The sequence below is a fragment of the Erigeron canadensis genome, chromosome 4 (genome assembly GCF_010389155.1).
Source record: "Erigeron canadensis isolate Cc75 chromosome 4, C_canadensis_v1, whole genome shotgun sequence".
Classification (NCBI taxonomy): Eukaryota; Viridiplantae; Streptophyta; class Magnoliopsida; order Asterales; family Asteraceae; genus Erigeron; species Erigeron canadensis.
In genome coordinates, this window is record NC_057764.1 from 28,235,975 (window position 1) to 28,297,499 (window position 61,525).

General features: G+C 31.4%; 3 protein-coding genes across 3 annotated transcripts; all 3 read left to right on the forward strand.

Annotated features, from left to right (window-relative positions):
- The first annotated feature begins 5,810 nt into the window (after positions 1-5,810).
- Positions 5,811-8,580, forward strand: LOC122597295. The gene is made up of 6 exons (XM_043769908.1): positions 5,811-5,833; positions 5,909-6,259; positions 6,342-6,690; positions 6,776-7,843; positions 7,941-8,409; positions 8,507-8,580. The coding sequence occupies exons 1-6, from the start codon at positions 5,811-5,813 to the stop codon at positions 8,578-8,580; spliced, it is 2,334 nt and encodes a 777-aa protein (XP_043625843.1).
- Positions 8,581-33,794: 25,214 nt separating this feature from the next.
- Positions 33,795-36,928, forward strand: LOC122596689 (ACT domain-containing protein ACR4-like). Its single transcript, XM_043769308.1, has 7 exons — positions 33,795-33,851; positions 34,662-34,783; positions 34,877-34,991; positions 35,077-35,144; positions 35,240-35,827; positions 35,913-36,017; positions 36,444-36,928. The coding sequence occupies exons 1-7, from the start codon at positions 33,848-33,850 to the stop codon at positions 36,783-36,785; spliced, it is 1,344 nt and encodes a 447-aa protein (XP_043625243.1). The 5' UTR covers positions 33,795-33,847; the 3' UTR covers positions 36,786-36,928.
- Positions 36,929-44,137: 7,209 nt separating this feature from the next.
- On the forward strand, positions 44,138-45,961 carry LOC122594819. The gene is made up of 4 exons (XM_043767129.1): positions 44,138-44,620; positions 44,788-44,898; positions 45,007-45,156; positions 45,714-45,961. The coding sequence occupies exons 1-4, from the start codon at positions 44,216-44,218 to the stop codon at positions 45,852-45,854; spliced, it is 807 nt and encodes a 268-aa protein (XP_043623064.1). The 5' UTR covers positions 44,138-44,215; the 3' UTR covers positions 45,855-45,961.
- Positions 45,962-61,525: the final 15,564 nt, after the last annotated feature.

A 61,525-nucleotide genomic window follows, 5' to 3' on the forward strand; every position in this document is an offset into this window, starting at 1 on the left:
GTAAGATCTTTAAAACAAGTAACGTACGTTAAAATGTAATGACACTGATGAAAATGTGAAGAAACAAAGTAAAAACATAAAGCAAGACTAGATAAGGCGTTTAAATGTAGCCAAGTTTGCAAAAATAAAGTTTAACTTACAAAAGCTGATTGAAAGTAACTATGCCTTAACGAAAGCAACACGTAAAGATAGTTGCAAACGTAATGAAACGGCACGAGGATATATGAAACTCGGGAGAGAGCAATCGTCCCTGCCTTTGTTTGTTGCAAAATGCTAACTACGTCACTAGGGGTTATCGTTAGCGTGCATAAAAGGAAATGTATATATCTCATATCAAAAGTTCATCCCTGAATTTTTTGATAAAATTACAATTATCTTATACACGTTCATGACATCCCATAGGACTGTCATTAATAATTTAAGATAATTACAATACAATAGCACAAGTGATCGTTTTAAGAGATGAATATATGTTGTGAGCATAATCTAAGTATTGGAATGATGGTGTTTTGTGTGTGTGTTTGTTGTGAAAGGCGGAATGCCTCAACCTATTCATCACTAGCCCCTCTCAAATACTTATAAGAAATAATCTCTAAAAATCTTGGATATTGGCTAATATATGTCTTGATCGTTATGTTGAACGTTATAGGACCTTCTTCCACAAGTTTTTAGTAGCTTAACTCTGATTATAAAAGTTAACTTGGTCTACAAATGCTCTTATGAAGGGAGATCAAGATTTAAAAAATAAAAACAATTAGTGGTGATCTTAGAGGTCAAGATCTTATCCATATTTAAGATATAAATACCAGACTAGTTATCTATACTTCTATACTATTATCTAAAAATTATACATCTTTGTTTGAAAAGATTTTTTTTTTTTTTAAAAATGTGAAATTACTATTTTACCCTTATAGAACTAATTTACACAATCAAGCCCTTATCTTCTAAAACTTTTTCACTACCTCTTTAGATTACATACTTTTACATCAATTACCACCATCATTGCCGCTATCACCAAACGTCGTTGACACCACCAGACCGCCGTCGTCGTGGCCATTGTCACCGCATTATGCGGGTACTATGCTATATGATTTGATAAGCATATCCTAAGATCCAGAATCCAAGATCTTATGTTTTGAACCCCAATACTTGATACTGTAAGAAATTTGACGCTCTAATAGTAATAGTAATATTGAATTTATGTTTATATATATATGCATTATCAACTGGATGGGCAACCCGACCCAGCCCATTACATAAAGAAAAAAGAAATACACCTTACCTAATAGTATTATCGAATTTATGTTTATATATTTGCATTCATGATCCGGATGGGCAACCTAACCCGGCCCGTTACATAAAAATAAAAATAAAAATCACCTTACCTAAGTTGTTAAGCTAAGTCAAAGTCTAAGGGACTCACATAACTTGTAATCCTAAATATGCATTTTTACACCTAGTTGGTTTTCTCACAAAAATTGTTTATGGTTGTTCAGTGAAGTGTTGTCCGGACCCAAACCATGTACCCAAGCTTAAAACTTACTCATTTTGGCCGGTACAAACTTTCACCCAAACCAATGTTGCCTCTTATAAGTCATAATTTTCTTTTACTATATATAATATCCTATGTAATATTTTTGTGATCATATAAAATTGGCCATCTAAATAAAAAACCAACGTTTCCTTTAGGAAATTAGGTTTAGTCTCACCTGATTGACATTTAAACTGTGAAGTGAAATCACTTTTGCAATACAAATGTTTTGACCCAATAAATATTAGAAAGAAATAATATAGATTATTGTTTAATGTATGAGCCCCAACCAAATATAGAAATGGGCTTGCTCGGCCCAGCTAGTGAGGGTTTTTCATAAGTGGCGAATTTTTATTAGGGAAAATGTTCCATGATGTTAACATCGTAAATCTTAGATGATGTTGCTCTTACAAACTCACTTACATCATTTTCTACACATGTCAAAAAGCCCCCCATGATTTTAATGGTTTGTGAGAGCAACATCATGGAACCAAAATAATGTTAACATCATCCAAGTTATTCCCTTTTTATTATTTTTATATTCTTCACAGTTTCAATTTTAAGGTGTCTAAAATATTTTTACTCCTTGATATTGTAATTGTAATTGTATTATTGTTTGTGATGTCTAGTGCTTTGTTAGATGTCATGTTGTTTTATTTTATAATATATTGCATAAATGGGCTTTTCTATTCGTTATATTAAATGGTAATTTTGAAAATTTAGCCACACTTTGTAATTTTTATAGACTTCATCACATTTTGATAAAAATATAAAAAAAGAAAAAAAGCTCGAAAAGCGTATATTTGACTCATTTCTTGATATACCATTAGCTAATTCTTCTAATACACGAGTATTAAACAATCGAGGAATATTCAGTTATACGTTCAAGTTTTTGTGATAATTCGTCGACATTTTTATCCACACGGAATCATATTCTCTCTCTCTCTCTATATATATATATATCAAACTGAAAATGTGAACCTGGTCGTGTATATGGGATAGATGCAGAAATGAGAATACATACGTACTCTTCACCGATCCTCATTATCACTACTCATTTTCCAAAATATGTGAGAAAAAAAAAATAATAATATTCTCCTAATGGAGACTCAATACCAACCACGTTCAAGCTTCGATCCGATGCATCCATGTTCATAGATCTGACACTTGAGTTCCCTCAAATCTTTTCTATATATAGATTATTATGTTGGCAAATGTTTATTCATCAAATACGTACATCAAGTAACAAAACAAAGGAATACTGGAAACGTCAAGTGTCCCTCAGAGATCCTCCGAACACTTCATTGGGTTATTTTTATCTATGATTTCCTACTGAAGTGTTTGGGGGAACTCCAAGTACCACTTGACACACGCAAATTTACTAGATGTTTTGCAAATTGCTTATAATATGCGATAAGTGCTTCTCAATGGAACAATAATTGTTAAGTAGCTTATAAAACATATCCAGTCTTTTTACTTCACACCTATATATACTAGAAGGTACCTACGTGATGCGGCGGTGACGGGTGGTGGTGGCGTGCGGTGGTGGTGGAGGTGACAGTGGCGGCGGCGGCGGCGGCGATGTAATAGCGGCGGCGGTGGCAATAACGAATATTGGTGTGTGGCGGTAGCATCGACGGTGTTGGCGGCGACAAATAGTGTAAGTTATTGATGTAATGTGGTTTTGATGAATTGTGAAATATTGAAACTTAAAATTCAACAAAATGAGATTTGTTTTATAATATATAGATATAGATAAATAATTAGATTAGGGTTTGACCTTAGATTTGTATGACTTGAAATTGTTAAAGGTATTTTGGGTACATTCAATAGATGAATGAAAAGAATGTTGAATCTATGAGAGTAATTCAGATATTTCAAAATCTTAATTAAGTAAATAGAGAGTTGGGTTTGTAATACCGTTATATATAGTTTTGTATATCTACTTCTACATGCATGTCTATGTCATCCATGCACCCTTAAGGTTCGTTCTACTAAATTTTCGTATTGTATTCACATTTATTATGATCAACTTATACTATACTATACATATATATCATTTGTACACGTTAAAGAAATTAAGTTCTAACTCTAGAAGAACTCTGGTCAACTCAAGGCTTAATTTACAAATTTAAACCAGTTTTTTTTTTCTATTTTTTTTTGGTTATATGTATTGATATATATTTCTCTATTTTATATTTTTTGGTTGAGGGAAAAAATCTACGAAAGGTTAAATTGCATTGTAATGGCCGTTAATATCTTTATTCGTTTGAATTGTATTGCATCAATAGGTTTAGAACTTTAGATGATTTGATGTTCGGTATTAACTATTTGTTTACTAAAATATTACTTGTTCCAAGAATATATATATTTTTTTGTTTGACCTTATTGTTATTTGATTTACGTTGCAAGTTGACTAATTCAAGACAACAAACTGCTTTCTGGCTAGTGACTCTAGTCCAAAGTCATAACGGATGAACCTCTATAGTCACAAAGATGTATAATTTTAGTTTTTACTTTTTAGGATTCGAATTAAAAATCTTCAAATATTTTCACCGACAATTTTTACCAATAAATAAAACCGTTATATATAAAAATTGTAAATGGAATGGACCAGAGGTGGAGACAAGGGGGCTGGGTGGTGCCAAGCCTCCCCTAATAGACGTAAACGCAACGGATTTTCTATAGCTCGACCAAATATTTTTCGAAGTTTATATAGTACGACCCCCTCCAATGAGTCAAAAACATCGATTCCTGACTCCACCACTTAATGGGACAATAGTATATCTAACGGATAGCGAGTAGGGACATCAGAGTTATTCCCTACCCCGACCAACCCCGTGGCAACGTAAAGAAAAAAAAGGGATTTTTATCATATATATCCTTATTAATATCCAAAATCACATATTTACCCAGGTTAATATAATAATATCACAAATATCCATTTTAATTATTTAAACCCATCATAAATACCCAAATAATCAATTTAACTAGATTTTAGACTCATGTCCAACACTGGACATGGGATTTACGATATTAACAATGTTAGATCTCCAAACATTTAAGTCATAAAAGCTTACAATTTCAAAAAAACACGGTTTTAAGTGTTATATTTTACAAATTATAGTATAATAATCATAAATTCCTCACTGTCATTATTAGCCTAGACATAGTTAAATGTTTTTTACTTAATTAAATGATTGTAAATTTTAAAAAATTCTCTCAAGTTGATGGTTAAAAATAAATATAAATGAAGTATTCAGGGCTAAAAAATGTAAATTATTGATAGAAAACAAAAAAGTGTAAATTAATGAGACTTTTTATACAAATTAATATAAATATTAATATAATAATATATTTGGATAATGATTATTATGATTTTTAATTTGTAGTTTATCTAAATGATGACATCATCAAAAGTCAATTTGATGAAATCGAACGATGTGATTGGTTAAGATTAAGATTAAGATACTAAATAAAACCTCAAAAATAATAAATTATAATTTTATGACTATTAGGCCCTCAATAGAGCGGCAAACAATCCCTTGATCCCGCCATTTTTTTTCTCAGCAACTCAAACTCATTGATTCTTGCAGTAAAATTAGGAAACTTTATATGATGATGATAACTTCCAATATCAAGACTAATCAATTTGATTCTCTCTACCAACCGGAAGGCATTTTAAGGTGAGAATAGTTATTCATTTTTTATGAACCCTAATTTCCTTTGATCTTTCTTGTGAATAATCCTTATTTGTAATTTTTATATGTATTTAAAGAAAAATAAGCAATGGTGATCAAAAAGCAATTGCTATCAAGAAATCATTAAATTTTTGTGTTTCCATAATGTTTCTATAATATCGAAAAAAATCTTCAACTTCAACGATCAGAGTAGCAATTCAAGTTTTATATTTGCTCACACTTGTACCATTAATGCCTGTAGTCTTGTTTACTTTCATGTGATATTTAGTATAATATTAGTTATATTGTGATGATATATCTATTAGTAGTCTTGTAGCAAAATGTTTGATTGTGACCGTTTTCAAAAATGACGAATTATTCAATCAATGAGATCAGTTTGCAATGAAAACATTTGCCATTGTCATTTGGTGTGGACTTTAATGTAGAATTATAGACTATTAAGGAGGTATTTTGGATAAATAGATCATTACTCTATTTTCACTTTTATAATTATTTTGTTCAGTATGGTGTGCTTATGTGTTTAGATGCAGATGCATCAAGCTAATGATAATGATTTTTCAAGACCAAGGTGGGAGAACATGGCTGAATCACCACTAATTGAGTATGTTTACGACACTTTTTTTACAACAGTTTTTTTTAGTTGTAATGCTATATGTCCTTTTAATTCCATTTATAGGCAACTAACATCGAAGTACAAGTTAAAGCTAAAATATGGAGGCTTCTTTCGATTAATCAAGAACTCATCTAGGAGGAAATATTGTTTCGGCTCTCAAAAAAGTATCTACATAGACACAAGCTTATACAACTTGAATGAATTAATTGAAGAAGTCACGAAGCATTACCCATTTAACAGCGGTCTAGTTTTTACAATTCAGTTCATTGACAAAAATGCAAATGAGCAATCTTTTATTGACATTGATTCTGATGAGAGCTTCATGGGGATGCTTGCAATGTACGAGAATGAGAAAGAAGTAACCATTTACATGACGACGAATAATAATCATGGTACCAATAATTTACTACCAAGGTACACACATTGTGTATGTTTATATTAGTATATCTCTGTAGTTATCGTTTAACTATTGAGTAATTTTGTAATTTTGGTGAAGTGGTGAGGGTGAACCTATTGATGAACCACATAATGAAGATGATTCTAATGGTTGTACTGATAACGAAGAAAGTTATCACATACCTCACAGTTCTGATAATGAAGATGAGACAGTGCAGTACCAAGTCAAAACTTATTCACTCAACAACAAAAATACCACAATGAAAGTGAACTTAAAGTTTCCAAACGTGATTAGTTTTAGGAGAGCTTTGAACCATCATGCACTAACAAATGAGTTTGAGTACTATATTGAGAGAAGTGAACCAACACGGTTCACAGCAAGGTGTAAACAAATGGAGTGCAGATGGCGAATTCATGCTTCCATCATGCCTGACAAAGTTACATTTGAAGTAAGCATAATTTTATTAAATATTATTGCTTTTATATGTTTGTGTCCATAAAAATCAGTAATATGTCTGTTTAATACTTTTGTAGGTTAAGAGTTTGGTAGAACCACACTCTTGTACTCAGAGCAATATGGGCAGTAACAAGTGTGCCACTCAAGGATGGATTGCTGAGGTAATCCCTGACAAACTAAGATCCGATGGAGATGTATCCGTTGCAGAGCTTAGAAGTTGGCTTGTGAAAACTTACAATGTTGAGCCTCCATACATGAGAGTAGCTAGAGGGAAAGAACAAGCTTACACAAACATGTATGGAAAGTGGGAGGACTCTTTTATGCAGATTGATGATTTCAAAGGGGAGCTACTAAATAGGAACCCCGGAAGTGTTGTTGACATTGATTTCGACATCAAAAGTGACCAGAAACGTTTCCTACGGTTTTTTATTTCATTATTTGCTTGTTCAAAGGGATTTTTTGCCGGTTGTCGTCCCTGTATATCTCTTGATGCTTGTCACCTGAAAGGGAAATTCAATGGTGTACTAGCTGCTGCCACGAGTGTTGACGGTAATAATTCCATATTTCCGGTAGCCTATGGTGTGCTTGAGTCAGAGAATACAAAATCATGGACGTGGTTTCTTGAATTACTAAAAAAATCAATTGGAGTGCCAGATGGTCTTGCTATCTCATCGGACATGCAAAAGGGATTAGGCACAGCAATCACGCAAGTTTATCCTAACGTTGAGCACAGAGAATGTATCAGACACTTATATGCTAATTTCAAGAAACACTTTCGTGGTGACTTCTTTGCCTCCAACTTGTGGGGTGCTGCAAGAACCTACTGTCCTAGTGAGCATGATAAACTACTTAAGGAAATTTCTGATGCACGTGAAGCTCCTATAACATATCTGAATCAGAACCACAAGAAGATATGGAGTCGAAGCAAGTTTGGCACGATATCCAAGTGTGATTACATTACTAATAATGTTTCCGAAGCATTTAATTCTTGGATAGGTGACTTGCGTTATCAACCAGTCCTTGATCTCCTTGATGTCATTAGAGACAAGCTTATGGTACGGTTATATAAGAAAAGGAAGATTGCAGAAAAATGGAAAGGCACATTAGTTCCCAAGGCTAAAATTTATATTAACAATATCTCTAAGGTAAGTAGATTGGTTATACTTATTGTATTAACTTTACACTTCATGTATGTGTCTCTGGTGTATCTATGTTGTCTAATTTTAACACTTTTTCTCGTAGAACTTCGGTGAATATGAGGTTCGTAGAAGTAGTGATAATCGAGCTGAAGTGAACTTCAAGGGAAGACGATGGGAGGTCGTGTTAAATGAGCGAAAGTGCACTTGTCGTGTTTGGCAAGTTAAAGGCCTTCCATGTATACATGTATCTGCTTTCATTGGTAGCATAAGGGATACTCACTGGGATAAATATGTTGTTCGATGTTTTACAATTGAGAAATTCAAAGAAGCCTATGCTCTAGAAATTGCTCCTATGCCGGGAAAAGATCAATGGGTGAACAAAGCATTTGGAGAGAAGATATACCCACCAATAATCAAACGTCCACCTGGACGACCAAAAAAAAAGAGGATTATACCAGCTAGTGAGCCTAAAAGAAGACAACAATGTGCACGATGTGGCCAATATGGCCATCGTGATAAGACATGCAAAAATCCGCCCTGCGAAGGATATGATCCATATCAACCATCGACAAGTAAAAGGTTTAACAATTTCTCATTTCCTTTATATAAACAGAACCTGAAATTGACCTGAAATTGTATGTAATGCTAACTTGGTTTTTGTTGTTATAGGAGATGTGGAAAGAATACAACCGGTCAAGAAAGCAATGGGGTATAGTGGTCAAATTCATGTTTTTTGTTTTTAGTATAGTGTTCATAATACACCAGTAGTACATAGACTTGGTTTAGACCTGGTATGGTCTTCTGGTTATAGTTTTCCTACTCATTGATACTTTCTATGATGTTTTGAGTTTTATTTTGAGAAAAATTTCTGGACAACGACTATGGTTACTTGAAAGTAGTTTTTTGTTTGTGAGGATTATGATGATGGCATACTCTGTTAAATTGGAATGGAATCAAATGGCCAACATGGAATTTTCTTATTTATTTTGTCATTCTATGGTTTGGAATGTAATAGCTATGACATTGCTTCTTTTGTCATTCTCCATTCCATATGCAGGTGTATGTATGGTTTAGATACGCTAGAAATTTGTTGTTGTCAAAGTCACATACAGGTTTCAAAAGGCCCATGGTGATATATCAGCTATAAACAATTTGTACGATATATATATATACTGGTATTAGGTGATATTATTTCAAAGGGTAAGATGGGAATTTGATTATGTAAAATTGTTTTTATTAAATTTTTTAATCAAATGGGTAAATATGAGAGATTTAATATTTAAAATGGTTATATGTGATATTATGTCATTTAGTTGGATATATATGTTATTTTAAAAGTTAGCAAGGGGATATATGAGATTATCCCAAAAAAAAAATGAAACTTTATATACACGTTTTATGACAATGGGCCGATGGCAATGTGTTATTGTATTGTTTAATTGGTAATGGACTAATAAATCAAAACTAAGCCCAAAAATTTGTGATCCCTTCAAATCCCAAAAATGGTCATTTGAATCAGAACCAAAATAACCTAAAGAGAAAACTCATGTGTTTACTCTAATTGTATAGTAGTATTACAAATGTTTTTTCTCAACTCGTTGCTATTATCAAATATATAGTATTGTATCTTCCAACGATGTCGATCTAAGGTGTGTAACAGTACAGTTCCTTGAAAATTTTGGTCTCGAAAAAGTCAATAGGCTAATTTAAGTCTCAATTACCAAATTTTGGTTTTGCCAGCATAACAAACCAAAAATCAAATAAAGAATTCACAAATATGTCATTGGTTTACCTTTGGGTTAGAAAACTGGTTATTTGGTTAATTAGTTAAAACGAAATAATCTATCAAAAGATTTTAAAATATCTTCTCGACTTCTCATAAACTCGATCATTCAGAAAAAAGAGAAAAGAAAAAAAGAAAGATACATACAGAGATTTTGTGACAGAATCGATCAGTAGTGGTCCACGAGACCAGCCAACATAACAACATAACCAAGTGGATGGAGGGTGCGTAATGGTGAATAGGCTTCCTTGGATTGGACCATTTATGGCGCACCATTACCCTATCACTATTTCTACGCACCGCACGTGATTTCTAGCCCGCTAAACAAACACTTTCTATACTTATACAATTTAATACGAGTAATATTTGTATCTTAATTATATATCTCCATTTTTATAAGACTGCGTTATATCTATTCTACCAAATTCACATATATAAATCTTACATGTATACATTCTGTTCATTTATATATAGTTTGTTGGGTCTAAATTTATAAACACGATTTAAGCATATATAAAAGCATAGCGGTTTGCCAATTAATAAAGTCCAGCATAGCTGGTTAGAGGATCGGTTGAAACTAGACCGTGACGGTCTGTACTTGTCTATCGCATTGAAACATGTCCAAACCTATGGTGTTTGTGGGTATTTATCAGTACTTAAGAATACATAATTTGTAAAATTCATTTAATATCTAAAACATTTTTTGTATGGTTATATGGAAAATGATACACCTTCTAAACTAATATGAGTAGTCTAAAAATCCTACTAACTATTAGATGATGATGTATAGAAAAATCAGTGAGCAAAATTAGATTAGAGAATTAGTTGATTGCACATGTCACATTTTTATGATTTTATAAGGATCATTAAGCTAATCTTTAAAAAGATTTATCATTTTTCGTGGGAAATATATAAAGATATGGGACGCTGTTTATAGTTGTAAGAATATAATGCGGTAATTGGCCGAAGATTTTTAAAAACTTCTCTAATATTTATACTACTATATAAAGCATCAACCCCTTTTTCTTTTCTTAAATTACAACTTTGAACTACCGAAAATACCTTCTCATTTAGTCACTAATTTAAACATTTCTACCTAATATACTTATAATACCTCAATGAAATGATTATAACATAAATCATTTAATCTTTCAAATAACTACATTATCTCATTTAACACCAATTATTTTTACATTAATCACCGTTGCCACCAGTTTTACCCGTAACCACCACCACTATCGATACCGTATTGCGCTGGCATGTGACTCGTTGTAGATAATCTGTAATGATGTTTGAGGATTTATCCCTTTCAGCTTTATGACAAGGTGGAGGCGTGGAGCTGCTGGCATCATGTACCATCAAACGACTTTAGGCAACTCCGAAGGGACATTTGGGAAGACAAAGAAAAATAAGAAAATAACTTAAGTTCAAATGGGGTATTGCCAAGTGTACATGTTTTTGTACACGTAATAAAACAATACATCTGGTCAGAACCATGTCACGTTCCTCGGGTGAGACCTCCCACATGCGAGAAACAATAACTATTTTATTTTACTTTTTTGGGTTTTTTACCACAGGATATGCAGCTATTTAAAACAATCATCAAACAAAATTTTAACTAATATTTTTTATTTTATAAATATAAATTAAAGAATAAAATAAAACAATAATATATGTAACAATTAATATATCTAATCACATAGAATAAAAATTACAATGATAATACTATTCATTATAAGTAATTGTAATAGTGTATCAATACCACCACATCGTTGCTGTCACAAGCACCAACACATTTGCATTGATATCGTGCTAGGAAGTTATAGATAAATGAACTTTACAAATAACATATCTTTTGCTTACATCAATCATCGCATCTTAATCAACCATTATCAAAGTACCAAACTAAAGATCTGAATTGGAAACCCATGAACTTTAAAAAATCATTGTATTGAATTAAACATGTAAGAGAAACCAAACTAACTTACATATTGAATTGGAGATGAGTCTGAGGAAAAACCAATCTAATAAAAAAATTTGATACGTTGATGTGATCTTATCAATATGATTTAGCATATTGATATATTTCAAGTAATATAGAAAATTTTTAAGATATGTTATTCTAAGTAATATGGAAGATTTTTAAAATTTAGGGAAAAAAGAAAAGATTTGTCTAGAGTTTACGTGACTTCTTATATTTAATGTAATGTATTTAATATCCAATATAATTTTAAACTCAAATAAATATGGTTGATTTAGATGGAAATAATTTTTTTTTATCTATATAATTAATAAGATAAATAAATATTGACAAAAAAAAATTGTAAAGATGCCACATTGGATAAAGTCTTATGTGGCAATTTTTTAGTGTAGGTTTGGGTTTGAAGAGTGTTTTATAAGACACGGTTAATTACTGTTTTAATATATATATATATAGTGAAAAGTTATTTTGAGAACCCTTTTTTTTGCGAGAACGTTTGAGAACTTTTCAAATCAAGTCCAACCAATGATTATTCTTTACATGAAAATTATTTTTTGATTGTTTTCTGAATAACTTATGTGTAATTTTAAAGTTTATAATTGTGTGGAGGCATGGATTATTATCCGTTATACAATTACGTGGAGATTTGGATTCTTAATCACTTGTGCACGAATATTGTTATGATTACATATAATCGACTTGCATACATGTGAATATGGTTTTAAATATTACGGAGTACATCATTTCTCCTTAATTTACTTTTATTCTTAAATTATTTTAAATAAAAGGTTAATACCAGATTAACGGGTTTAGAGGAATGAATATGGTTTGGATTATTTGATTCTTTAAAACTAAAGATCATTAGTTCTACTGGCAATCCGGCATGGAGTTTAACAATCAATTAATTTGAAAGTCAATACAAACAAGATAAAAATTTAAAATTGAACAAAGTTTTGTTTGAAAACTTAAAAAATGAATTTGTATCTTATAACAACAACTACTATATTATCACTATAAAGATTACATCATGAGGTCGCCTTGGCACGTTTAGAGTCCTATACACTTATCATTTGGCCACTACGTTATTACTTATTAGTGTATTACATAGTATGATTTGCCATTCATTTTCTCAAGATAGAAATCAGTTAAGTTTTTTTTCTTTTTGAAAGGTGTACAGTTACAGCGAAAAATCTAGCATATGTTGTCTTAATAGAGTTCGCGCTATAGAACCTTTTCACCTTCAATCCCTAATAGGAGGTGAACTCCCAACTAAACGGCTCGAAGACACGACATTTGATTGAGATAAAACTGCCCCATTTGCAAGACTCAAACATGCTTCACCGGAGGACTTTATTTGTGGAATTCCTTAAAATGTTTTTCCCATTCCAGGATGTAAAGTTGATGCTCAACCAAATCACTGTATGTCTGGTGGTTTTTCAGTAGGAACACCCTTAAAATGAGAATAACGTAAGAACATTTAAAATCTTCATTTTGATGTATTATGAAAGTGTATAATTAATTATCATTATGTAAGTGTTTAACAACACATTAATTCTTCAAAACTGCAAAATCACATTTTTTAAATGTATGAATCCGTTTGAGGGCTTGTGCTATTGACTTTGGTGGAAGTTAGGAAGATCATTTACCGTTAGTTGAGTTCTCGTATAATAATAGTTATCATATGAGTATTCAAATGGCTTCATTTAGGGCACTTTAGAAAGTGTCGTTCTCCACTCGCTTGCGCGGATATTGGTGAAAGTCAACTTATTGGATCGGAAATTATGGTTGAAACAATGAAAGTGATTTCTCAAATTAAGGAGAGATTACAATTGGCTTGTGAGAGACAAAAGAAATACGTCGATGTGAGGCATAGACCATTGGAGTTCAATGTTGGTGATCACGTGCTTTTGAAAGTCTCCCGGTGTGTTGTCCGTTTTGTCAAGAGAGGTCGAGCTTGGGCCGAGATACATTAGGTCTCTTGAGATCATTGAACGAGTGGGCAAAGTGGCATACCGATTGAAGCTACCTCAAGAACTTAGTGATGTACATGACGTGTTCCATATTTGTAACTTAAGAAAGTGTTTGGCGGATCCTAAACTATATGTGCCTATGAATGAGATTCAAGTGGACAAAAAGCTCAATTTTGTTAAAAAGCCTGTAGAGATTTTGGATCGTGAGGTCAAGAAATTGAAGAACAAACGTTATACGATAGTCAAAGTCCGATAGCATGCTAAGCGTGGAGCCGAATTCACTTGGGAGCGGGAAGACCATATGAGGTCTAAATACCCGCATTTGTTTAGTGATTAGGGTTCTATCGATTTTTGGGACAAAAATCCTTTAACGGGTAAATGATTTAACATTTGTGATTTTGACTCTTTGACTGATTGTGCAATTTGACTAATTATTTAGTTAACGAATATACTTCGAGAACAATTTGAAGTTCATTTATGTGCAATGTGTTCATATATGTCGATTGACAATTCAATTTGACTCTTGTATGCTAGTCGAGGCTATATGATCGTGTTATTCAGTTATACGATATGAGATGACATTTTTAAGTTATATACCTCTATTAAGAGGTAACAATTCATGGACAATAATCACTCATGAACAATGAAATAGGCTGGCAGGTAGCTGCGCAGCTGCCTGCTAGCCTGCTTGCATTTTTTTAAGTAGTTGCGCAACTGCCTGCTAGCCTGCTTAAATTTTTTTTTAACATATATATTTAATATGTCAAACGTTTTTGCGGGTTTATCATATTCTTTTTATTTAAGAATTTTTATGATTTCGTCTATCTCTATTTTAATAATTCATGAACAGTAACCACTGATGAACAGTGAAACGGACTGGCAGGTAGCTGCCTGCTTATTTTTAAAAAAAAAAAACGTATATATTTAGTATGTCAAACGTTTTTGTGGGTTTACTGTATTGTTTTTATTTAAGGTTTTTTAAGATTTCGTTTATCTCTATTTTTTATTTAACTTATCCATATTTTTATAATGGTTTTATTTGCTTTGTTTTTTATCTCACCCCATATTACCTTTCGGATTTTACCACGTCGCAACTCTTTTTGATTTTTTTTGCGCAACTGCTTGCCAGTCTGCTTTTTTTTTATTAAATAAAACATATATTTATTTATGTTTGATACAACAAACATAGACATATACGAGTATTTATATTCATTTTTATCTTTGAGATAACAAACATAGACATATATTCATATTTTCTTTTTTATGTTTTTAGCTGTCTGTCAATACCATTATGTACCACTATTTCGTTTCAATCGCACTTTTCTCCTTTGTGGTTTTAACTAATATGTCGAAAACTTATATTCAATTATTTTTTATCGTACTTTTCTCCTCTGTGGTTTTAGCTAATATATTGACAACTTACATTCAAATTTTTTACTTTCATTTCGTTACTATAAACTTTTGTAAACGTTTGTGGTATTTACTTTAGACAAATATGCATCTCATATATCAAAGCTTTTACTAACATATATAGCGACACATGCATTATCAATAACAAAATCTAACCACAATAAATGATACCAAGTAATGTACAGAAGTAACCTAACGTGGTTTTGCCCTTAGATATATTTTTGAAACAAACCTATCAATGACATAATGTATTTTAATTAAACGGTTGAAGATTCAACTTAATAACACTAGAATAATAGGTGTTTCAACTTGACATTTGAAGCCTCGCAAAGCGGGACCTAATTTTACTATTTGTATAATATTCCAAATGTTTTTTCTCAACTCGTTAAATAAAAAAAACGAATCCTATCCATGGGTTATACCCATGATCTATGACCCATCAAGATTACCCAACCATATCCCATTTCCCCCATCCTCCCATCCATTCATTCAATACTCTTACACACTTTTCTCTCTCAATCTCACTAAATGCAACAAAAAAAAACACACACACACACACACTCACACTCTCTCTAAATTCTAGCATCATTTATTGTTGTTCAAGCAAGATTAGTGTTAGATTTATCATCATTTTCATAACATATCAAAAACTTGGGGATTTTCAAGTGCAAAGACTTCCTTTAAGCTTCAAATTCAGATTTGGCACTTTGGTGGGAGTTTTGGTAAGTAAATTCTAACTCAAAATCATCATTTAATGTTATTAATCTTGTTCTTGGTAAATCCTAAGTCATCTTGAGTCGAATTAGTCTTGGATTGTGAAATGAAAGAGTTTTTGATGATGGGTTTTGTCCAAAATATGTTAGTAATGTGTTTAGTAGCTTCCAAAATGGTCAAAATGATTTTTGGGTCAAATTACGGTTACCTAGGGTTTTGATTCGGGTCAAGAACGGATTTGGGCAAGATTTGGTTATAGATCGAGTATTTGTTGTGGGTTATGTTCATTTATGTTTGGAAATGAGTTTGGAAGTGTCTCTTAATTGATTTTGAGGTCAAAATGAAGCTTGGGTGTATTTTGGGTCGAATCTGTGCAGGTTTTTAACGCCTATTTGTTCTAAGGACTGTTCTTGACAACCCAGATGAACTATTCATAACCCAGATCTGTTAGATTTTAACGCCCATTAGTTCTAAGGACTGTTTTTGACAAGCCATATGAACTATTTATAACCCAGATGAACTATTCATAACCCATATTTGTTAGTTTTTAACGCCTGTTAGTTCTAAGGACTATCTTTGATAACCCAGATGAACTATTCATAAACCATATGACCTATTTAAAAACTATATGTAAAGTTTTGAATTGTAAACATGTTATCTACATTGATAGGTTGTGGGCGCGTGACGATCGAACGCTTATAACTCAATTTTAACTTGTCATTGCTTGGCAAATGTGAGTTTTCGTAGTTCCCTTACTCGTATGAGAGTCGGGCTGAAAAGTGTACCCGCGTGCTTGATTTCATTGTTTGATTGAATGATTAATTGATGGATTGACTTGGGCGTATGATTGTTTGATTGCGATATGGTTATTGAATGTGATTGTTTATATGTAATTTAGGATAGTTGTACATACATGAAAGACGGTAATGCCTTTGAAAGATTATATATGTGGTGGGAAGGCTGCGGGTGACCTTATATATAAGCATATATGATTTCTCAAAAGTAGCATCGTATGAAGTGTATGTACATGGTGAATGGTTGATGTGATGGACATCGATGTTCATTGATGGGTAAACTGTGATCTGTTGAGAACAATGATGGACATGACAGTCATGATGACATATAAATGGGTACTCTAAGTACTTAATGACATTATACGGGTACAATATGTACTTGATGACACTTAGGATGACATGACAACATTCGAGGGACATTGATTGACATGTATGACATTATAAAACTTGTTAGATACTTATTGTTAACGATAATACCAGTTCATTATACTTGTGTATGTTGTGAATGACATTGGCACTAGATTCCTTGTCATTCTTTCCTACGAACTCACCAACCTAATAATAACATTGTTTAGTACACTTTTAGGTAACTAAGAGAACCCAAGAGCTTGATGTGCTTTTACTAGGATTTGGACGTGGACTTATAAATCCATGATTCATTGCCCGATAATGGGACTTGCTTAGGATCATTAGCCATCTTTTGATGTTATTTTGTAAACTTTTGATGGTTGTATGCTCCTTATGCGTTTGTGACATTGTGTATTTGATGTTGGGTTCACGGAATCCTTTTAATTTTCTCATAGTTTCGTTCTACGATAACTCCATCTTGTGTCATGTTTTTCGGTGCATCTCGAGCCTAGCTCGGGGTGTTACAAATAAAGATAATTAGTTATAAAATATGTCAGTTTAACTGAATTATAATGTCTCAAAATGAAGTTTTTTTAGTGTTCACACATTGTTCTCATTTTAAAAGTGTTTTTACTGGATTGAAACATGATTATAATAGACTTAATTTAGTGACATACAGTTATTGTAAAATGAAATCACATGTTTATATGCTATACGATTAAAATCGAGAAAGTATAATGATATACGAACTAAAACAAAAAACCAATATAAAAATAGATGAATAATGAAAACCTTCAATCATCTCATGACTTTGAAGACCAACAATTAATTCATATATTGAATCCAAGCTATCAACTTCCTTCTCGTATGAACTATGATATCATTATTATAACCCATTTTTACCTCTTTTTGAAGAAAACCCAAATTAGAATTCTCTGGTAAATCCTTTTGATAACTAAACGAATTTATGGATATAAAAGGAGGAATTATTTGTAATTTGTCACACCTCGACTAAGGTAAAAAACTCAGGATGTGACGCATAGTACACACGTCATGGATATTACATAGGAAGATTAAATGAAACCACCAAATATAGAAAGTCTTAACATAGATTATCGCAAACATTCAACATTAATACAAACACAAACAAAGCATAATCCAACTCCCACGCAGGGGATCAAGGTTAAGCATAATGTCATACTAACACAAAAGAGAACATAAGATAACATAGCAGTGATAAAGAATCTGAGAGTCCAAAGTCTGTTATAAAGGCTCCATGCTACTCTCCTCAGCCACCTCTAACCTGTGCACCTAAAAGGATACTTAAAAACGTCAACACAATGGTTGGTGACTTCGTAGGTTTGTTGCCAATGTTATCATGTTGACGTGATGCATTTCAAGTACACTCAATGTTGCCATAATCACAATGTTGCCATGGACTTATCAAGGTTGACATAATCACAACGTTTCCATGGACTTATCAAGGTTAACATAATCACAATGTTGCCATGGACTTATCAAGGTTGACAGCACTTACGATACCAGACTAAGGTTGACTGTGTAGGGCCTTACGGTTCAACAACCAGCCGATGCATCCAGTGTCGTCAGGACTTACGATTACATAATCAGCCGATGCATCAAATGTAATCAAAAGTCGGGCCTTATGGTTAAACAACCTGTCGCGCTCAAGAACATGTATTCAATGCATCCAAATGTATCCACAATGTAAATCAATAGGTATCCGAGTTATGAAATCATATATGTATCCAAAATATGTTATCAAAATGTATCCAAAATATGTTATTAATCATGTATTCAAAATAGGTTGTCACAATATCACATCAAATAAATACAGTTTTACAAGAAAACATTTTGTATCCTTTCAGCCCCAAGAAAACATGTAAAAAGGGGACTATGAAGCTCACATGATTGCTAGCAACAAGATTAAGCTACGCAAGATATCATAAAGCAAGTAACCGACACGCAACAATCTGTTTCAAGTTATCACAATTACATATGTGTTCATTATAGGTAAACGTGCTCATAACGTGCCGCCAAGTGTTGACTATGTTGTCCAAAAGCACACTAGTTTGTCTTTGACCAAATTTCACAAGTTTGACCAATGTTGACCAAATTATGAGTTTGACTAAGTTGACCAAATCGACTAAAGTTGACCAAGTTAATTAAACCGACCAAAGTTGATTAAAGTTGACTAAACTGACCAAAATTGACCAAGGTTGACCAAATCGAGGTAGTAATTGAAGTCGGGGGTCTCAAATGAAAATTGAAGTCTTAAATTGAATTTAGGGTTTTAAATTGAATTTGGGGTCTTAATTGAAAGGCTAGTAAATCTGGGGTCTCAAATGAAAATGCAAGGTCACAAATGAATTACGAGGTCACAAATCAAATACGAGGTCACAAATGAAATGCGATATCGCAAATTGAAATACGAGGTCTCAAATCAAATACGAGGTCACAAATGAAATGCGAGGTCGCAAACGGAAATACGAGGTCTTAAATCGACGGGTTCGCAAACTGGGTTGTTTTTCCCAAAATTCATTCTAAAAAACCCTAATTGTTTCTTTTGATTTGGAAGGTGTCTTTAAGATCAGATTGTACTTTTAGACCCACAAATATGATAGAAAAACAATACTAAAGTTGGAAACTCGGAAACGAACTTAAACCCGAAAACCCATTTGAACAAAGTTTATAAAAAGTTTACAAAAATTCTTATATCTCAAGATTTTGTTAACGAACTCACACGAAACTTTGACAAAAGTTGTAGTATATGATTCTAAACGTTTTGGACGTAAAAAGTTTGATACTTGACGGGTGTAGTGTGTGTATTAAAAGAAAAACCGGAAATATTCAAAAGAAGAGCATAAAAAGGGTTTTGATTTTTACTTCATATCTGACCAAAATAGATGTTTGTAATGATGTTAAGATGGTAGAAACTCAGTTTTTCACACTAAATCCAAACAAAGTAAGGTTGGATTTTATTGAAACTTGATGTTTTTGAGGTAGTAAAAGTGAGGAAGTAAGGAATTAAGGATGGGGTAGTTAGAGAAAATGGGGTAGCAAAAGTGTGTGTGTTTTTGCTAGGAGGCCAAGGTGATGGAAAAAAATGAGAGTGTGTGGAGAATGAGAGTATTTATAGGTAGGGTAAAAGAGAAGGATTCCACACAAGGCCTTATTACTAGGTCGACCCAAATACAAGGCGGGCACATGAATATGATGTCGACTCAAATACGATGCTAGAACTAAAAATACGATGTTGACTTAAAATACGAGGCTAAAATCAATTTATGAGGTCGTATTTACTAAAAAGTTTATTTTGACTCGAAAACTTAAATGGTCAACTCACGGGTGTTACATAATTGTTATTCTCGATAGCTGGAAGCGAGTAAAGTGGTGATGTTGAACGATTTAGGAGGGGTATTTTATCCCTTTTGGTAATTAACTAGTATCATTACCTCCGCGTTGCTGCAGGAGCTTAAAAAGCGTGTTTTATACCTTTTTGTATCCTTTGTGCATGACGTGTCAAAAATTTACGTAAAAATTATAGATGCTTGTGTAAAAGTTGTTCAATAGAAACTTGAAAACATAAAAATATGATGCGCAAAAACTAAAACTTAGAAGTTTGATCGGATGTAAAAAATAAAAGATAAAAATAGATGACAAATTTGAAAAAAAGACAACTCAAAAGATGAGAGTAAAAGTAAAAGGATATAAATTTTAGGAGGTAAAAGATGATGGTCAAAAGTTTAAAAAATATAAACTTAAAAGGTGAAAATAAAAATCAATAAAGGTATAAATGATAGTTTTAAATTAAGCATGTTCAATTGTACAATGCATGTTGCTTTTTAGTATATAAATTAATACTTGTTTGTATAAATTTACCATACTATCCTTATAACTTTTAATTAAAAATTAGTTATCGTGATTCTAGACATTTTTTTGTTCTAGTTTTAACTTTTTAATATATATATATTATTTTGAGAACCTATTTTTTAATAAAAATCATGAGAACTCATAAATTATGTATTGTATCACATGTTTTCACATGTGAAACGTTATAAAATACATATGTTTCAAAAGAAAATTTTTCTCAAAACATTATGTATAGCCGTTTGTGAACAAATTCATTCGTAGGTTCGAAGGTTAATTAAAAAAAAAAATTCTTCTACAACATATATTTTTATTTCATTTCATATGTAAATAAAAAATAAAAAACTTATGACCCAATATATATATATATATTAATAATTCTCATAGTTCTTACAAAAATTATAGTTCTTAATTAAAATATGGATAATTAAAATATGGATAACTGCAGAAAATAAAAAGCACCTTTCGACCAATTCACGAAAATAGCAGTGACCTTTAAAAATTTTGTTTTTTAGAAATAAACTTTCATTTATTACCGGAAATAACAACATTTGACACGTGTACATAGTGACGTGGACATGTTTTTGATTACGTGACATTTTTTAATGACGTGATATTATTCTTTATTTACTATCTAACTTTTATCAGTCATGTCATTTCCCCAAAAAAAATAATATGGCTCCGTTTCAGTTTCAGTTTCGGCAAGGTATTACTTCTCGTCATTTTATTCTAAAGCTAATTTTCAGCTTCTTGTCATTGATTTTTGCTGAGTCTCTTCCATTTTCAATCATTGAGAAACTGTGTATGAAGATCATAAAGAAGACATAGATCTATCTCTTTTTCATCTATCTCGAGATTTAAAATCTTTAAAATTAGATGCCAAAATGTTTTCGTTTTCGTCGGAGAGAGATCCTAAGGATGTTCAAGGTGAGACGAGAGTTTCATAGGCTGGATTTGGGCCGTTTAAGAAGAGTTTGTCCGCAGATGACATAAATCCAATGGCGAAGGTCCAGAGTTTAGCTCGAACCCGAACAAACTGTCGGCGGTTTCTAACTTAGTTGAAGAAATCAAAAAAAAAACCATCTCCATATCCAACACCGACGAGGTGTACATTAATTAATCCGACAATAAATTAGAGTTCATTGTTAAAAAGTAAAACTTTTAAAGGTCATTGTTATTTTCGTAAATTGGTCGAAAGGTCCTTTCTATTTTCTGTGTTATAAAAAATGTCACGTAATAAAAAAATGTCCACTTCACCATGTACACGTGTCAAATGTTATTATTTTCGGTAATAAATGAATGCTCATTTTTAAAAAGTAAAACTTTTATAGGTCACTGCTATTTTGTGAATTGATCAAAAAATGTTTTCTATTTTTTGCGGTTATCCCATTAATATAAGGAAAGTTATATACATTGGCATGCATTATTACCTATAATAAAGGAGTACGATGTGAATAATATTTTTTTGTCTTTACATGCAGTTTTAATATAAATAATAGACTTAGCAATTATAACAACAAAAGTGGATTTGGTAGAGTGGTTGGTCTTTATGGCTTAGGGGTGGAGGTCATTGGTTCAAGCTTTCCCCCCTATTTTTTTTTTTTTTTTTTAATAGTAAAGTATTTGCATTTTAGCCCTTTTTTTTTGTTTTGTACTTTTCAGTCCCTCCTGTTTCTCTTTTATTACTTTAACCACCTAACTTTATATAATTTGTGTTTTTTTTCAACTTTTGTAACATTTTGTTTTTATATACCTTTATCACATTTAATAATTTTTTATAACTTTTTAAAATGCTATATATTTTGTTATCTACTATGTTTTTTTAATTTTTTTTTAAAAAAAATTTTGTTGCGTTCTATTTCTTTTGTACTCTTTTAAACATTTCGTTTTTATACCTTTTTCACATGTAATATTTGTTTTTTATATATAACTTATTCATTTAGTTTTCATATTTCTTTTTCTTTTTTTGGTTCTTTTTTTATTTTTTGGTTTAGTATATTCCTTTTGTAATTTTTTTAAATTGCGTTTCAATATTTTTTATCACGTTTTCAAAAACTTACGTCGCTCATTGGGCAGCATTTATCCAAAATGTGAATGCGGTATCCTCCGTTACTCACCCGCAAGAACTCGCTCAATATAAACCGAATGTTAGACAAACTTCCGGTACTTTGGGTACATGTTTCACTTGGTGCTTTCGATTCAACAGGCAACATCAAGTGGTCATCTACTAGGGATAATTGGTGGAAATAATGATTATCGTTCACCCATATACCTTTTAAACTGAAAACTTTTTAAATAGTTAATTAGACTTTGATTCAATTACAATAAATATTAAAATTAAATAAATAAAATAATAAGTTTCTTTTAACTGGAAATCATTGTATATACTCTCTGAATATTAATGCATCTATTTTATCATCATTCAATGTTTAATATTTTAACTTATAATTATTTTAATTTATCATAACGATAAGTTCTGGACTTCTTGGGTAATTAGCTATCATTTGTTTAAGGCATATAGTACCAACATACTTTTCAGAATGTGTATAGTTGTGTCATTTTATTTTTTATTGACCTATATACTCAAAGAACTTTCAAGATTTTTACGAATATAGTATTTTTATTGGATTTTGGCGGATTTCATGTTACCTTCTATCTTTTTGGGAGAAAAACTTACTCTTCTCAGTTTTCACATATTTTACACCCTTTTCAACTTTTTCTTTCTTGTTGTACAAACCAATCTTATGAACTTTCTATAAATTAAAAAAGAGTATACAACGCAACTATGTTTAAAAAAAAGTACATTAAAATTTTTGGTCTTAATTAAAACCCTATGCTAATTAATTACAAAAACATATTTCATGTTTATTTGTAAAAATGATAATGAACACATTTTATGCATGTAGTTTACTTATATTTAACAAGAGAAAACGATATTTGGGTTGTGTAGGTTAGCATATTATATTAATTAATATAAAAAAATAACTATCGTTTTCATATTTTATTTCTTTTATATATAATTAATTAGATCGGCCATTTTAATGGTTCATGAATGACTTTATAATTATGGGAAATGATAATAGTATCATGTACATATTTTGATTCACTTACCATATTGTACATGTTTTATTAGGGATGAGATTGGGTTGGTTTTGGCTCAAAACCGAAACCCAAACTGATCATTTCGGTTTTTAGAAAACCAAAACAATTAGTTTCGGTTTTCATTCAGTTCGGTTTGTTGGTTTTACGGTTCGGTTTGGATCAGTTTCGGTTTTATTTTAGTTTTTTTTCAATTTTTTTTTTCATTTTTAGAATGTTAATATAGATATAAAAATATTATGAAGTTGATGAACATGTCTATTGTTATAGCTTATAAATATGAGCAGTTCATTTTTGTCTTAAAACTACTTTAATATCATGAAAAAAATGTTCGGAGTTCGGACTTCAAACCAGCGCTTTACTACGTTACTGATTAAGGTGGCATCTGGCCTTGACCTTTCCATGTCATATTAAAAAGGATGCTAATATACATATACTTATAGTCATACATCGTAGTCTATAAACACACATATTTACAGAGCAAATTCAATCCAATGAAGATGACAACTTACTGTTGGATAATACATACTATAAATGAATTGTAATGTTGGCGTTTTTTTAGATTGTCTTTCGAATATTTCATTGTAAACTACGTACTCATTCACATATTCTTCAAAATATAAAAATGAAAGGATATAAATATATAAGGTTTTCGGTTCGGCTCGGTTTATTGTAGGGACGGAGCCAGAATTTTTTTTGTGAGGGGACAAATTTAAAAGTCTCTTATTATATTTATTAGAGTCATCTTTGAGGGGAAAAAATTTTTAAACAAAAATTAACTCTCACCGGAGAATTAAAAAAAATGAACTCTTAAAATAATTTCGTCTGGGTACCAGTTATGAGAACATCTATCTTTAACTTGAACATTGGTCTTTGCAATTTTAGAGCATGTGATAAATTTTGATACAATTACTCATACAAATAAAACACTTTCTTCAACTTCTCTTTTTCAACTTCGTTAAAAATCAAAATAACTGAAGATCTTTACTTTAACAATAGAAGATTTTATCTCAAAATTAATGCTTCCAACATATGTAACATACTTCCAAAGAAGAGGCTTATGACAACGATGATGACATTTGTATATATAATGTATTTTTTATTATTATTATTTAGGAACAAAACTACAAATATACCTCTAAAAAATTACATTGTACCAAAATTGGAATGGGGGCAGTTGCCCACACTGCCCCCATTGTGGAGCCATCCCTGGTTTATTGGTCGGCTTTTGCATATAAATCCAAAAACCGAACCGATCTATTCTCTTTTTAGAAAACTAAAACCAAACCAATCGGTTTGGTTTGGTTTTCGGTTTGTTCGGTTCAATTTTCAAGTTTTCTGGTTCGGTTTTTGTTCACCCACATGTTTCATAGCATACTATACAAGTATGTAATGCATAATAGTGACAAACTTATCAAATTATATGGTAGGAATATCACTTCCCTATAATTACACCTTGATCACATGTTTCGTGTTGATGTAAAAGATGATTGTCGTGCCAAATGTACGAATGAGAAAGTGACCATTTGGTATTTTGGTCTACCAAATTCTCATTTTATATCTTTCATTAAATTTGTATGAAAAGATTAAGGTTTGATTCTGTGATGAGTGCCATTTATATTATAATAAAGTAGTACGGAGTAGTAGATTAGTAGCATAGTAGCGTGGGGCAAACATGATTATATAGTTTTTATTCGGCCCCAAGTCCCAACCTTTAGCTAATATCAAATACTTTATACCGAAAAATATATCATTATTATTTAAGTGCTAAGATCCCTAAAAACATTATTATATTAAAAAGATTTTTATTTGGTTTTGGTGCCTACAATTCTTTGGAATAAAAAATTGATTTACGGGCTTGTAACAAGCGGCAACAACAACAATAACAACAAGGCTCAATCCTTATCAGTGGGATATAGGTATAATTAAGATATATTAAATAGTTATATATGTATAATAATATTAAACTATTGATGTAATAGGTATAAATTGTTATGCATGTTAACTATCCCCGTATTTGACATTTTACTAAAATTAATATTATAAAATTTAACAACTTGAATTCATAATTTTTTATTGTATCCCTCCGTCCCATAATAATTGTCTTATATGAATTGATTGAGTATTAAATGTACTTTTCATTGATATAACTTTCATCAACTACTATATAACACAAACAAAAATATTTAACATCACAGTCAGTCAAAATAAGAAACTAAAATGGGACGGATGAAATAATATCATTACGATATCATAACTATAAATTAACATTTCATAATTGTGAATTCCCTCACTCGATGGTTTAACCCACAAGTGTAGAATAACAAGTCAAGTAATCACTAGAGAGGACTAGTATTAAACGTCAAGTAAGCACTAGATTTGACTAGTATTACGATAAATATAAATGCAAGAATATATATAACGTAATACGTACTTAAGCAATATAAAGATAAGCAAATAAGTAAATGGTGAGACGCAATGTAATTTTCAAGTGTATTTTATTTATTGATGTTAAATAAAATACAAGGTTGTTGCGGAACAAGATATTACAAAGTAAATATCTAAACAACCTATGAATTACAAGTGGTCTAATCTTTGTTAAATAAACTCTTTGATCGAAATACTTAAAGTTGTGAAGTATGACTGTTTAGATCGAGAGTATTTGAGCAAAGGCACCAAATTGCAAAAGTATGTAATTTGGACAAGAAAGTGACTTGGTATTTATAGGCAAAAAGAATAAATATAATATTCTTTTTGCCGTACAAATATGGTTACATGCATTTAAGGAAATTACATTGATTCCTTAAAAGCATTGATTAAAGTACAAGAATAAAGTCACATGATAGTGACTTGTCTTCTAATTAACCAACCACCTTTACATGCGTGTAAGGCTTTTAACAAAAGACAAATGGATTGTCCTGTTAAAGGCATGTAAAGGCATAAAGTCAATTCCTCGTAATCAGTGTTCAAACTTGTAAGGTCTAGAACACTGACAAGGACTCCAGTCAGGAGATCTGGTAAGTCTTCCAGTGAGCTCCGCTATTTGTCAGACTTCTTTCTTCAGACTTCAGTCTTCGACTTCAGTGAGAATGTTCTTCAGTGGAAAGATCTTGACTGGAGTGAAGTCCAGTGAGCAAATCTGGCGGAATCCAGATTTCTATACAAGTAAGTTGTTCACTGGTCTTCACATAATTTCTGGACAAATCTTCAGATGGCTCCAGTAGTTATGTCTGGAACAAGTCCAGTAAATCTGGACCTAACAGTAACGTATCATACACTTTGATATTTGATATAAGTTACTTATAAAGTATGTAACTATAAACGGACTCTAACATGTAAGTGGAATTTTTTGTGTGTACTTTTTATTATAGTTCAATAGGTTGAGTATAGTTTTATTTTATATGGTGTAGGTCTCAAGTTCGAGACATTAAAATGACATTTTAAGGAATTTCATAAACAAAATCCTCAAGTGAAACATGTTTGGGAGAAAACAAAGTTTTATCCTAATTAAATGTCGTGTCTTCGGACGGTTTAGTTAGGGGGTTTTCTCCTCTTACTAGGTATTGGAGATGAGAGGGCTCTCTTGCACGGACCCGGTTAAGACAATGTATGTTATACCCTTCGTTGCGAATAATCCACACCTTTCAAATAAAAAAAGTGAAATTTGTGAATTTTGATACGATTACATAAATTTAATTATGTAGAAATAATTTGGATCATAAAATATATGGAGAAATACAATTAATTTTATCAGTACTTTACAAATATACACTATAACTAAAAGAGGAGGATGGAGATACACTTAACACCCCTTAAATCTTTTTTCCTAAAACTCTCTTCTAATTACTATAGAGTTCTCTCTTATTTTTTTTTTCTAGATTTTTTTATTATTAATTATTTGTAAATTAAATAGATAATTATATTTAAAATTCTATCATAAATATTTTTCCATCAAAAAAAATCTTTTCATCTCTTTTAATTTACTTTGTTGTCAATTGTAGTTTGATTATGACTTCTTCTTCTACTATAAAAGGATTTATTCTTTTAAATTTGTCATGTTTTGCCATTTTTCATCTGTTTTGCTATTTATCATTTTGATATTTACCTTTGATATATATATATATATATATATTGATGTTTTCTATCCATCGGACGGATCTAAATACTAGTAAATAATAATAGTAGATAAAATTCGACCTTTGGACCTTTGATTGTCTAATTTTGGTCTAATTTTGGCTACTCCAAACCGCCTAGTTATCGATGGCAACCCTCGCGACAAAGTTATTGATACTCCGTTGGACCATTCCTCATTTTTATTCTCTTTTATAATAACACAAGTGGCTTAGCCCTATCCAATATATAAATGGAAATAAAACAAATTTCAATCAATTTAAAGAAAAAAAACATTAAGTCTAACTGTGAAAAATATTTCAAACTTATTATTAGGTTTTGCTAACTTATGTTGTTAGTTAGGTTTTTGTTAATGTGCAATTAATAAACTTTAAAATTTTCAAAGTTTCTGAAAATATATTGATCAATCATACTTTTAAGCACATAAAAGTAAGTAAGTTCTACGTTTATAAATGAGAAGGTGATACTCTCATAAATTTTTTATTCATTAACAACAATTCTTGCATCATATAGAATGTGCTAGTAAGAATGATAACAATTTTATTGTATATACTCGCACATATGAACGCATATATTTTGATATATTTCTAGGTATAGAAAAAAAAAATTTTTAATAAGATACGAACTTTTCAAAGATAAATCAATCATAAATGTATGATGGAGTGTTTAACTTGAAAAATATAGGATAAATCTTCTTCCACACAATATAAATCATAACAGGCTGTTAAATGGTGGTACAAATAAACATCAAATCATCAATAATATAAGAACCTCGTCCTAAAACCAATCCACGAGACAAGACCCGGTATAACCCCACTGATATACTACAAAAAGAGCACAAAGAGATGAAATATGACAAATAATTAATTAGAGAGTATATACGTAAAAATAAATTTCTATAAGCTCAAACTATTTTGATAAGGGATCAATACAAACATGGAAACAAACTTTGGTAATATTACTATTAATAGAAACAATCTAACAAAAGCACAAAGAAAATGTAATAACATATTGTCATTATTAACTTATTACATGTATAAAAACTAGTATTTTATACATAAAAAATAATCCTATGAATTTTCACATAACAAAATATAAATTTTATTGCAACCAAATAGTTAAAGACAATCATTAACAAAACCTTTATTATAAATTAATTTTGTTCTATTGTACTAACATAGAAACAATTCATAATAATTATAGTTTTGATAAATCGTTTTTATTAATTGTAATATAACCAAAGTTAGTTTACATTTTAAGTCTTTATCCATGCATTTTGATAATTAGAGCATTAACGGGGTGTTTGGTATAATGGAATGGAAATGGGAGAAAGGGAATGGGAAAGACTTCCCTTATTTGTTTGCGACGAAGAAATGGAATGAGAAAGGAGAAAGAGGAATCAATTCCATTCTCTCCATTCTCTACAAATTGTAGAGAATGGGTGAGAATGGAAAAAAAAAAAATTTTTTTTTGAAGATGTTATATGTAATAAATGTATTATTATTTAAAATTTTATTTTTTATATATATACATTCTCTGTGGTACCAAAGAACGGAATTCATTCTCTTTCTAAATACTCATTCTCTTTCTCACTATTTCCATTCTCTATGATTTTCTCCTACCAAACACTCCCTTAACAGCTATCATTATATGAGTGTCATACAACAATCAATTATCTAACAATAATCTACAATTTCTCTTATATATTAATAAAATATAATTGTTTTGCCCAAATTTTAAATTTCAAAACGAAGTGTTATCATTGGAGTTTTTGAAACAAAGGGTTAGTTGATTTTTTAATCCCTTGTCTATTACCCCTTTTTAGTGATAAGAGACTTTTCTTATCTATTAATATATCGATAAATAATATAAATAATTATATATTTCTGTTTGTACAAATTTTATTCGATGATCCCGGTTGAACTTGAGTTCGATTAGCTAGTTTAAATGTATAATTACATATTTACATGTTATTGTCAACTTTTAATGATATTGTGATCAAAATTGATTATGTCATTCAATTCATGATATATGTAAGAAAAAAGTACACAAGATAGTAGTAGGTTTGCAAAGAAAAAGGAGGTCATAAATGGATCAAAAGTAGAAGTAACTAAGATCGGGGGACGCATGTGCAAGAGATAAAAGAGGACCGTAGTGACCATTACGACAGACCTATACGTGCGTGCATCCGATTCTTCAACTTTCGACCTTTTTCAAATGCCAAACACTGATACATAATATAAAATCATATACCGCTTACATATATGCATTCATACGATACTTAAAAAAATGTGAACCCTTGCATGGGTGTCGATAATTCGATATACAGTGAAACCTCTATAAATTAATAATGTTGGAACCAACACATTTTATCAATTTAACAAGATATTATTATATCGATAAATTAATAATTTATTAGTTTAAAGATGTTTTATGATGTAAATTTTGAAGAAGACGTTCGTGAGTATGAAACCGTGATTACCCGTATGCATTATCAACATAAAATAGATGTGAATCACTCGCTAAATTATGCCAGTGAAAATAATACATGTTATGAGGTTTAAAATATTAGAGAAATTGTGACGGGTACCATTCAAAATCCGGTTGATAGCGAAGTTGAGGGTGATTTAAATATAGTAGAATTGTTCACAACTGATTGTTACAATACGAGTAAACAATGCCGAAACTCTTCCATAGTTACATTGCATTCTTGAGTTTGATGAGATTTATCAATAAACTCAATATAGATTTAAAGTTCTACAAAAAAAACAAGTGATTATATATCATTTTATACTAAAATGTGAAATATTTTAGTACTTATTAATTTATAGTTTCGTTGGAACCAATATAAATACACTGTGATTTCAAAAAAAATTATTATCTTATTATTTTATTGATTAAGGTCCAATTTTGTACTGGTCCAAAGTTGGGATCAGACAAATTATTAGTTTTATCAAGTTTATTAATTTATCGAATATCAATTTATGGAGGTTCTACTGTACATCTTAATAATAATAATAATAATAATAATAATAATAATAATAATAATAATAATAATAATATGGAAAATGTTAGTTAAGCATATAGTACCTATCTTAGGTAAAGTAGAGAAGATTATGTAAAATTCAGGGGGGGTTTATGTAAAATTCAAGAGGGTTATGTATGTTTATCAAATTCAAAGGTTTAATCTGTAACTTTTTTTAATGTGACAGTACCTAAACTTATGTAAAGTTTGTAGTATAAATCATTTTCACATAATAATAATAATAATAATAATAATAATAATAAACAGTTGAACGGATAACTTATTGATCTATCACATCGGTTGATTTCATCAAATTAACTCTTACTTATGTCATCATAAACCTAATAATCATTATCCAAATATATTATTATATTAGTATTTATATTAATTTTTGTAAAAATAAACTCACTAATTTATACTTTTTTGTTTTCTAATCAATAATTTACATTTTTTAACCATAAATACTTAATTTATATTTATTACAGCTTTTAGCTATCAACTTAAAAAGATTTTTAAATTTTTTTTTATCATTTAATTAATTAAAAAGCCAACATATGAAATATTGTTTACAAAAAAGTTTTTCAACAAATGAAATACAATATATTTGTTCAATGTGTTAGAAATATATCCATTTAAATTTGTTTTACTTATATTTTTTACATTTCAATTTATGTATTTAATCATTTATCTTATCTTTAAATGTTATAAACAATTCGTGTATTTGGCACGTGCATAAATCTAGTTTGATAACTACCTATATCATTAAAATATTTATTTTTAAACTATTTGCATATATATGATTGACCTGCATACATATGCTTATAACACTATTCATGTACATATGATCATGGAATTCATGTCTACACATAATTATATAACGGAGGATAATCCATGTGTCTATATAATTGTTAAATTTAAAATTGCACCTAAATGACTTACCCTCCACCTTAACAACTATAAATATCTTTAATCTTTTATCTTTTTTTTTTATCATTCAATCTTTTCGCTTCTTTCATACTTCTACATTATCACTTTCAATCTTTCATTCACTCATCAAAATGATTCTTACCAACAAAAGAACATCAAGAAAGTTATGAGCCAAGAGTTACACACCACAAAATCAACAACCATTTCACCACCACAAACCCATCTAACAACAATACACTACGGAGTGTTCATCAACTCAAACCCCCGATGACAACATTTTCCAATACTTAAATGACCATTTTTTCTACCAAAGTCAAAGCCGAAGTCAACCAAATGATGATTTCCCTGTAGAAGTCTCAACGGACCATTTTCAACTATGTAGGTCCGTGCCAACGGTCACACTTGTTGAGGATGAAGACGAGGTGCAACCTGACGAATCATTTGATAATGTGCGAGACACCAATAGTGATGAAGTGGAGGCGTCACCTCAGCCGCTCGTAGAAAAAGGAAAAGAAAAACAAGAATGCCATCAATTAGTTGGGGTGACGAGGATGAAGATATTGTTGGCGAAATGTTACTTTCATATCTCAACGGATCCTAACATCAAACAGAAGTATAAATCATTTTGGAATAGGATTCATGTACCCTACGATACCCTCCAAAAAATAATCAACGTTCATATCATCAAGTCCACACAAAATGGAAGAAAATTCAACCGGTATTGTCTGAGTTTACTAACATCTACAATAGCATGGTAATTCTATCCTTTTTTTTTCATTTTTTATTTTTCAATTTTTTTTTGTGTTTTCATGTTTTTTTTTTTTTTTTTTTTTTAATTTATGTTCTCTATTATTATTGTTTTTTTTTTTTATGTTTCCATGTTTGTAGAAATATGTTTGGGTTAGCGGTGCCAATGATGCCTATGTTTTGAAAAAAAAACTTTGGATGAGTGGGCGAGACACAAAAATAAGGGATTTTGACATCTTTAAGGCTTGGAAAGTTGTGATGCAACATACTAATGTCGCGTTTGTTTCACAAAATTTTGATTGAATCTGATAGAATGAATTGAATTCCATTCCTTAGTGCGTTTGGTTGTTCAAAGAAGAAGGAATCTCATTCCGTAGGAATGTAAACATTCCATCATTTGATGTAATCTTCATTCCTTGGGCATGTAGGAAGAAATTTTATTCCTTTCGTCACTTAAATTATTAAAAATCAAAAACATTCTGTCAAATTCCATTCTTTCATATTCCAATTCCTTCGAAAGATTCCATTCTTTCAAAAAATATTCTGTGAACCAAACGCGCTCTAAGTTCTCATATGTTGACAGTAAAATTCTTACCGATTTGCCACAAAAATAAGGGATTTTGACATCTTAAAGGCTTGGAAAATTGACACCTTAACGAGTCACGAAAAAACGTATCAATTCTTACCGATTTGCCAAATATTGACAGTTAACTTACCAAACCCAAACTAACATTTTCAAAAGTCAATAAAAGCGTATATATTTCAAGTATATATATTTTCTAATAACAAGTCATTTTCATGAGATCTTTCTTTCTCTCTCCAAAAACATTGGAGATCTTACATTCATCTCCCCACCACGTGACCAAGTAAAATCACATAATTTCACCTCAAGTGTACATTAGTCACACCCTCACCTACCCAACTAACATACACCAGATCATGTGCTCCTGTCCAATATTCGATCCGACCCGACCCATAATCATTTCTGGGAACTCTCCCTGTTTAAATTCCCACCCCTGAATTCAAAAACCAAACTTTATTCACAAAGCTTTCAGAAAAACAAGGAAAGAATAAAACACACAGAATTTACAGCACACCATTTCTTTTGGGCTTCTTTGCTCTGTTTTCCTCTGTTTTCCATACAAAGTTCTTAACTTTTTAGTGACCCTTTTCAATAACACAGCTTATAAATCATGGGTATGTCTTATTTTCTTCAATCTCCTTCTCTACACAATATATTATACATATCTATACACACACACACATGGATATACAATATATTTTTGGTAGTGATTTGTTATTGAAATAGTTGAATGTCTGGTATTTGAAAATTCTGAGATTCTTTTTGTTATGCATTTAAAAAATGGCCCACTAAATCCACACAAAGACAGAGAAACATAAATATTGGCTTTTTTTTGGTGGCTTAAGGCTCTTTTCTATTGGCCTTCTTGTTCTTGGTATCTTTTGTTTCTATTTACTTTTCATAGAATATTATTCTTTTCGTCCCAAAATAATGACATTTTATACTTTACCATTTTAGCAAGTATATATGTAATTCCATAATCTTATATGTTCACATAAAATTAACCAAATATGTGTCAACCATTTTTAAAAAATGGACAATTATTTTGGGACGTATAGAGTATGATTTAATCTTATCTTATACATTATATATACGGCACAACACATATTTTCCACACATATTTTCCATACACAACAGTATATGCAATGGTAAAATTGTGTTGGGTAGGAATCATCCCTCTTTTGAGATATAAAATTAAATCTTCATCTTCAATAATTATTCTGCTGTGACCCTTTTATTTCCTTTTTTTTGACACACATTCCTAATTACTTACAATACACTCTTTCTTTCTTTTATATGCAAACACATTCCTTCTTTAGTGATAGTATTTTTCTGATTGCTAAATATCTTTTTTCACCTAATTAAGTATCTTTTTTATGTGTGGTTTGTAATTGTATGTTTGTCTATTTGATGACTTAATTCAGAGAGTTGTAGTATGAGCTATTCTGGAAACATGGAGGATGAATATGAGAAGTTTATTCGACGAATGAATCCGCCTAGAGTTGTAATCGATAACGAATCCTGTAAAAATGCAACCATTATACAGGTATCTTTTCGAGTTTTTTTCCTTATAATGATATATGATTTTTTAAAACTTTTGTTAGTTCATTTAGTATTAAATTTATGGTGATATAATTAGGTTGATAGTGCTAACAAACATGGAATACTTTTGGAAGTTGTACAAGTTCTTACTGATCTTAATTTTATCGTCACGAAAGCTTACATTAGTTCTGATGGAGGATGGTTTATGGATGGTAAAGTTCAAAACTTTATAATCTTTATTAGTAATCCATGTCTATTTTTATAGTAATACTGATAGTTTTCGTCTTTCTTGAATAGTTTTCAATGTCACTAATCAAGAAGGGAACAAAATTACTGATGAAGAAGTTTTGGATTACATTCAAAAGGTATGCAAGAAATTAAGTTTCTTTTTAGGGTGTTTATGGAGACAATAATGGCGTCTATATTCCATATGATTATGGTTTATTGGACTTTTTTTTAGGCTCTTGGCTCGGAAACTAGCTTCACGACATCAATGGATTCGATTGGGGTGACATCCTCAACAGACCATACAGTAATCGAGTTAATAGGAAGTGATAGACCAGGACTATTATCTGAACTATGTGCAGTCCTTACACACTTAAAGTGTAACGTGTTAAACGGTGAGGTGTGGACCCACAACACACGAGCTGCTTCCGTGTTGCAAGTGACGGATGAGGAGACGGGGTTGGCTATTATGGACCCAGAGAAACTTTCTACTATAAAGAAAATGCTTTGCAATGTACTTAGAGGTAGTAACAAAGGTAATGAAGCTAAAATCGTGGTCTCTTGTGGCGTGACCCACACCGAGAGACGGCTGCACCAAATGATGTTTGCTGATAGAGACTATGAGAGATTAAATGAGGGGTGTAGTGAGAAACAAAGGCCAGATGTAAAGGTTGTTAATTGGTATGATAAGGATTATTCAGTGGTCACAATAAGGTGTAAAGATAGGCCAAAACTTTTGTTTGATATTATTTGCACATTAACTGATATGGAATATGTTGTGTTTCATGGAAATGTTGACGCCGACGGGCAACAGGCTTATCAGGTTTGTGAAGATTGAATGTTTGTTGGAATTTTTTCATATAATATGTAACTTAGAAGATAATTACCTGTGTGTTTTGTTTTTTTAGGAATATTGTATTAGACATACGGATGGTTTCCCTGTGAATTCAGACGCAGAGAGACAAAGAGTGATTCAATGCCTTGAAGCTGCCATTGAAAGAAGAGTTTCCGAGGTAAACACCATCAGAAATATGCCACTTTTGAGCATATTATCATTTCTGATTGTTTTTTCACAGCACTTGGTTGTGTCTTGAGTGATTAAAGAATGCTTTGAAGGGTTCTTGCATCTCAAGTTCTTAAGTTAAAGTTCTAACTTTGATGGTCCGGATTCTTAAAATAAAAATGCTTCATTTTGTTTGATTATGTTTTTCATCTTGTTCTTGTGAAACTTGATTCTTTCATGTATTAGGTATAGTCAAATTGATGTAGGCTAATGCGGTTTTGTAAGGATATTAGCCGATCTCTGTAACATTTAATTGTGAAGTCTCTTTAATCGTATTATTATATCAAGTTGTTGTTCATTTAGGATAATCTTATATTATTGAGTAGTTAGCATTTAAACGAATAAATTATCTTGATAAAATTTTGTTTTGCTTTAGGGATTAAAGCTAGAACTATGCACAAAAGACAGAGTTGGGCTGTTATCTGATGTCACTCGTATTTTCCGAGAGAATAGCCTCACTGTCACAAGAGCTGAGGTGGCTACACGGGCAGGAAAAGCCATGAACACATTCTATGTTCGTGATGCTTCAGGGTACCCCATCGATCCCAAGATCATTGATTCTATCAGGAAAGAAATCGGGCAAACAATACTAAAAGTCAAAGGCAACCCGCGTGACATAAGCCAAAGTCCTCAAGAATCTCCCAATAGGTTCCTTTTCCGTGGCCTTTTCAAGACCAAATCTTTTTGCAATTTCGGGATTGTTCGATCATACTCTTGAATTCGTGATGTACTCCTAGGCTTTTGGTAAAACTTGTAAATACTATTTGTAAATATGAAAATCTTAGTTTTTAGTCACTTCATTGTAATTCAACTTGTTTATCGTGGCAATTTGTGTGAATGGAGGGTTTGTTCTTGATTCTATTCTTGTGGGGTTAATGGAACCTGTATTAGTACATTATGATTGAATCTTGTGGATCTTATTGCCACAATTCCAGGGCAAGTTGAAATGAAAGGTCACACATGTAAAATTAGTTTGTGGTTAGATTCCAGCAGCCACTCATTGACCAGAACCAAGTCAGCCATGATGTTATTTTCAGTATGTTTCTTATTTTCCAGCATACTATCATGTAATTGATGGTATAATAGTACGATGTCTTGCATTCGGATTGTACGAACGTTTGTCAAATGTTTTGAACATTGTAATCATAGATGGTGACATTTTGATGGTGGTGTATATGGTATATGTCGAACCACTTGTTATGTGTAATGTGAATAATTTTTTTTTTTTTGTTGATGTACCAAATTAGCGCCGACTATTGGCTTGGTCCAGAAAAGACAGGTGAACTTAGTGTTGAAATGACTTCTCAAGTTTGGAAAGTTCAAAACTCGGCCACGATTTGCGTAAATCTCAAACCTAGGTTAGGCTTGTATCAGCTGAAGCATTTGTCTACACAAAATTTAAAATACACCGTTTACATATTGTTATGCCTAAACTGCAATGGAGTTCAATGAAAGCTCTAAAAGAGGATAAACTTACATGTTAATTTATATTTTTGTTTTGGGTGAAGATTCTGTAAGTTATATGAAATTAAACACAACTTTAAACATCTCTATCAGCTACAAAAATTCAAGCAGCCGTTGCACATGATAGTTGTATCCGAACCCCATTTACTACTGAATGAGTCTATTTTCTTTTTTTCGTCACAGTTGATCACTAACGGGTCAAAATGGCAATAAAAAAAATAGCTAAAAAGGAAGCGGGTCATATATTGTACTTGTTTTGATCAAAACCCACATTTACATAACCTATATGACCCATTTATATTGTCAACTACACTATAATATCATAGTGCTGGTGCGTCAACCAAAATGGTTTTGATGTACTTCTAAACCTAGCTAGGGTGTCCATAATAAAGGCATAGTCTCTGCCACTGCCCACTAGCACACCTCTTAACCCACCCCCAACCCAATGGTCTCTACGAGAGCCCTAGAGCCATTTGTGTATGGTCAAAGTGATTAAATGGTCCATGTCTTTTGGTCCAAAAAGTGAATCTTTCGAATATAGGGATAGAAGTCTAACCAAGATTCTTGTTTGACTACAAATTTTGATCTAACAAAGTACCTGTGACTTATATTTTGTTTGAAAGGTTTTACTAAACGTACGTAAATTAGTTGTACTTTTATCATGAAACCTAGGATGCGTTCTTGATACAGAAAGGATATGTTTTTTTATGCGGATTAATGATAGCCCTTAAGCCGTCATTAGAAAAATCCTTGTTTGAATAGAATTTTAAAAAGGTATATAATTTGTTGATATTTAGACATAATCTTCAAATGATTGGAAGAAATCCATTTCTTTTATGTATGCTTTATGTTGGACTATGATCCCCGTAAAGCTTTACTCTAATGTGTGATGTAGAGTTCCACATTATCTACCGTGGACCCAAAGTGAAAAAAAAAAAAAATCAATCCCAAACACCCCTTACTCAATGCAATATGGTAATTGACTTCAGTTTAAAATGATTAGGAGAAGATCATGTGCATGCATGTTTGTACAAATCTTTACTCACATGGAAAACACAAACTGACCCTTAGATATTTCAATGTTTTAATTTGACCATCCAAGTACAATGCTCCTTATCTCACGAGTACGTTATTAGATAAAATATGATTCCTCTAAAATATGATAATAACAATAAAGTATACCCGAAAATCCAAATGACCCCGTAAAAAAAATAATATTTGTCATTAATTGTTAGTTTCCCAAAACGAGATGATTGTTCTTAGATGGATATGAGTTCGGTTTTGTTAGAACCGGATTTAGGAGTGAAAAACACGCACAAAAATATATGGAGATTTAGACTCATAATGTTGTAAATGACTCTCTATTTATAATGAGAGCATTTACAACTTCGTCCATGGTTTTTAGTATGTACAATATAAGTTCTTGTAGTTCCAATCATTCAATGGGAAACCTTATATTATGTCTTTAAGAGTAAATACGTTCATCGTATATTTACTAGACATAGGGATTTTAGTTATCGTCAATTATCATATCACGAATGATAAACAATTAGTTACGGTCACATTTAATGTGGTTCCAACATACATTCGTTAAGAACTTATCTTAAATATAATTTACTGCTTTAGGGTAATGTGAATTGACAAGGACTTGTGTGATCAATTATATTTTCAACAGAGAGCTCACAAGTAATATCTTTGGCATAAACTCTGACTGTGATGCAGGTTCACAAGCTATGACTCTAGGCTTGGAACGTGAGTCGTCCTGTACGCATAGTTGTTAAACTCGTATGAGTCACAAGTCGAGTCAAAACAAAGAGAAAACGAGACGACTCGATGGAATGACTCGATTTACTCCTGATTCGTAACATGATTCGTGTTTTGTGTTGCGAGTCGGTCCGAGTCACGAGTCGAGTCATGAGTCACAAAATAATTTTTTAATTTTTGTTAAACATAACTCTTTTGTATGCTATTAAATTTGATTTGATTTTAATTGTATTTTCTATTTTTAGCTTAATATATTAATACATTACAATATGTTTATAATAAATACCTGCACATAATTATAAAAATATACATTTTCTAATATCATGACTTTTACGATTTGAGTCACATTTCGAGTTACGAGTCGAAAATTCAGATTTCGAGTCAAGTCGAGATTTACGAGTCGACAACTATGCTGCACGTAAAATGGGTAGGATCACACAAGTTCATAGAAGAAAAAAAACATTAGAAAATGAGGATGTTAGTTTAATAGCTAAAGGATAATATAAAAATAATAGGTTAGGCTAATCACTACTTTGTACAACTAACTATGCATAATTAATGGGGGAAGATGTCATTATAACGAATCTTGTAAGATAACAAGGATCGAAACCCGCACAACTTTGTCATATATATATATATATATATATATATATTTTGGAAACGCATACATTGTCGTAGTTCAATTTATCTATCTAACTAAGAGATGATATCACTTCTATCTAGCTTATAAATAAGACTTTTGCTTATTTATAAATTTTTAGATAAATATTCTTTATTTAAATGTCTCATTTAATCTTAAATGATATTCTTATTTGGCAAATTTAAATAAATTTAATAATTTATTTATTTAAAAAGTATGTATGTGGTGAATTTTAATTTTATAATAACTTTAGAGTTTTGTTTATGACAGCCCTTAAGGCTGTCAGTATTAATTAATTTGATACATTAAAATTTATACTTTGTTTTGCGAAAATTCAGAAGAACAGTTATTGATATATATATACTACTTTTTATGCATGAAGTAAACTTTTAATGACAAACCCTTAGGAATATAAACTTATCTCAATAGTTTGCATTCTTATTTAAGTGTCCTTTTTTTTTAATATAAATTAAACTTCACATATCGTGATATTTTAGTTTGCAATTTTATTTAAGTAACTTCTTTTAATAAATAAATTAAACTTAATATATATATACGAGACTTTTTTAAAGGTTTTATCATATAATTTAAATTAAAGTATTATCTAGAGTAATAAATTCTTTCTAATTTTTAGACTAATTACCCCAATTCAACTTGGATATCTTAATTTTTAGATAATTTGTATATTATTTTTCTTGCGTGATTAATTAAGGGGTGATCTTTTGCATGCTAATGTGTAGGTGATTCATTCAAATTATTAAGATATTGATGGTATTTTGCAAGCTCAAAATGAATTTTTGCTGTGTTCTTTCAATGTGATTACTTAACCTATTTAAGAAATATAATATTGATGTTAAGTTCATAATTTTTTATGACATGAGTTTTCTTCGTCAATTATATTCTTTCTTGAAGAGTTAAGAATAAGAAAAGTTTAAAATTTTTAATATTATCAAAAACAGGATATTGGACAACTTACATTTATGGTAATTATTTTATTTTTGTTTAAGTGTTCTTTTAATAACAAACTAATGAACTTAAAATAAATTAACATTCTCGGTATAATTTATTATTATGTTAATGTTATATAGAGTTTTTTATGAAGATATATACTTAATGTTTTCTTTTAGCTAATAAATGTCATAATTATAAATTTTTTAATGCGTTTAATCCTCCAAACCAAATAGCCATATAATCCTCCTAATGATGAGATAATGACACGTGGAAAAGTCACGGGACAAGATTAATAAAAATAATTAGTGAATACCACATGTCCCTTTCTTAATGTTTTAAAAGGATTATTAGGCTATTTGGTTAAGAGGATTTATCATTTTCCTTCCATCATACATGGATAAGAGAAATAATAATTAGCCTAAAAAGATTAGCTTAATTATTAGCCTAACAATTTAAGCCTAACACTAATTTTGAATCTCTATTATAAATAAAACAAAATTGTTGTATATAAGTATTTTTGGAAAATTTTTGATGTGGCAAACCCATATTTATTTTAGAATACTTTCTTTTTAATTATGATGTCATATATACTTTGTATTATTTTCATTAAAAATAGCCCTTTAAATGTTTAATAAAGAATTAGAGACCTATATAATATTATAAATAAAATGCTTTTTTTAATTACCTAATGTAATAATTACTCTTATTTTATAAATTATTATTGTGTTAGTTAATTCATTAGGTTAATAATAAACATTACATATATTTTTTAATATATATATTTTATTTTCAAAATTTTATTAATATACCCGGGTTAAACCCGGGTTAATTAACTAGTTGTTAAATAGATATGGATTGAGTCAGGTTATCTTTTTATTGGTATCTCTACGTAGTATTTTATTGAATCAAACTTTCTTTTTATTGTCATCACTCATGTAGAGTCGAATGATTAATCTGTGTAAATTACTTTGTATTTAAAATAATAATAATAATAAATAAAAATAGATCAATAATATATACTCTGTAAAAAGTAATATTTATTTAAACTGTATCAATTCAAAACATATATAAAATGCAAGTTGGGATGTGAAGAAAAATAATATATATCATATAATTTCTAAAAGGCATAATAGGGCATTAATATAATTTTTAGCATTAATTGTAGGAAATGACAAGGGATTAGTATTCTTTAAAGTTAACTTCATAGAAACCATTGGATTAAATCCAATCGTCATCTTAACATTTCTTAGATTCATGTTTTCCATGTGTGTGTGTTGTGTGATAGATATAAAAACAATGAAATAAAGAAAGAAATGAAGAAGAAAACAGAAAGGCAAGAAAATAAAGTAGAGGGAAAGAAAGAAGGAAAGGAGTAAAATGGACCGTTATGTGGGCCCCACCTTTAAAAAAAAAAATACTTCTAACGGTCAAAAAATTCGAGAGGCACCCGGGGACAGCCGTCTCCACTTCGGTCACCACCTGACCGGTACCGGTACCACGGGACGGTGTTCCCCCGGTACCGGATTGGTGCCAGTATTACTCCGTCCACCCTTAAAAGGCGTTTGTCACAACGAAGATAGTTTAATGAATTTTAAAAAGGTCCAAATTTGATGGACTTAGTCGAAGTTATTCACTCTTAAAAGTAAAAATAATCATTCATCAGTTTAGAATACCAGTATATGTTTATCAGTTTACCTCCCTATGGCTACAGAGTGAAGTCCATACATATCTGAAAGTATCAGAAATATAGAAGGGCCAATTTGGTTGGCCTAAGATAGTATTGATTTCCTTGTTCCCCATGGCCCATAAGAAATCAAGAATAGCCCAACATTACCTTTTCTATTTAAAAATTACAGTCAAAGATAGGAGTGTTTTCTTTTTCTTTGTTTTTATTTTTCTGAATATCTACATTTACCGATAATCATTGATGAGTTGGTGTAGTAGTTTAGAGTTTATTTGGTGATTTATAGGTTTTAGTTTCGATCCTCATTCTACAAACTTTGAGATATATAGGTAGTCCTTCCATGATCACTTGACTTGGGTATACTCAGCTTCAAGTCCGAAGGGCAGAGTTTATCCCTTTTAATCGTCGTGCCTTTGGGCAGATTAGTATGAGGTTTTTCCTTCCATTGGGTATTTGAAATAGACATTTCTAATTCGAGAGAGCTATTTAATGCGGACCCGGTTAAGACAACGTATGCAAGACCTTTCACTATCGAATCACAACACGAAGTTTCAAGCGAAATTCACATTAAAAAAAAAAATCTACATTAACCGATATTATCCATAAGCAATATAGGGACCACATCTAAATTAAAATTTTAAACAGAACTAAAATGACCCCAAAGTTATTCCCGCCCCCTCCAAAACCCATTTATCATTTTTAAAAACATTTCAATATAAATTTATTTAAAAACAAGAAAAACGTCAGTCACGCGGCTCACATTCTTGTCACAAAACTTTAACACCTTCAGTTCACCAGGTATTTTTATTGTATATATTTATATTTCTACATTATTTTTATTACATACAATCCTATGTAATCATTCTTCTTTTTTAGGGTTTTTTGATTTGGGTTCTCGCAATAGTATGTGTTTGTAATTTATTGGTGCTTTTTACATGGCATAAATGTTGATTATTTATTTTGAAATTGAAACAGTAATCTAGAGAAATATTAATTAATACACTTATAAATAAGCAATATGAGTTTTGACCTAGCGGTATTGGGTTGGCCCATCAACCAATTGGTTGTGGTTTTGAAGTCTCATTAGGGACATTTTGCTTCTGAAAAGAAAGGGAATGATTACTAGCTTTTTATACTTTCAGGTTTTTTTTTTTTTTTATTCTTTTTGTTGTAATTATTAGTTGTCTGATGCATATTGTGACCATAAAGTTGTGTTCTTGTAATTTCAATTTATGTTGTGCCAAACTTTTGAATCATCTTATTTTTTGTGCTTCTAATGATCTTTTAGCAGTTTATTAGGCAAATTTTATGTGTATCACATGTTCTGCTTATAGGTGTATTTTTATTATTGGGAGCTCGCATTCTCATTAACTGTGTATGCTCCTTTTGCAGACAAGTTTCTGAGATGGCGGCCTTAAAAAAGTGCAACAATGATGGGGAAGCGGATAACGTGGTCTTGGTAGACTTGGACAGTGATACTATCAGTGATGTTAAGATTGAGATGCCTAAAACTCATGCTAAACAGCCACGGCGTTCAACTAGATTAAAAAGTGACAAGAATGTTCATTTGAGGTCATACATTTACATTGATGATGATGATGAGTGTCCTGCTCATTCCTCTAAGAAAAATCTCTCGCGGAAAAGGATGTACCCTGGGAGAGGTCGCAGCAATTCTAATGGCGGCGACATTCAATCAGATTGTGAGTCATGTAATGGTGATGGTGAGCTTATGGTAGATTCGGCGGGGACACTACAAAAGCTATGGGAGAAAGCGTCTTTGAAGAAAAAGTCAAATGTCGAAATTGTTGATGGTGCAAGTGTCATTGCAGCTGCAACTGTTGATAATAGCCATGTTACTGAGCACATAAATGATAAGTCTAAAGCAATATCTCTGACTTCTAATAATGTGGTTTTGCGTGATCCCACTATTGCTGATGTTCCTATGGAGAGCTCAATTGTTAATGAAAGAGAAAAGCACAAGGAGACCGAAGAATACAAACGAGTATTAAAGGAAGAACTGTTAGCCAGAGAAAGAGCCTTAAAAGTTCAGGTATACTTAAAGAACATGGTCAAGGCATACTCAAGTTACTTTTTTTTTCCCTCAGATTCATAAGTATGTATTATTTTTATTTTCATGTTACATCTGAAGCTTTCATGGCAGAACACGAGTTTCTGTTTTGCTGTTTTTAGGTGTAAAACTTATAGTTTCTTCTGCAGGCAGAGGAGGTCCGTTTGCTGAAAAGACAAAAAGCTGAGAAGATGCGTTTGTTAGACACGGAGAGAAGACAAAAACAACGTATTGCAGAAATCAGGGAATCTCAAAAACAGGTTCCCAGGAACTTCGACCTGTGTTCATGATGATACCTAATTCTATCGTGTCTTTACCAGTTCTCAAAATTTTTTTAAGTTTATTCTGTTTTCTTCCATTTTTCGCAGGACGAGGAAAACATGAACTTGAAAGAAATGTATCGTGTTGAAGTCCAACAGGACCTTAAAAGGCTGGAAATGACGTGTCATGATATGGGTTCGTTATTGCAGGGTTTGGGGATTCTGGCTGATAATGGCAATTATGTCCCATCACATCAGGTGAGTTCTCTGTTTTCTGGTTGTAATTTTATGGATCGATGGACTGAATTACCGTTAGATTCCTTAGCCATTGGCGCTCATTGTGTTACTTTTATTCTTCCTTTTGTTGAGAATGTTTTAGCTAAACTTAATTATATCAACCGCATAAGTTAGCAAAAAGATTCAAGCGCCTTTACTTGAAATGTATCCTTGTGTGCATCATGCTCTGATATAAAAAGATGAACAGAAATAAAAAAAAATTAACACTTTTTTTTGTGAATCAACAAGTTAGAATCCCTTCAATGCCAGATTAATGATGCATGCTTTGTGTTTTATGTGCATTTCCAACAGATATGATAACCATCACATTTGCGATTAACGATTTGTACCAAAATTGCCCATTCAGATAGTTTGTGGGCTTGCATGTCATTATGTGTAATAGTTGACGAGTTTAAGTATTTTAATACGAGTATTATTCTCACAAAGATTAATGTTCTAGGATATTGATAAATTTATTGAAAACCATTCTATGTGAATTTTTCTTTTAATAAACTCTCCATATCATATGACTGTTTCAGGTCCGTGCAGCTTATAAAAGAGCATTACTGAGCTTTCACCCAGACCGAGCTCAAAAATCTGATATGCGTCAGCAAGTTGAGGCAGAGGAAAAGTTCAAGCTCATATCTCGCATGAAGGATCAAGTTATGATGTTAACTTAAGTTTAGGTAATCTAATCTTACGACACTTTAATCCATCTTTTGGTAACACGAGCTTATTCAATGTATCTAAAACCATGATTGAATGAGGTTCTCTTTTGACAAACAGAGCCAAACTTGTTAGTTCTACTACCCAAACATCTGTAGTGGTGTTTAAAATTCTAGGCCCAAATGTAGGTAATTATTATTTATGACTCCAGTGTTATTAAAATTCTAGGCCCAAAAGTCAAAAGCAATTAGTGAATCACGTTTAAATCAGTTCTAATGATGAGGAGCTAAAGCAAATGCTATACAAGAATGTGGCCCAATTTGTGCTAAATGGTTATTTTGTATCTATAATTCAAGAACCCTACTGTACATAAATCTTTTGTATCTCTACGTCCTTTCGTGCTATCACTTAAAAATATATGTATGTAATAGTGGGGTTCTAGAATTAAAATTGAATCCTATTATGTGTTGTGACTTTTGTTTGTGTATTCAATACTTCGTAATTAATTTTTTATATAAAAATAGTGATCAGGTATTTGTAATACTATATATACATAGTCTGGATATTGGTTCAGGATGGTGTAAAGATTTATGAATCAATAAAAACCAACAACAAGATAATGGAAATAAGATAAATTTATGAAGAAATCAAAAAGATTTATTATTGATAGCTTAGGTTCAAATACAGAAAATATAAAGATAACCCATATAGGGACAAACTACATAATATATCTACATCTTGACAATTTGAATTTTTTGAGCAAAAGTTATCTGTTATAGAAATATGAATACGATGAGGGACTATGGTGGCATGCTAATCAGCAGACTCTCATTTAGAAGAGGAGTAGTTCTTTTTTCTGTCCCCCTTTTTTCTTCAATACTGATGTGTATATATCTTTTGAGATATATCTGTTGCAGGGCATAACGGGTGTGATAACGGTATAATGAAGTTCTATCCCTCACACCTTTGATCCCTCATCTTCAGTGAAGCAACCATTTAGCCCTTCAACTATCTGCATCTTAAACAACTTTAAATGGGACCAAAAGCAAAGATTGAAGATACACTGTCATTTCTCAACAGATGGTCTAAAAGGTCTGCAATGACTAATCTAAGAATCATTAAAAGAATTTCGGGTTTTCGAGACAACAGAATTAGATACAACGACTGACCACATGAGTTATGTCCGTCACCAGGCCTCCATTGTTGTATATGTTGGCCAGCATTGTTGAACCACTGGACAGGTCATCCTATCCTAAACATATACGAGTATATGTATACAGGGTTATCCAATTAGCTTGTTTATACTACTGCACTCAAGTTTTAGGGCAGTCAAAAAAGATTGAAAGTCAAAACTTGTCAAACATTGAAGGAAGATCTTGATAAGCCTTGCTGGGGACATACAACTTATAGTTGATTGGGTAAAATTGATAGGTGTTAACTTGTGGTAACAAGATAATAAACAACTATAGATAAGGATTCAAAGTGTTAACGGTTTGGTAAAATCGATAGACAAGATTGTTTACAATAACAATACAAATTCGTCAATTAAATAGGTCTTGATAGAGAAGGTGGTAACCGGATCTTAGGGATTTAGCAATTGGTTAATTGGTTCGGATAAGGTAATAAGCTAGGTGGCCAACTAATGAGTTCTTTGTCTAACCTCGTTATAAAATCTACATAATTGAATTGGTTTTAACTTAAATGCAACCTAAATAATTTGTGTCATGGAGTCGAAGTAGATGATCTTTTAATTAATCTTTATATACAAATTCTCTTTTCGTTTAGTTATTCGGAATTGCTAACCTTTTTAATTCAACTAACTATTTCAAATCCAAGGTGACGGGAGTCCTTAAATCCAAACTCTTTTTCTAAGCTACATTAAACTCGCTTATTTTTAATCAGTCCCTGTGTTCGACCTAGACTTACCTTTAAAGTATATTGCATACGAACGGGTTCACTGCCTGAGAGTGTGTAGTAGTCAGTTAATTGGTATTTCTTGTTTTTAAATTTATAACTCGATTTTACACATCAAAATACTTGTTTGGAATATCTGATTACATGCATAATGACAATTACTACTCTATCTACTACCCTATGAGGCTGTTTGTAACATTCGTGAGTTTTTAACTTGTATTAAAGTGAATTAAACATAATTAATTGTGATGTAAGTCCATGATTTAATGGATTAATTTATTTTCGACCCATTGACTTTCGTTATTTATGTATGTAACATTTGCTTTTCTTTTCGGATTCATCTTTCATGCGTATAACTCCTGTTTCTAATAGTAGTCTAAAGGTGGTGAAATTAGACAGAAATAGACTACTTACATGGATAATAGTCTAAAAATGACGAAACTGGAAAATAGACAGAAATAGACTACTTACATGGGTAATAGTTTAAAAATGACAAAACTGGAAAATAGACAGAAATAGACTAATTACATGGGTAATAGTCTAAAAGAGTCGAAAAAGAAAAAGTGGACATAAAGAGCCTACTTACTTGGTGTAATAGTCTAAAAGTGTTGGAATCGAAAATAGACTAGTTGGGGACAAATAGTGATTATTTACATAAGGTAATAGTGTAGCATTTGCCGTTTTGACCCGTTTACTTATCGTGATTTATGTTGTTAGACTTGAAAGAATTTATATTTCGGAAATGAATATTTGAGAACTTTAGTGTAAACTATGCCCAAGCATTTACACTATATTCGTGTCGAGGTAACTAGCTATTTGTGTGACATTAATGGGATAAATACCCACCTATTTTGTTTTCCCAAACTAGCCCCACATCCCCCATGCACTTATCTTTTATCCTTTCTCTTTCTCACCCACCTTTAATCTCTTATCTTTCTCTCTCTCTCTCTCTCTCACACACACACACACAAAATGCACATCAACATCTCCCCCCCTCTCTCTCTAAATTTCTTGAATCATTAATTGTGTTTTAAGTTGGAATCACATTAAATTCACCGTCTCTTTCATTATTGGGTCATCATACCAAGGATTTAAAGGTCAAAGTCCAAGATTCCGTCTAACTCAAATTCGGGTTTGACTCTTTGAAGGTAATTTTGGTAAGTAAAACTCATCTCAAATCCACCATTTTATGTTTATAATCATGTTTCAAGTCTAACCTAAACAACCCTTAGTCAATTTTTGGTTCAAAAGCTTAATGGGTCGATTTTAGGGTTTACAACTTGGATAATCTAGGTCAAAATCGGATTTGAGGCTTAATTGAAGTTATGGAATGATATTTAAAGTATGGGTTAGTTTCATACACATTACTTATTCCAAATTATGCTCAAACCATGTCTTAACATTCTTCAAATCGAGGTCTAGGTCGAACTATGGTTTTGTGAGGTCAAAATGGGTCAAGAACGATTCTTGAGTTAAAGTGATGTTATGGAACGAAATTATGAAAGGGATTATGTTTGTTATGTTCAATCATGTTGATTATATGTCGAGTTGAGTCTTGAATCTCACAAAATCGAATTTTCAAGTGCCGAATTAGAGTTTGGATGTTCTTGGTCAATTTTGACTTTTTAGTCAAACCCATGTTGCTGCCCACTTTCTTCCTTTATGTCTTTAAGTCGTTTAATCAATGCCAAAGACAATTCCTAACATCCCCCCTAATCTCATATCCATCCAACAAACATCATTTTGATTCTTATGATCAAACGAGCCTCGAATCATGTATAACTATAGGTTGTGAACGTATGAACGTATATTGATATGTATGCATGTATAACTATAGGTTGTGAACGTGTGACGAATATCTTATGCTTGTAACTCAATCTTAACTTGTCATAGCCGCTCAAAGTGAGTTTCGTAGCCCCTAGGCTTACTTTATTTGGGGTGGAAAGTGTACTCGTTTGTTAAATGCTTGTCGTTTAATACGATTGACTATGATATTGAACGTGATGATAACTACTTAATTGTTTGCTTGTGATACGTGTTATTGAAACATTTATTACACATATATGCTCACATTATACACTGTTGAATCCACGTTATGGGTATCTTTATGCTCACGTTATGGGTTGTTAAACCCACTTTATGGATTGTTAAATCCACGTTATGGGTATCTTTATACTCACGTTATAGGTTGTTAAACTCACGTTATGGATTGTTAAATCCACGTTATGGGTATCTTTATACTCACGTTATGGGTTGTTAAACTCACGTTATAGATTGTTAAATCCACGTTATAGGTATCTTTATACTCACATTATGGGTTGTTAAACTCACGTTATGGATTGTTAAATCCACGTTATGGGTATCTTTATACTCACATTATGAGTATTTTTATAGTCACGTTATGGATTGTTGAATCCACGTTATGGGTATTTTTATACTCACGTATTTGGTTGTTGAGCCCACGTTATTGAACGTTATTAATCCTCGTATATCGTTAACGGTTGTTATCCCGACACACTTGATTTTATTACTCAAACCTACGAACTCACCTACATTATGTTGACACGTTTTAGTACACTTTTCAGGTGAACAGGTTAATGGAAGACATATATGATGATTTGTTGCTTGATTGTGCTTGGATTGGACTTCATGAATCCGTGATTCATAGATTCCCGATTATGGGTTATGCTTATTGATGATATGCCCCTCCGAAGCTTTACCTCCGTATGTGAAATCTGCTATTACAAAGGCTGCTTAGGGATGCTTTCTGCCAGGATTACGGAGCTCACCTCAGGAGAACGGAGCTCACCTCCGTAGGAACGGACAACAGAGCTTCGCCCAAATACGGAGGAAATCTCTTATTTTCTTCCTTCTAAAGAAAAGGTACGTTTCCTTATCTTTTACTATTAAAATATATATAATATAATTAATGATAAGGTATGTAAATCCAATAAATATGTCTATCATATCTTTTCCTAAACATTAGAGAAAAAACCCTAAACCTAACTTATTCCCCAATGTGAGTTACCCTTATAAATAGAGGCCCTCATCATGGGACAGAGATATGTTCTCTTCACCCTGAAAACACATACATTCATCTTCTCCACACAAAAGGTGGCCGGCTTCTCTCCCATGGAGAATCGTCAACCACCAACACAAACACCTCCGATACAATGGCGTAAAGTGGCTCCGTAGCCCTCTGACCGTAAGGGAATCGCCAATAAATCACCCAAAACCCCTCCTTGTTCCGGATCGAAGGTCCCTGTGATTCTTTGGTTAAACAAATCGGCGCCATCCGTGGGACCTAAGATTATGTCCCTGTCAATGAGTTAGATCGAAAAGCTCCTTTTTTTCCTTTTATCTTTTTTGTCTGATCTTGTAAAACTCAAAACCAGATTTCGTGAAACCTATCACCATTAACACAAATCCCATGAAGTTAATAATGATCGATAATTAATTACATTCACTTCCTTCATAAATTTTATGGGCGGCTGGTATCCCGACCACTTTTTTGGTAATTAAACCAGACTATTTACAGCGATTATCGCTGCAAATAGTGGTGTTTTTGTCCATATCCAACTATTTGCAGCGATTACTGACAGGGGCTCGCTATTTTTTTGCCAGATTTGTTATTACAAACAGGGGGCCCACACTATTTGCAGCGACTATTGCTGCAAATAATAGGTGTGGTCTAGATACCAAAAAAGTTTGGTTGGGATATGAATCCCTATTTCATGTCCTCATACATACAAAAGTTATGGAGCAAATCCCATCAAAAATACATCAAATTCCGGAACCTAAAATAATCACCAACAAATTTGGATCATCAAATTTCTTTCACCATCCGCTCACACGTTGGCAATCGCTACACACATCGCATGATAGCCGTCACCTCCAAATTCCGTTTCGAGAAAACACCGACACAACCAAAATTTGATCCAATCGAGGCAGGATAAACCTCGGGGAAACTATAAGACCTCGGCTTCGTCTCAACATTCAGCCATGGGTTCACCGCTAAGACCGCGACGTGAAAACCAACAAAGGCTCAAATAGAATAATAATAAAATAACAAATAATATATAATAGAAATTATAAATAACAACTACAGTAATAAGTTTAGTGTTGTCAATCAACATTAATGAAAAGTAGGGACTACGAGTACTATAATGGTACATCTTTTTTTATAATAAGATATTAGTCTTTAATTATGATAGGCTAAAGGTTTTTCCTAACATACCAAACCATGTGTAAAGGGGCCATCGATCTCTTTTCTCTTTCCCTTTCTGAAACCCACCGACGCTCAAAATAATCCGCCACTTCGAAAAATCTGTCCATCATCCCATTTTCCAAGTACTATTGTTATACAATGTTAGACATTATACAAGGTTGGACCATGGACGTTACACGTTATATCTTTTTTAAAGGGTGTTTAAAAATACATTTTAAGAATAGATTTTGCGTTTTGAATAATCAAAGTTAGATTAGTAGCTTGAAAGATAATGTTTGAATTTAATTATGTTGTTTGATATCACAAATTCACAATAATAAAATAATCAGCTTCTTTAGTGTTTGATAAATATATATACATATAGGTTTTCTTTATATGAAGATTATTTTTGAGTTACTTAAGTGCAATTTTAAATTTTACAATTATGTAAAGACATGGATTATCATCCATTATATAATTTTTGAAGACATGAATTTTATGATCACATATGTACGAATAATGCTATGAGCATATGTATGCAGGTCGAGCACATGTATGCAGGGCGATCACATGTATGCAAGTATATTTTGTAAATTAATGTTTTCATGAGATTGGTGATGATCAAATGTATATAGATAGTTATATGAACATTTATAAGCAGTTATGTAGTTATAAGAACATGTATAAGCAATTATATAGTAAATAATCTAAATTTAAAGAAGGTTCCTAAAACTTCCTGCAATTTTTGGGGTTCCTATTATAATTTTTCCCTAAATGTTCCTACAATTTTTGGGGTTTCTAAGATTACTTCACTATATATATATATATATATATATATGAAAGAAATCAGATGAGAAGGTGGGTTAAGGAGAGAAGAGAAAGAATGTTTTTCTAACCAACCAGAAGTTGACATGTGGCTTTAAAAAAAAACGCGGTGGCAAATCTATAAATAATTTGACTTCAAATAAAACTGACCCAACCTAACCCTAAACTGACCCAAACCCATGCTGACCCAAACCCAAGCTAACCCTAACCCAAACTCAACCCTAAGCTGACCTAAACCCAAGCTGACCCAACCCAACCCTAAGTTGACCAAAACCCAAGCTGACCCAACCCAACCCTAAGATGACCCAAAACCCAAGCTGACCCAACCCAAACCTAAGATGACCCAAAACCCAAGCTGACCAAGCTGGTCGTGTTTTACAAAAGTTTAATTTATTTACAGTTATGCCACCGCACGTTTTATTTTAGTTTGACATACGATGCGTTTTGATTGGCCCATAAGACCTTCTCTCCATAACACAGGCTGCCCGGTACCTGTGCTTACGTGTGAAACCCCTCACATACTAATTTTTTAGTATTTGTTGTTTAATGAATAAATGTTTGGGACCCCATGAATTTTATGGATTTAAAAAATTAATATATGAGTGTCCACACCTAAGCTTATGTACCTTACATGCTTATATTACCATCCCCATCTTAATCTTAATATATATTATAAGACAGTTAAACTAATAACTTATTAACCAATCAAATAGTTCAATTTTATCAAATTGACTTCCGCTTATGTTATCAATTAATTTAACTATAAATTAAAAATTCTAATAACCATTATCCAAATATATTATTATATTAATATTTGTAGAAAAAATCTCATTAATTTACACTTTTTTGTTTTCCATCAACAATTTACACTTTTTAGTCCTGGATACTTAATTTATATTTATTTTTAACCATCAACTTGAGATACAAAATTTTCTCCCTTTTTATATATTAGTTTTGCATATTAATGTTTAAAGTTACAATTGTCACTCAAATCAAGAGGCCTAATTGTTATAAAAAAAATGAAAACAATTCTAACTGTTATTTAATTATCATAGGACAGATGATTGAAAATAAAGTTATTAGTGTTATGGGTCTGCATCATGATCAAAGACATATACTTGAATGTCAAGTACAAGATCTCAAGTATGTTTATATTTTAATTTTTAATTATATTTCATAATAATATCACATTATGAGTATAACTGGTTTCAAAAAATTCTATATTAGAGGATTAGTTTAGCATGTGCCTTATGTAATGACTACTAGCAAATAATTCCATTAATATGTCTCAGCTAATAATGACAGTGACGAACCTATGATTATTGCACTACAACTTGCAAAGTATAACACTTGAAACCGTATATCTTCAAAATTAGTTTTTATTACTTAAAATGTATTAAGATCTAATATCGTAAGTTTCGTGTCCAGTGTTAAACACGGGTCTAAAATCTAGTATATATATTATAATGTAAACAAGTATAAAGCCAAAAAAAAAATGACATTAGTAAGCTTTCTCTACACATCTATCAACTAACTAAACCGGGGAAGAAGCCCATAATCCAATTTGAAAAATATATAACATCAAACGATTTGAAAATTTGTATCAGATTAGCATAGAATAGAGCTAGTATAGTAATATTTAGTCACGATTTTTTGAACATTTTCACTTTTTCTATTTTCATTCTTTTTATTTGAACGACGAGTCAGTAATGAGTAGTTAGCTGTTTGCATTTGAGACACCACAGTAACATCTAATCGGGGGAATATGTGGAGCTCGAACCACACATGCTTGAGATAAAACCCAAGACTCTTAACACCCCCCCTCCATAGGGCTGTAAACAAACTAAACAGTTCATGAACATGAATCGTTCGGTGGGAAGTTTGTTCATGTCCATTCGTTTAGTTAAATGAACGAACATGAACAAAACTCTCGTTCGTTCAGTTATGTTCATGAACATTCGATAATCTGTTCATGAAAGTTCGTTCATTTATGTTCGTGAACCGTCGTTCGTGAAGAATAGTTCGTTTGTGTTCGTGAACATGTGTTCGTTTGCGTTCGCTTACATATATTAATACTATACCTATATATATATATATATATATATATTATTGATACTTAGTTATTTGTATTTTAAGAAAAATTTTAAAACTCTTGAATTTTTAATAAAGAAAACAATTAAAAATTAATGTTTGATATTTTATCAGAATTATCACTAAAGGACTAAATTGAAATTGAGAGGCTGGATTTGAGAGGCTAAATTTGAGAGGCTAGTAAATCTGGGGTAGTATTTCCAAATACGAGGTCACATTTGAAATGCAAGGTCACAAACTGAAATACGATGTCACATTTGAAATACGAGGTCACATTTAAAATACGAGGTCGTAATTGGAAATATGAGTTCACATTTGAAATACGAGGTCATAATTGGAAATACGAGATCACATTTGAAATACGAGGTCGTAATTGGAAATACAAGGTCACATTTGAAATACGAGGTCGTAAATGAAAATACGAGGTCACAAACTGACGGGGTTGCAATCTGGGTTGTTCTTCCCCAAAATTCATTCTAGAAAACCCTAATCGTATCTTTCGATCTGGAAGGTGTTTTTAACATCAGATTGTACTTTTAGACTCCCTAATATGATGAGAAAATAATCCTAAAGTCAGAAACTTGAAAAACGGTCTTAAACCCGTAAACCCATTTGATCAAAGTTTATAGAAAAGTGTACAAAAATTCTTATATCTTAAGATTTTGTTAACAAAATCACACGAAACTTTGACAAAAGATGTAGTATATGATTCCAAACGTTTTGGACGTAAAAAGTTCAATACTTGGTGGGTGTAGTGTGTATATTAAAAGAAAAACCAAAAAATACCAAAAGAAGAGCATAAAAAGGGGTTTTGATTTTATACCTTAAGTCTGTAAAATAGATGTTTGTGATGATGTTTAAGACGTAAAAATACTGTTATTGAAGCTAAATCTAAACAAAACAAGGTTTGATTTCCATAAAACTTGTTGATTTTGGGGTAGTAAAGTGAGGTAGTAAAGATGGGGTAGTAAGGGAAAATGGGGTAGTAAAGGTGTGTGTGTTTTTGCTAGGAGGCTAAGGTGGTGGAAATGAGCGTTTGTGAAAGAATAAGAAGTATTTATATGTAGAGTAAAATGGGAGGGTTTCATGTCACACCACCTTACAAGTCTGAAATACGATGCCGAAGTTGAAATACGAGGCAAGACCGAAATAAGAGGCTAAATAAGAAATACGATGTTGATGACTAAATTACGAGGTCGCATTTTCAAATTAACTTTTTATTTTGACTTAAAAGTTTTCGTGGTCAACTCACGGGTGTTACAAAGTACAAAAATCTTTCATGTATGTCCATAATAATCAAGGTTTTACCATTACAATATCAACCATGTCAAATAATAAGTTGGTTATTTGATCATAAACATTGATATCTGTCATTTTTTTTCTCCAAAGGTGATAACTATGTAATGGTACTTATCTATCCTATAATTTAAAGAGCAGGTTGGGAGTACACTTGAAACCCTTTATAACCCTTAATATTATATTTTCTCTTATAACATCTGGCACCCCTTATTAAATAACCAAGAAATTTTATCTTTTTTATTTTTTAATCTATTTTCAACTTTATCTTTTTAAAAGTAAACGTTATTATTAACAAATTATCTAAAGTCCAATCTATTACATTTTATAATCACTAAAACTATCGCTTAGTTGTTTTTTTTTGTTTTATATCCGTAAAGTCACTATTAATATTATTTTTGTATAAATCTACTAAAACAAGTTCATTCTTTTAATATATGAAATTTTTTCAAGTTTTAGTAATTATTTAATATCTAAATATTCTAATCATTTTTTTCGTACAAAAAAGCTATAAATTATGAAAAGTAAAACCGAGTCAAAAAGTTATGGTTCTAATTCAGGTACAGTTTATCCTTATGTATATGTTGATTGTGTTTTAAATTTTTTATATTCATTTTATTATATCTGTTTAAAAGTGACATTCTTTCATGTATAATCGTATAAGGTTTTTATCGAGATGATAATTTATTTATTGATCTGATTTGTTTATGTAGCATAAACAAAGCTGATATTTAGTTATTTATGTGAATTTGATTTAACATTTGCTTTTAGCTAAAAGTTCAAAATATGTTTTATACTTGGTGTTTATTTTAGATACACATATATTATTTGATTAAATGTAAATTTTTACACACGTATAATTTATATATATATTTTACCAAAGTTTTTCTCTATATTATTTGATTTAAAATTTTTTATGTTTTTTAATAACAGGTAATATTTTTTTCATCATTATATGTTGATATTTGCAGATTTTTAAACATGCTATTATATAATTGTTTATATTTTATCAGTTTATTTAGTTAAGCAAAGTTTTATAATTTGTCATAGAATCCTATAATATATTGAAACGAAGTATAAAAGACATGTTTTGAAACCACCCGTTTATCAGATGAAACTGAAGACTAGTATCATCAATATACTAAAACATGATTGTAGTATTGTTGGTGCCATTTCTTTGATCGACACATGTCATCTTTAGTCTAAATAAATATACAAAGTTCTTAATTTGTAGTTACCATATTGCTATCAAATATCAAATAATATAATATTTAATAATAATTACTTTTTTTTACATATATTTGATGATTAGTTAATTTTCACGTATTTGAGATATACTCATAATTAACTTACAGTTGAAACGGGTTAGGATCGGTTAAATCACGATCAATTCGAATATAAAAGTGCCGAATCCAATCATATTTGAGTTTGAGGTTTATGTAATTTAATGGATGTTTGATCCAAGAATCGTTCAATGGCTCAACCTAGAGGTTTAGGTGCGGTGAAGGTATTTCGTAGACGATTTCCTACCGGTCAGAGGGCATAAGGGCCGCTTTACACCTTGGTATAATGGGTTTTTCTTTAAGAGGTGAATGAATCCTCTTAGGGGGTTAAAGACTTGGAGAGAAGGAAAAGGAGTTAGGATAAATCTTTTCCTCTTTTTAGGATATCTCCTATCTTTTAAGAAGATTTGTAGTGATCTCGTAACAAACCGTGTCTGAGGTATTCGAGTGTGTTTGATAGTGTTGGAGTCAAGTCACTCATACATTACAAGATTTGAAGATGACACACAGCTCAAGAAATACTTAAGTCTTTGGCTCTGGAGCTGAGTTAGCTTGGAAAGTTCCAAGCTGAGTCAGCCTGAACATCTTAACTAGAAGATGGTATCTTTCAAGTTGCATCAAAAGAACAACAAGCACTTGGTATAAATCGAAGATGAAGAACAAGGATAGAAGGCCAAACTGATGGTTGGAAATCAGCTTAGATCTTGCAGTCAGCTTGGAAGGTACATTGTCAGCCTGGAGTATTGCAAGTGCTCCAGAGTTGTTATAACTTTGTATATATCATCAATCAAATGGATAAGCATCAGAAAGGACATTCTAGAAGTTCCAGTTGTTGATTGTAAACATTCTATGAGGTGTCCATTGTATTGTTGTTGCACGATCATTCTTGGTGAGCAAGTAGGGAACAAAAAGGACAATGTCACTATCACCAGGTACTGATCAAGCAGTGACCATCAGATCAAGACGCGTGGAAGAAAATGGACGGCATCCAAGGCATGGTTGATGCCTATATAAACCAGCCTTTGTGTCTCAAGAATGTGTGCATCCATTACATTAACTCTCACAACGATTAAAGCTTATCAGCTTGGATTTGTGTTGTACTCAGCTTAGGCTAGTAGAGTTAATATACAGAATTGTAACTTGCTATTCAACCAAGTAGTTAGATTTGTAGGCTAATCTGTTCTATAACTACTTGTAATTCTTTTTATTCATCAATAAAAGAATTAGTTGAAAATCAGCTTACACTTTGTTCTTGGACTGCACTTTACTTTATTGTCTTTATATTCTGTCATTTACTTTACTGTTTCATTAACATGATTATCACAAGCTGAATATGATTAAGCACTTTAAGATAATTTACATTCCGCATTAAAAAGTATTTTCAAGCTCATTTAGTGAAAAGTTGTATTCACCCCCTCTACCACTCTTTGAGACATCCTAAACCATCCTGTTTATCTCCTTTGGGACCTATCAGATACATCTTTCCTTTAAAGGAGATTTAGATAGATATGAAAGGTTCCGTATATATCCAGAGCTTTGGGATGATGGTCCCGAAACCTTCGTGATAATTCTGGTTACGAAGGTCCTTTCCCGCGAAGACTGTGCTCCGTACATGTTAGGCAAACATTATTATGAATATGGAGGTCCTCCGATAATGGAGGTAAAGCTCTGTACATGCTATATCATTATTGGACGTATATGCACAAATTAACAAAGAATAAGAGACAAATACAGATGCATAACTCGTATTATATCATTAATCATAAGATTATTACACCAAATTGAGTATACGTCTGATTGGCACGGAGTATAGATCTCTACCCCGTGCACTATGTACGACCTATGTTGCAACTCCAATAATCAACTTGAAGTTGTAACCTAATTCTTGTATTTGTAGGATGAATTGTGGGCTGGACTTCAACCGAATTTGTGGGCTTTGAACATCTCAACACGAACTCGCTAGTTCGTGACGACATCATCACAACCTTTTGATGACGTCAACATGAACTTCAGTAGCATATAGAATTGCATTGCAGCGGACAATAACTAGTGCATAGACACTGCACCAACACTTACCATATTTATTAATTAATAAAAGAAAAAAGAAAAGCAACATAACATAAAATAATAAACTTACTAAATATATAATTGCATTTAGTTGTTGATTCATGTACGTAACAAACTTCCATCCATGGAAAAAGAATATGAAAATATAAATCTAATAAAAAGAAAATGATTAATTAAGAGGGATAACATCAATTTAAGAGAGTGAATTAGTTATATATATATATATATATATATAAGAAAATGCTAAACATGACCCTTAAGGTTTTACTTGACGTGTATAAAAAAATTGTACATTACCATATTAAAAGCCCACCCTTTGAATTTTATGGTAAATGTACAACTAAATAATGCACCTTAACGAAAGCCTTTAGGTCTTCGTTTAGCAAAACCCATATATATATATATATATATATATAGGGTATGGTAAGGTTCTTGTGAGAACCATTCACATATGAACATAGATAATATTAAGTATAACTTGATTTGTTCATATATTAACGAATTTGTTCACATATACCATTCGCATATGTAAATCATGTTATAATTTAGAGGTTCTCATGGTTCTTCCAATTCAAATGGTTCTTACATGAACCTTTTCCTAGGTAAGGTTCATGTGAGAACTATTCACATATGAACATTGATAATTTGAAGTATAACTTGATATGTTCATATGTGTACGAATTTGTTCACATATAGTATTCATATATGAACTATCAAGTTATAATTTATAGGTTCTCATGGTTCTTCCCATCCAAATAGTACCCCTTATTTTAGTACCAATTAGGACCACATCATAATCATCATCACCACCGACCACCACCACCATCACCACCGTGATCATCTCCGACCAAAAACATGGTCCTGCGGCTCTGGCGACCACTGCCGTCGCCGGAAAATCATGTTTTAGTTAACTTACACATGTGTAAGTCGTATATAACTTACACATGATTTTCCGGTGGTTTCTATGTTCTTGGGGATGGATCTGTTGATGTCCATGAGTTTCTTCAAGTTCTAACTTCTACGGTCTTTAGAAAGGAAGCCAGCACCATGTCTCTAAGAAGCTCCATGTCACATTAGCAAAAGGACATTGTAAAAGACACGTTTTCCACGGTTTCATTCTATGAGTTGCACAATAAGCACAGTGTGCATGAGACCATGATATTCTTTCCTGAGAGCTGGTTCATTGTTGGTATTCGTTCCATTTCGATTTGCATGACACATAATACAACCAAGGATAAGATTAATTAAGAGAGTAAATTAATGAATTACATTTAACTTGAAATGAAGACATTAGAAGAATTTAAGAGGGATTTGTTTGAAAGAGATGTCATTATTCATAAAATTTTCCATTTAAACTTAATTAGGTGCTTTTTTTTTTATTTTAAAAATAAGTATATTTTGATCGGCAGAAGATGTTTCTATTAACATGTTTATTATTAAAACGCATGATTTACAAATTTATATTACAAATGCAAATTTAAATTTGGTTAATTCTAATGTCATGAAATTCAAAAAAGTAGATAAAAATCATCATACTTATCAAGTGATATTAGTTTATAAAAACCATTATAGAAAAAATAATTTTTCTTATACCAAATATATTTTTATCCAGAACAAAAATAATCATATTAATATTTATAGTCAATATGTATATCGTATGAATATTAATACAAGTATTACTAATATTCTATAACTCCGATTTGTGTTTAATGTGTTATGAGTAATTTATATAGGTATGTTTAGTTATTATTAAAGTTATTTGATTAAATTGGATGAAAAAATAACATATATACCATATAATTAAGAATACGTTTACATCTTTATATATATATATATATATATAAATACAACTGACCTAATAGCTTATTAACTAATTATAGCTCCCAATTTTATCAAATTGGAAATTGATGATGTCACAATCTACAACTTTGATGGACATATTATGATTTTGTAATATTCAAATATAGTTATTTATATAATAGTAAACAGTTTTGATGAACAT

Coding starts and splice junctions, on each gene's coding strand:
- LOC122597295 (XM_043769908.1), top strand. CDS start 5,811: ATGGCTGAATCACCACTAATTGA. Junction 5,834..5,908: donor GCTGAATCACCACTAATTGA/GTATGTTTACGA, acceptor TTCCATTTATAG/GCAACTAACATCGAAGTACA. Junction 8,410..8,506: donor TCCATATCAACCATCGACAA/GTAAAAGGTTTA, acceptor TTGTTGTTATAG/GAGATGTGGAAAGAATACAA.
- LOC122596689 (XM_043769308.1), top strand. Junction 35,828..35,912: donor ACGGGCAACAGGCTTATCAG/GTTTGTGAAGAT, acceptor TTGTTTTTTTAG/GAATATTGTATTAGACATAC. Junction 36,018..36,443: donor TTGAAAGAAGAGTTTCCGAG/GTAAACACCATC, acceptor GTTTTGCTTTAG/GGATTAAAGCTAGAACTATG.
- LOC122594819 (XM_043767129.1), top strand. CDS start 44,216: ATGTACCCTGGGAGAGGTCGCAGCAATTCTAATGGCGGCGACATTCAA. Junction 44,899..45,006: donor TCAGGGAATCTCAAAAACAG/GTTCCCAGGAAC, acceptor CATTTTTCGCAG/GACGAGGAAAACATGAACTT. Junction 45,157..45,713: donor ATTATGTCCCATCACATCAG/GTGAGTTCTCTG, acceptor TGACTGTTTCAG/GTCCGTGCAGCTTATAAAAG.